This window comes from Panthera leo, chromosome D3 (assembly GCF_018350215.1).
Source record: "Panthera leo isolate Ple1 chromosome D3, P.leo_Ple1_pat1.1, whole genome shotgun sequence".
In the NCBI taxonomy this organism is placed as follows: Eukaryota; Metazoa; Chordata; class Mammalia; order Carnivora; family Felidae; genus Panthera; species Panthera leo.
Window position 1 is genome coordinate 45,380,185 of NC_056690.1, and position 72,089 is coordinate 45,452,273.

General features: G+C 38.8%; 2 pseudogenes; both read right to left on the reverse strand.

Moving 5' to 3' along the window:
• Nucleotides 1–15,738: 15,738 nt before the first annotated feature.
• Nucleotides 15,739–16,191, reverse strand: LOC122203114 (annotated as a pseudogene).
• A 25,225-nt stretch (nucleotides 16,192–41,416) lies between these two features.
• Nucleotides 41,417–41,504, reverse strand: LOC122204326 (annotated as a pseudogene).
• Between the last annotated feature and the right edge of the window lie 30,585 nt (nucleotides 41,505–72,089).

Genomic DNA, 72,089 nt, shown 5'->3' on the forward strand with positions numbered 1-72,089 from the left:
TAACTCTCCTTTAGGCACACACATTTCCACTGAACAGTAGTCATGTTTCTGATAAGCAGTATTTCCAAATTAGTCGGATTCTTTACTCAAATGTGAATCTAACAGGTTGCTAAGAAACCTACTCAAATTTCCCTGCCCAACTATGTTCTTACTCTGCCTGTCTTTTCCCACCATTCTGTGGGAGAATCCCAAATCCATTCCAGAAAAATCGAATTTTGTTGTAATGAGAAACCAGGTCAGTTAGTGTCAGTGGCAACTATTAATATCTATGAAGGCTAAAAAATAAATTCAATATTTGGTCATAGAATTGGCCACGGTTATTATTATGTAGTATGATGATGATGATGATGATGATGATGATGATGATTCGTTTCTTCTTTTTTGTGTGCTATTGTACCTGCAACTCCAGGCCGGGAGGAAATGACTTCTGGAAACTGGCAGTTCTCAAAAAAGAGGAGAGCAGGTTGACACAAGCAGTCAAAAACCATCTTCTTGATAAAATGCTGCCCTTTCCCTCTAAGTAGGAACAACTGCAAAGGCATAATTAGCTTAGTCAAATCTATTGGAAGGAAAGCATCACTTACTCTCAAAAGGCAGATTCTGAGAAGCTGCTGCCAGCCCCAAACTCAGCAGCCTGGAGGTCCCAGATCCCACGTGAGGGGCTGGACAAAGTCTTCCTCTCCTGGAAAATGAGTTTCTGTTTAGGCCCCTGGATGTGACCGGTCACTCCCTCTCTTCCTTTTCTCTTGCTCTTTGATTCTCTTTCCTGACGTGGTGAGTGGTACCCATCTCTTTTTGCTTTATGTCAGTTTTGTTCTTCTCATGGAGGAAATGAGAAGGATAGGAGGCAGGCCATGAATGATGTCCTCACTTTGTGCCTTCTCCTAGGTGACAGTTCACACGAGGCCAGGAAGTGGGCCATTCTCAGAATTGTTCCCCAAGAGCTTTGCTTTGTTCTGTTTCCCTTATAAGCCTTCCTGACTTATTTTTGCTGTTGAGAAATTTGAACTCTTCATGGAATGAATATGAGGAAAACATTTTCTGTTTGTTTTCTCTTATTTTGTTTGTTTGTTTTTATTCTGGGCCTGCTATAAAATCTCTCAGAGAATCATTATGTTTTCATAAGGAAATCTCAAGCTTTTGTCTAGTGATCCTTCTCTTTGTTTCTCTACAAGAAGGAGGGGCTGGGAAGGTTTCCTGGTACCATCAGGGGACATCACTGACCTAGCAACAGGTCACTATGGTGAGTGCATGATGACAGCAGAAAGGCTGTGAGTGAAACAGGGATGTCGAGGGTAACTATTCAGGCAAGCTCTCAAGAAAGAATTCCAATGGGACCCTTTATCTCTAAAACAGATTAAGGTGCTGATTTTGCTGACTTCAAAGCATGACGATTCTGGCCAAGCTTTTCTCAATAAAGCCATCAGAGCAGGCAGAAGGAATCCTATTCTCTTGATGCAATTGGAGACATGATTCTCAATACCATGGGGTGGGAGAATATACTTTTTCAAATTACATGTGGCCCTACCCACAGAATCACTGCCCTTGAGGAGAAAATGCTGCTCATTCATGGGGTGAGCTATATGCTTGATGGTGAGGAGGTTAAACAAAACAAAGCAAAACAAAACTGTTGGGAACCATAAGAATCTGCCGTGTGTGTGTGTGTGTGTGTGTGTGTGTGTGGTGTGTTTGGCCCATGAGAAAAAATTATTCCCAGCTCGCAGACTTTCCTGAAGTATGAACAATGTTAAGATGTCCAACTTTTGATTTGCACTTGAGATTTTAAATTTAATGTGACATATTAATGAAAGCAATGTGCGGTATTTACTCAAATCACAGTTTTCTTCAGGGTAGTGCAAGATTCAGTCATGGATAAATCAGGAGCGTACTCCAGACTCTGAAAGACAATAGACTAGAAATCAAAATGATGGGGGGGGGGAGGGGAGAACAGAAAGACACTACTCAAAAAAGAATTATTAAAGTTTGAGAGGCGAATGATACTACTTGAGGGAAGTATTAAAAGCCATGCAAAGTCATAAACTCTATGAAGGCAAACAGTTGCATACACTCTGCTCACCCTCATGGTGTGCAGTATATGTAGCAGCACTGGGGACCCTCATGGAGCTGGGGCCTGTGCTCTTCGTCACTGAGCATGCTTCTTTCCTGAATGTCAAGCCATTTGATGGCTTGACCCTGTAGACACATTTGGATGTAGCTAAGTTGTATGAGTGGTAATTAAAGTGAATTGAGAAACATACAGACTGAGCCTAACTAACATTTTAGTGAGGTTCAATAACACTGGTTTGATTTAAAATTTTTTTAATGTTTGTTTATTTTTGAGAGAGAGAGAGACAGAGAGAGAGACAGAGACAGAGACAGAGTGTGAGCAGGGGAGGGGCAGAGAGAGGAGACACAGAATGTGAAGCAGGCTCCAGGCTCTGAGCTGTCATCACAGAGACCAATCTGGGGCTCAAACTTATGAACTGCAAGATCAAGACCTGAGCCGAAGTCTAACGCTCAACTGACTGAGCCACCCAAGTGCCCCAACACTGGTTTGATTTTAGAAGGACACACATTTTTCTATTTAAAAAATTTCTCTGAGGGCTCTAAAGGGTCAAATGCATTTTTTATAAAGGTGAAAATGTATTCCTAAGCAAAATAAAAAAAGTTGGGACACAAATGTGAAATTTTCCTTGAAATCCAGGTACATGGAATTACAAAGATTCCACAGAAACTTTCTGGGAGCTACTATTTACTGAGTGCTCGCTATGTGCCAGACCAACTGAATGAATGAATAAACGAACAAATCAACAGCCCTATAGAATACTTATTAATATTTCCTTTTACCAATGAGGAAACTGAGGCTTGGAAGGCTGTAAGAAGTCACCCCATCTGTTAATATTCGAACAGAATTCAAACCCAAACTTTCTGACTTTATGAAATGTAAGAGAGATTCAAAACAGGGTGCTGGGAACAATCACATATCCTAAAAACCCCTCCAACTTAGGCTGGCTGATGAAGACAGCTTTTATTTTTCTCCTTGAAGTTCCTAACTTCCCCCAGTGAGTGCCAATGTCCTCATTCATTTTCTCACATTACTCATGTCTTTTACCCACAAAATTCTGGTTGAAATTAGTGGAATCTTCGTGCTTAAGAGCTTCTAATGACACAGAGAACTGGGAATACTAACCCAATGTTCTGATCTTTTTTAAAAGTCCAGACAGAAAAGAATATTGGCCCCAGCGGTCAAAACCCAGACAACTCCAGTTTTGATGGGACAGCTCCCAAAAAGTTCAGATGCTTCCCTGAACTTATCCAAACCTTGGGCGGTCTCCTGCTTTTCCGGAGGGAACATGCTTGGTGGATGATGCACCAAGTTTGAAACACATGGAGAATGCCCTCCATAGGGACTCTTGGGTCTTATGTGAGGTTAAATCCCAACTGCACATCAGGCTGCCATGGTATTTTTTCCCTGTAGAAATATAAGCGGCTTTGTTGTGTTGCAAATGAAATTTCAACCACACAGCAAGCACTGGAAGTTATATTAGGTGAAGTTATCAAACTTCTGTTTACGGTCTTCATTATTAGGCACCTACCACATGTCACTTTCCCAGATGCTTCACCTATGTTACTTTCTTAATCTTTTCAGCAAACCCGCAACATAGTTGTTATTTCCATTTAACAAATAAGGAAGAAAAAAATGAATAAGGAAACTGAGGTCCGGGTTGATTAAGTAACATTCCCAGAGTCATGTGACTCGTAGGTGGCCGTTGACACTGGAACCAATTCTGCCCATGCCCAAAATTTGTGCACTCAACCACTCCATGATGTCCCCTGATCCACCCAGATCACCTGATACACCCAGAAAGACATGAACGAAGATTACATTGTGGATGGATTGTATTCTAGCTTTATTTCCATTTGACTGCAGCATCGTCTGGTCCATTCCAGAAGCAGAGATGGAAACAGTGGAGCTGGATGGCACCTCTGGTTCTTATATAGCAAACATGGGTAATGTGGCCAGGTTGCTAGGCAGAGGTCACCAGCTTCAGGCTAAGTGACAGGAGTTAATGAGTTCCAAGGCAAAGCAAGCCATAAGGTTTGCAAATCTATGAGGTTCTCAGAGTCTGGAACCTCTGAGAAGCCATCAAAAAATTCTGACCAGACAGACTAAGAAATTCATGGGTTGACTTTAGAAATCAGAAATAAATCAGGAAGAAAAAAACAATCAATGTACAAGCCAATTCCATAAACACTAGAACCTCATAGAATCATTAAAAGTCCCCATAACTTAGGCCTGACTGAAACTGTGGTCCCTTCACTGTAGTAATTTAAATCAACTATTTATTTTGGCTTCTCTGCTCAATGACTTGTTCTAATCGAAATGCTTTGATGAGATGTACAAAAAGAATAAAAATATGATTGAGAAGCCAGAGAGTAATATCTTGGTTTAAAACAATTGTGAACATAAATTTTAATCTTTGGCCATATTATAGGGGCCATTTTGACTGACTAGGGCAAACACTTCTAAGGTCTTATTTAGAAAAGAATTTTGGGTTTTAGAGTGGGTGTAAATGCATTCTAACACTATCCCTACAGAACATATTTCCACCAAAAAGACCTCTTATTCTGCTTATAAATCAATGTACATTTGATATCTAAAACTATGTATTTTGGAGGCTTCTATAATAACCTATGGCTAAGAAGCTAAGGTCAACTTCATGCTGAGTTTGAGCAATATTTGTGGGACTTGGGTTCCTGCTTTTCCTACAAGAAAACCAGTATATTTCCTTCCTTCTTTACATGAAATACCTCCATTAATCTACATAAAATTCATCTCTTGGTAGTGTGCTTATCTGAATTGGATATTATCTTTCTGAGGCCAATAGCAATAATAAATGACAAGAGTTAATATTTGTTACAATATTACCATATATCAGGTATCCTCCAGCAGAACTAGGTTTGAAGCCTGGCCAAGCTATTTGACAACCTGGGGGCCATGGACAAGTTACTTATCTCTCAAATCATCAGTTTTCTTACCTACAAATTATGATAATAATACATTGGTTTGAAAAAGACAATTACCGTATGATTTCACTTACATGTGGAATCTAAAAAACAAATGAACAAACAAACAAAAAATCAAAAAGACTTTTAAATACAGAAAGCAAACTTGGTGATTGTCAAAGGGGAGGTGGGTGGGGGATGGAGAAATAGGTGAAGGGGATTAAGAGGTACAAAATTCCAGGAATAAAATAAATAAGTCAAGGAGATGAAAAGTACAGCATAGAGAATATAGTCAATAATACTGTAATAATGTTGTATGGTGGCAGATGGTGACTATGCTTACCATGGTGAGCAGTGAGTAATGTATAGAAACATCATCACCATGCTGTACACCTGAAACAAATAGAACATTGTATGTTAATTAAACTTCAATTAAAAAAAAAGAGAGGGAGATGCAAGTGGAAATTGAAAACTAAAGGAGACTTAAAAGACTAAAAACCAAAAACCCCAATGACCCAACATTTGTTTGTGCAGAAAAGTCAATGGGATAACATATGTTGTATTAATTTGCTAAGGCTGTCCTAATAAATACCACAGAGTTGGTGGTTTAAACAAAGGAAATTATTTTCTCACAATTCTGAAAGTTAGAAGTCATAGATGAAGGTATCAGCAGGGTTGATTTGTTCTGAGGCCTCTCTCCTTAGGTTATAGATGGCTGTCTTCCCTCTGAGTCTTCACATGGTTTTTTCTCTGTGTGTGTCTGTGTCCTAATCTCTTCTTTTACATAAGACCAGTCAGGTTGAACTAGACCTATCCTAATGACCTTGTTGTAACTTAATTATCTTTCTACAGACCCTGTCTCCCAATCCAGTAACATTCTGAGGTACTAGAGGTTAGGATTTCAACATATGAATTTTAGGGGGAAAACAATTAATCCTAAAACATAGGTGAAATGCCTAGAACATCGCACACTTTCAATAAATGCTGGTTCCCTTCTCTTCCCCACTTCCAAGGTGGGTGTAAAGAAGACACAGAGCATGTAACACATGCTCTTTGAGTGGATTGTTCAGATTCTTTAACAGATACTAAAATAATCCCATTTAAAATGGAATGTTCATTGCTGTTCATTGGAAGGCCTTCAGTTTAAAATCAGAGGCAAACTAGATTTCACTTTGTATCTTAAAAAGTACACATCAAGGTACAAAGACGAGTTTTTACTTCCTGAGTTCTCAGCTCCCATTGATTTAACTTCTAATCAAGGGCAAGGAAAACACTAGAATATGGTGACAACGATGATGATGTGACAGGGTGATAACAGCAACTCACATTTACTGGGGGCCATAACATATGAAGCCTTTTAAATGCATTCTCCCATTTGATCTAGTACAACTTATACAAATGATTAGCTGTGTGTGGTCTTCCAAATAAACTGACGTGTGTATGTGTGTGTGTGTGTGTGTGTGTGTGTGTGTGTGTGTGTGTTTAAGGAGAACACATTACAAATTTCTACACTAAGAAAGGGTAAAATCAATGTTGATTTCATGAGAGGACCCACCAACCTAGATGATCATTGCCACTCTAACTGTGGTTTTGCTGATATTTAAGGACACATACATTATGTCTGAATTGACTACAAAATGCTGACATCCACTTTTGGAACTGGAGCATATTCTGGAGTACAGAGATTCCTTGATAGGTGTTAACTGACCAGGAGAGCTGAAGATAACCAGCGTTCAAGTCCTTCTCTACCTAGCACACTGCTCTGCATGGTATGAAGACAAAAAAATATTTGTGGAATGAAAGACAGACCACCCCACCAGACTTCTGAGTTGCTCTCTCTTTTCAGGATCAGCATGGCTAACAGTTCTGATGGACTCACTGATCAAACAGTTGTCTGTGCCCCTCTTCACTCAAGAGACCCCCAAGAACACACTGCTGCAGAATGAGGGGGGCCAACACTTGGCTCCTTTGTAATTTACTCTCAAGTGCTTTAGGGGTTTTGAGCAAGAGTCTTAGTCATGTGAACATATCTGTAAAACTATTGTTGGGAAAACAGAAAGAACAAATGTTGAAATTCCCAAGTTTTTATTTAGTGGCACTTCTACTTCCACCTCCCAAGAGAAACAGATGTGGCAGCTGTCACTGACAGTGATGGAACCACACATTTGAAAATGTTGTAAATCACAGAAATATAAAGGCCATTGTAATGCCTATCAGATTCTACTTTGCTTCTGTTGGAAGAGGCAGGCTGCCTCTTCCTCGTTTAGAGGAACCAATGCAACTGCCCATTAAAAAGGGTCAAGTAGGCATATTTTTTCGTAACTCTTCCAGACTTGAACGAAGGCATAGAGGAGACAGATGCATGCAGGATGTATTCAGAGAGTTGCTTTCTGTCAGCTCACTCTCTGGACATGATCAGGCCTGCAGGCAGGGTTTTTGAGTTTCTGGCCTGCTGTCAACCCCATTGAGCAGCAGCCTTGGCTGGGTCATACATAACATTTTTTCTGTCTGAAGGATGACCTGGTTAGCAAAGGACAAATAGTAGGGCTCCCAAAAAATAATTAAGCCTTTGGACCCCTTTCTGCAAACACAAATCTGTGTGAGGTTTTCTGGAGAAAATGCTGTAGACTGCATTCCAAAGGCCAAAAGGCAAAACACCACGCTGGTCAGTAACCCATGTTCTCTCCATAAATAGCACCATGCCTTTCTGAAGCAATGAGACAGAATGTTAGACAGCCCTATTTGTGGTACTAGCCGAATGGAAGCTTTAACAACAGACACGAATATGACCAAGACAATGAAAGGGATGGACAGAAGACAAATTCAGCCAATGCACAGTCTGAACAAGTCACTTAACTGCTTAACTACTACTTGGGGCCTCAGTCTCCTCAGCTCTAAAGTTAGGCTAATAACTCTGCTCTATAAGGTAATCCATTTAACCAGAACACATTCCCTGAGAACCTACCACATGTGCGGTTAATGGCTGGTGGTGACGATCAAATAAAATGTGAGGACCCAGATGAGCAGCTGCTTCATAACAGGCTTTCCACAAATGTTTGTTGACTATGGAGAGGGGTTGGGAAAGGAGGAAGCTATGGACTTCCTTTGAAAATGTGGGTATTTATTCAGATTCCTGAATTATTTATTAAAAATATTAAAAATTGCTTTCTTCTATTGGAATAATGATTAAGCACTAGAAACAGACAACAAAGACCCTGGGAACAGAAAATTATGACAGGAAGAATGAGCTCTGTTCCAGCTCAGGGGGACCTTGACTGAGCTTTGACATATGTGAATAGACTCCCAGGAGACTCCATGGCTTCAGATCTAGGTCTAAGTAGGTAAAGAGTGGAGGGGAAAGGTGCTGGGGTGGGGGTGGGGGAGTGATGAAAGGGGAAAAGTAATATATTGCAACAAAAAGTATAGGATAATTCCTAGGAACAAACTAACAGACATGTTTATCCTGTCAGAAGCCTTAGTGATTTCAGTGGTTGGCTGGAGGGAGGGGAAAATTGAGCTAGTGTTAATCACGCTCCCAAGTTCAACTCTAGCTTCTAACAAAATAGGCAATAACTGGTAACACCATTCCTGATCCTCACAACACCCAGGGTCAAGGCCTGGCTGGAATTACCCAACAGGATTTCAGACTAGGCCTGGAAACATGTGCATTTAAGCTTATTCTGTAATGCACACTACATGTAGAAATGGATTTTTCTCAATCTAATTTTAAGAAAATCTGAACTTAGTAAGAGTAACTGGGTGCTTTAGGTAATCCCATATTTTTTTCGTAGGAGAAGTATTTTGTGGCAAAAGCCAGACAATGGCATTAAGCACACCTATCTCAGGCCCAAGTTTGGATAGTAGCCTTTTTTTTTTTACTTTAATAGAAAAATAGAAATCTTTTTTAACTACCATATACCCTCTAGTTGCCTTTTCCTTGTGTTTTGTGATTTCTTTTGGCATTATTGTGCTTCTCTAAGGGTTAACAGAGGTTAACAAAGATGACCTTGGGGAGCTGGAGGAGTTGGTGCTTCTAAAAATCTCCTGGGTGGGGACTACAGATGGCAGGTCAAAATTGACATCATTCTTCAGCTGCCTGGTATGCACCTTATGAAACCAGGCACACCCATGCTAAAATAACAAATTGGCCCATACTCAGGGAAAATCACAAATGTGTTTCTTCTTCCAATGATATATGTAGTAGAAGCAAAGGGTGGAGGTTGAGTATGGAGAGAGTAGAAGAGGAGGTGAAGGCAAAGCAGAGCATCCAGTGCAACCAATCTGTGATGAGACCCTCCAAATGCTGGAATGTCTTCCATGCAAAGATGCTCAGGATGAGTCCAATTTTAGCCCAGGAGAAATGAATCATCTATAGGGCAAAAGGTTTAAAGAGAAAAAAAGTATTATTCCAAGTATGCAGTGTTGTCCGCATCCAAAACTTCTAGGTCAAATACAGTGAAGAACTGATGTGGGAAAAAGAAAGCAGCCTGAGCTCTCTGTGCTCTGGGTTGGCTGGCGGCTGTCCTCGTCCTCACACCACTGATGTCCCGGCCCTGTTGGTGGGCTATGGGAGGAAAGCTCAGGCCTTGTACCTCTTGATGCTTGGGAAATGCAGGCTGGGGAGTTTCTGACTTGTATGCACTTTAATTAAAGGGAATATGACCTCTTCTACAATGGAGATGATGATAATAAAACATCCCCAAAAAGAATGGGGGCATACACAGGCTTATATATTTCCCCAAGCTTTGTGGAAGGCAAGAGGGTTAGAAACAGTAAAATCTTGTTTGCTCTTGCAGCTCTGAGTAACTTAAGGGAGAAAGAGCTCAGAAAATAATTGATTAGATGCCAATTCACATAGCTCACTTAGTCTGCTTTTTATTATCAGTATTTCTTTAAAAGTCTAATAGATCCTGTTCTTGACAAGCATGAAGCCAGAAGGTGGGCTCTTATCCAGTGTTTTCATTTTTCAGCCCTCAAGAGGCAATGATTAGATCTTACTATTGAATGCACAAACCACACTCACTGTGTGAACTCTCTGAGAGCGCTCTCCACCTAGGGATAAAAAAAGTAGAGAAGTTTTATTGGAAGGATTGTAAAAGGAAGAGGGAAGAGCATTCTGGGTCTCTTCGGGCCAAATGATTAGGGATGAGTTGACTTTCTTATGATCACTCTAAATCTACTCTCCCAGGGAGGAGGGAAACCTGAGAAGACTAGACTTCAGTGATTTAATTCCAGGTCTAAGAATAGCCAAACCTGGGTTGGACAGGAGCAAGCAAAAGTCAACCACTGAAAGAGCATTTGCGAAGTAAGCAAAGTCCTATGAATCCTAGGTAATTGCTGTCAGTAGAGTTTCTCTCTTCCACATCTCATAAATTGTAACTGAATTTAGGAGAATATGCCAATCAATGGATGCTCTCCACAGATTACATGATCTAAAACTGAGCTACGATGAGCCAAACACGATTAAAATGTGCTTCCAGTCATAACTTCATGGCAATACTTCTCAGAGGCATTGTCCAGTCCAGTAAGCCCTGGACACATTTTATTCATTACAACACAGTCAATATCAAGTTGCCACACACCGTATCTGTGTCTGTCATGTATATACCCTCAACATATACTAAAAGTGCAGTGCTCTCTCCTTCAGAATGGGGTTGATTAGTGAGTCTCTGGTATGCCCTTGGGGGTTACCTATCCACTTCAATCATAGGTCCAGTGAATGAAAAGAGAAAAGATCTTTTCTCCAAGGAGGAATACATGCCAAGGGAACGGATGGCCTAAAGCCTAACTCCTGGGGTTAGCTCCTAGATAATCCCAGTTCCTTCTGATGGCAGATTCTTCCTGTGAGGTGCTGGAAGGGTGGCTGAGCTGGAGCTCCTTTACAGTATCTGGTTGGTTCAATGAAAATACTTTTCAGTATTTACAGAATAGTATTGAGAACATAGCCTTCAGCAAAACCGATGTGTAGAAATGACAACGTAGATGAGTCCAGATATGAAAAAGGCAACACACAAATCAGTCTTATTATTTTAAGGGCACTTTCCATGTTGCCTATCAGTGCAATTGTGCACTGAGGGCGAGCCCATTTGTGTTCCCTGGAAGCCATGGGAAACAGGTGGGTAACACTCAACCCCAGGGAAGGTGACAGGTGAAGTGATAGAATGCAAACCCATCTTTTCCATTCTGTGAGGGGTAAGATGCCATGAATAGCACTTTCCCCAGAGTATGTCACAATATACTATTTTTTTAAGGGAGGTTAAATCTGTTTGAGCCTTGGAAAATTTGTTACTATAACCATAGCAAAGCTGATGTGAAACCCAAATATCATTGTACTTTATTATTCTGCTTTGTCTACTATGTTTTTCCCATGGATCTTACTACGGAAATGCTTGGCCAGGTTCTCACCCTTTGCCACTCAATGGGATGCATGTATTTGAAGGCTGATAGGCAGTTGGAAAAGGTAGCTGTCACACTTTTATGCAGAGTTTAAATAATTGACACCACCGTGTCAACTACTAACACTCTGTATTAAAAATGTTTCCAAATATTCTAATTTAAGCCCTTTTATTAGATAGGGTTTGTTCATTGCCTGGGGTCTGTTGTCTTCTCATACTCTTGGCTGACTTACCTTCACCCCCTGGGCACTTGGGAACACACTCCCAGCTGGGTGGAGAGGCCTCTAAGAGCTGCCAGATTTAGAATGAGCATGTCCTCCACAGAAAAGTAATTAAAATGTTCCAGTGTAGTTCCTCTGAGAGAGCTAGAAACTCTCAACTTCTCTCCTGCTAGTTTATCAAAAAACTCCTGGGTAGACATTGAACGCCATTAACAGTGCCAAACATAGAATGTTTTTTTTATATAGAAATAATGTATGTATTTATTCTTAAGGCCAAGTGAAAGTCCACTATTCTCTTTTTAGACATTTTTATTTGATGGGGTGTATGCATGTGTGTGCTTGTGTGTGTGTGTGTGTGTGTGTGTGTGTGTGTGTGCATGCGTGAGAGAGACAGAGACAGAGACAGAGAGCCACCCCATAGGAGAGCCAGATGGTGTCCTGGTCTAACTGAAGTCCATGTTGTATGCTATTTTTCAAAGAGGTGCAGTAAGAATCTTTGAGAATTCACCAGTCTCTTCCAATTTTTATCATTTCACAGTTACTTTCAGAAGTGGCTTACTAAGAGCATCTCATTTAAGCCCAGGAGTAAGTTAATATATCAAGAGAAACATTCAAAACCTTGATGCCTTTTGTTTGTAATTTCCTTGTGTGTTTTATGTCCCCCAGAGCAGATAAACAAGGGATGTTCACTAATTAGAGTCAGAAACCTCTCAGCCCAAAATGTCTGGAAAATCCTATGTTCTGTTAGTTCTAATATACATGCATCAGCCATAAGGGATATCTAATAGTGCAAGACAATAAAATCCCTTCATGTTTTCTGTTTTAGGGAAATCCTGCATGGTTGCATTAGGGTCATAAAAAATTACTAATGTGTTTTCTCATGGCGCTGGGCCATAACATAAGGCCCTGTGCAATGGTATTGTAAGCAGCCTGTAATCACAAACAAATGTATTCCACCAGCAGATGAGATGTTATATGAGAAAGTGTGAGAGGTTAGAGTTTGAGCCTTGGTGTCAGCTATGAAGCAGGTCCCTCCATAGTTGAAGACCCCAGAGGCCATGCAAATGAAAATGACAGTGCCTGGGAGATGGGGGTGGGAAGGGGGATGCCAAGAGAGATGAGGTCATCACAAAGAACATCCAGTTTCCCTCTGAATGGAAAATAAGAAAAGGCTTCAACTCTGGTGCTATCAGGACTGAGAAAGGAGGTGGAGTTGGTGGGCCAGGTTGAGGGAGATTTGGGAATCTCCATGAGGAGGAGACAAGTGACAGGATGGAGGATGGGTCAAACACAGAGCGAGAAGTCCCGGAGCCAGCCTTGTTTCAGCAAGTGGAATGGGTTGGCTGCTTCTGTCACCACTTATCTGACGTGTGCAATGTCAGCTTAGTGCGTGAGGAGGTAGACTGTTAACATAATGGCAAGAGTTGTCCCCACTACAGGTCTGGTTTGGAAGGACACTCAGGGCTCCTTTCATAGACCAAGCATCATTGGCATCATTCCGTCCAGATGAAAGGAAACTCTCATGAAGAAGTTGATGCATTTTATCTTAGCTTCCAAAAAAGAAGTTTTGAGCTGTGAACAGTGACATTTCTCCAGGTTAGTTTCTGTGACAAGGAGGAATGTTTTCCAGAATTCTCAGATGTGGGAGGAAAAAAGCCATAGGAGCAGTATAATCAGATTACTCAGAAACAGTGCATTTACCCAGAAACAATGGTGTGCAGTGGAAACGTACCAGTTAAAAATCCTGGCTCCACCACTCCCTGACTGATTTTGAGCAAATTATTTATGCTCTCCAAACCTTGCTTCCCTCTTCTGAAAACAGGGAGAGAAATATCTGCCTTAATGATTGTTGTAAAAATAAATCTCCCACTTTAACCACTACTTTTATGCCAGCAACTTTCAAGTCTTTTCTCTCCAGCCCAAATTTCTTTTCCAAGTTTCACGTCCATACACTCTAACCCATGTCCCACAGGCTTTTCAAAACCAAATGTTCCAGACGGAAACCATCATCTTTCCTCTCTCTAACCTCACAGATCTGTTTTCTACTCAGTTAAAGATGCCATCAGGTGTCTCCAGAAAACTTATCTCTCGAATTTCTTTCTCCTTGTCACCACTCTCCAATCAAATAAACTGCCAGGTTTCAGCTCTTGATTCCAGCTCTCTTGAAGCTTAGTAGCTATATCTCCATCTCTAGTTTGGGTGCCTAGATCATTGTAAGAGTCCTCTGTCCCTAAGGTTGGCCCATTCTCCACAATCCATCCAGAGACATCTTTGGGAAGAGCAAGTAATTTTGGTTTACTCCCCTCCTTACACAACATCTCACTGCCCTCAGGATATTTCTCACCCTGGCTGGCAAGATCTAGTCCTTTCTTACCACCCCGGCATCATGTTTGGTTTCCATAGTTCTGGCATTGTAAGTTCTCTCTATCCTGAACACTGTTGACTTTCATTCACCTCTGGCCCTTCACAGAGGTTGTTCTCTCTGCCTGGAATCTGCTTCTCTCCCCGTGTCTCCCCTCCCCCTTACCTGACTAATTGCCACTCATCCTCAGGTCAACGTAGATGTCACCTCCCATAAGAGCCTTTCCTGTGCCCTCAAGGCTGGATATGTACTCTATCATGTGCTGCCACCATACCTTATAATCTCCTTATCACAGGCACATAGACCTCACAATACTGGACTACCCTACAATTGCCAGTCTCCTCTACTAGACAGTAAGCTCTTTAAGGACCTTGTATCTTCTTTAAAGGAAGGAAGAGAGGAACGGAATAATGTGACATGTTAAGCACCTAACACAGAATCAGTCACATGAGCACCTAGCACAGGATCAGTCATATGCCAACAAATGCTAGTCTCCACTCTATATTGATAAAATACACATCTTTACTTTTCCGAACTGGGGCCCATAATTACTTTTTCACACTGAGCAAAGTGGTGAAGTCTCTTCACATCCAGGAATGCTAAATTTCTATAGTCTGCCAAGTGTGCCCCAAACTCAGCAGGCTGTATCAGTTTCAGAAGCTTCCAGATTGAAGGTTTTGTCTGACAAGGTCTTTATTCTCCTTCACTTTTTTTTTTTTTTAATTACTAGACTGTATTTTCTAGAGCATTCACTGAGTGAAAAATACAGAATCCTCATATACCTCCTTACTTCTCACCCACACACAGTTTCCCCTATTATTAACATCTTGCATTGGTGTGGTACATTTATTACTATTGATGAACCAGTGTTGATACATTTTTATTAACTAACGTCCGTAGTTTACAATAGGATTCACTCTTTGTATCGTACAAATTTGGGGGTTTTGATGAATGTATGACATGTATCCACCATTATGATATCATACAGAATAGTTTCATCCTAAAAGACTCCAGTGTTACAGTAAGACTCCTTACCCCTTCTCACATTCCCAAACCCCTGGCAACCACTGATATTTTTATTGTCTATAGTTTTGTTTTTTCCAGAATGTCCTACAATTGGAATCATACAATATGTAGGCATTTCAGATTGTCTTCTTTTACTTGATAATTAGCTTTTAAGGTTCCTTCCTGTCGTTTCATGGCTTGATAGATTATTCCTTTTTATCACTGAATAATATTCCATTCTTTGGATGTACTACAATTTGTCCATTCACCTGTTGAAGGACATGTTGGATGCTTTTAATTTGGAGCAATTATGAATAAACATTTATGTGAACATTTCTGGGTAGACATGAGTTTTCAATGTATTTGTGTAAATATCAAGGAGCACAATTGGTGGATCATATGGTAGACTATGTTTGGCTTTGTAAGAAACTGCCAAAATGTCTTCCAACGTGGCTGTGCTATTTTGCATCCCCACCAGCAGTAAGAGCTCCTGCTGCTCCACATCCTTGTCAGTATTTGGTGCTGTCAGTGTTTGGGATTTTTTCCATTTGAACAGGTGTGTAGCAGGATCTCATTGTTGTTTTCATTTGCAATTCTATAAAGATATAATATTGAGCATCTTTTCATGTGCTTATTTTCCATCTGTATATCATCTTTGGTGAGGTATTTGTTCAGGTTTTGGCCTACTTTCTGTTGTTGTTGTTGTTGTCCAAGGTTTATTGAAGATAATACAGCCCAATAGAAAGATTCAAACAGATCCACGTGGTGTTTTGAAATTGATCAAAACTGTAGACTGAGTGTCTACAATCTGTAGATTGGACAGACTGCCAAAGTCCAAGAGTTTCAGCATTTCCTTAGTGTCAGAATCTACTTCAATGATCTCCTGATCCAGGGCTGAGACCTCAGAAACATAATTCTTTTTTCTCCTCCTGCAGTGTGGTGAGATTCCTCTCACCAGGCATCTCTGAATCCGCTTCATTAGATGTGTGACATAGCTTGCAATCTTGTTGTGAGCTTCTTGCTGGGAATAATGGTGATCTCCTCACACGTGTGCTCATTGGCGTGGAAGTACTTCCAGGAGTGTGTAGTACTTCTCAGTGATGACTCGGGTGGCCTTCTTCATGGTTTTGGTGTGAATGCAGCCTGTGTTGGTGGAAAGGGTAAAAGAGCAGTTTTGGCCTACTTTTTCATTGGGCTTCATTGTTCTCTTATCATTGAGTTTTAAGAGTTCTTTGCATATTTTGGCTACAAGTCTCTTATCAAATGTGTGTTTTACAAATATATTTTTCCAGTCTGTGGCTTGTTTTTCACACACATAATCTCCTTCACTTTTTAAAAAAAGTTTATTTATTTATTTTGAGAGAGAGGGAAAGAGAGGGTGAATGGGGGAGGGACAGAGACAGAGAGGGAGAGAGAATCCCAAGCAGGCTCTGTTCTGTCAGCACAGAGTCTGACGTGGGACTCAATCTCATGAACCACGAGATCATTATCTCAGCCAATATCAAATTGGACTCTTAACTGATTGAGTCACCCAGGCACCCCATCCTTCATTTTTGAATGACAGTTTTGAGGGATATAGAACTCTGGGTTGGTCGGTTTTTTCTTTCAACATTTTAAATATTTCACTCTTCTCTCTTGTTGCTTGCATGGCTTTTGATGAGATGCCCAATGTAATTCACACCTTTCCTTCCCTATATGTAAGATGTTTTGTTTCTCTAGCTTCTTTAAGGATTTTCTCTTGGTCATTGATTCTCTGAAATTTGAGTATGATATGCCAAGGTATATACCTTTTGATATTTATCCAACCTGGTATTCTCTGAGCTTCCTGAATCTGTAGTTTGGTGTCTGTTCTTGGCCATTATAATTTCAAATATTTTCTCTACTCCATTCTCACTTTCTTCTTGTGATATCCAGCTATACATAAGTTTCATCTGTTGTAATTGTCTCACTGTTCTTGGGTGTTCTGTTTTATTTCATTTCCACTTGTTTTTCCTCTATGCATCTCAGTTTGAAAAGTTTATATTGACGTATCTGAAAGCTCACTGACTCTTTCCCCATTCATATCCAGTCTACTAATGATTCCATTGGAGATATTCTTCACTTCTGTTACAGTATTTTTTATATGTAGCCTTTCTTTTTTATTCTTTCTTAAGAGTTTCCATCTTTTTGCTTACATTAACCACTTGTTTTGCATGTTGCCTATTTTCTTCCATTAGAGCCTTTAACATATTCAACATAATGATTTTAAATTCCCTGTCTAATAATTCTAGTAACTGTGTTATATCTATGTATGGTTCTGACACTTGCTCTCTTTCTTCAGGCTGTGTTTTTTTGTTTGTTTGTTTTGCCGTGTAATTTTTTGTTGAAAGCCTCACGTGATGTATCAGGTAATAGGCCATTAGTGTGAGATTTTGTGTTAACCTGGCTAGGAGTTGGGCTGTGTTTAATGTTTGCTGGAGCTGTAGGTGCCAGAAGCTTCAAAGTTCTCTTACATCCTCGTTTTATCTCCCTTGTTAACTTTGGGCTTTCCTAAGTACTTCACCTTAGAGAAAACCTGTCTCTCAGAACTCTTTCAGCTGTAGGCCACTGTTATTATACTGAAGCCCTGTTGGTGGCAGTGGTGGGGGTATATGTGGAGGAGGGGAAGCATTCTATAATCTTATTACTAAGCTCAGTCTCTAAGTGGGCCTGTGTCCCTGGGCAATGCCCTTCACAGCTATCCTAGCTATCTTCCCTTCCTCCTTAGGCAGGCTACAGAGGAGTCTGTGAAAATTAAGTGTAGGGCAAAACTGTTTGTTTGGGGCCTTAGTGTACATCCTCTGCTCCTAGAAGCAGTATTGGGATCGTAAGTGTTGAAAAGAGTGAGAAGGACAAATCTTTCAGGAGACCTAACTCTGAAGAAAGGCTGGAGATTCTAGGATTGACTCAAATAGAATTTGGAGCAAGAGCGTGGTGGCTGGGGTGATAATGTGGTGATATTAACTGGCTGATGGTTTCTCTATGGGTTAAAGAATGAACAGGGAAGTTCTGGACTAGAAGACAAAATGCAGGTGAAATTATTAAGGAAGGTTTAGATGATTCAAGGATTGAGAGAATGAATGAGTCGACTAGACAGAAACTGCAGGTTATATAAATCATGGTCAGTGAGCTAAACTACATTAAGGTACTGTGAGTGACCATGTGCATCAACTGTAACAAAAACTGGCATGTGTCTGTGACTAGTAGAAACCAGCCCATTAGAGTGCATTAAGCATAGACATTACAGATCCACCCTGACTGTTTTGCTGACATGCAGGGTGAGAAGGATATAACTGAGAACTTTCCCCAACAATACAGCATACAGATATTTAAATGTTATTTGAAGCATATCATGATCCTAAATTAGCAGCTAATACACCCAGTTGACACATTCAATCCAGCTAGAAGCCCCATTCCATTTCTACCCTAGACTAACCAGCCCAGTTTGCTCAAGGTCAAGAGCAGGAAAAAAAAAAATTAATTCCTGGTTTTTCAAATAGTTTGTTTTTTTATAATGGAAAATCTCTGCTTCTGTCTCATTGCTTTATACTTATCTCTGACGTACAGGCCAACTCTAAGATTTATTTACATTTTAGTAAGGTAGTTTTCCTCTTTAGAAAGAACAGACTATACTATGGTGGAGAAACCACATGATGGAGGGAGAATAGAGCAGAGTAAATGGGAAGGGACAGCTGTCCTGGGATACAAGGACAGGCTGTATACATTGTCTAAGGACATGCTTATACATTATATAAGAACATGATGTATAAGGGAATCGAAACAAAATAAAGCAAAAACAATACAGCTTCTTGTTCTTTGGGGTAGTGTAAGCAGATAAGTGGTCATGGAAATCATTTCCTCAGAGCCTTGTGTTTGAGCTGTACTTGAGATTTGTTTCATCACATGGCCTTGAAGCAAGATATGACCATTCATTCAAAATACTTATTAATATTTTCTAGCCTACTATATGCCAAACATTATTCTAGGTGCTAGGCATATAGCCATGAATAAAACGCACCAAAAATTCCCTGTATACATGGAGACTACATTTTGTGGATGAGAGGGAGAACATCAGTAAATAAGTAAAATAAATAGTATATCGAATGATGATATGTGCTATGGGAAAAAATTAAACAGGAAAAGGGAAGAGAGTGCTGGGATGAGAGATATGGTTGCAATTGTAAGTTAGCTGGGGAAGCTTTCTAATAAGGTGATACTTGAGCGAAGACCTGAAGGAGGTATGGGAGTGAGCCACATGGCTCCCTGAAGGGAGAACACTGCAAACAGAGGGAATAGTTAGTATAAAATTCCCAAGTTAGGGGCATTCCTGGAACGGTGGGGAAACAGAAAGCAGGTGTGTGGCTGGAGAGGCATCATAACAGAAAGAATAGAAGATGAAATCAGAAAACTTTTAGGTGCCAGGTCATGGAAGGCCTTGTAAGTCATTGCGAGGACTGTCTTTTCCCTCAGTGAGATGGGGGCTATTGGACAATTTTGAGCAAAATATGTCATTTCAATATGACATGAAATGACATATTTTAAAGACTCACTGTGCTGTGTTATGGGTGCATTTTAGAGGTACAAGGGAAGAAGCAGGGAGAAAGCTACTTGTAGCTTCCAGTAAAGAGACATGGTGACTTGGCCAGGGAAGTAGCGGAGGTGGTGAGAGGGTTCACATTCTGGGTACATTTTAAAGACAGAACTGACAGAACTTTCTAACAGATAGGGTGTGGAGTGTGAGAGGAAAGAGGAGTCAACAATGACTCTGAGTTTTTAGCCTGAGCAACTGAAAGGAAAGAGTTGCATTTCTGAGGTCGGGAAACAGGATCACAACAGGTATGGAGGAATGGTCATGAGCTTGGTTTGGCTTCCAAATGTTAGGGTGTTGGGGAGATGAAGAAGAACCAGCAGAGGACAACAGAAAGGAACAGCCAGGGTGGTAGCAAGAAAATGCAGAGAATGTGGTGCCCCAAAAAGATCAAGTAAAGAAAGTGTTTCAAGGAGGAGGGGTTGATAAACTGTGTCAACCGTTCAGATAACGCAAGTAAGATGAGGACTGAGAACAGAACTGTGGATTTAGCCATGGATGATATGGGCAACCCTGACAATTGCAGTGCCCATACTTTAAGCAAGAAAAGAAAAATAAGCTGCATATAATTCCAGGTTGAGAAATGAGGAAATGGGGTCATTGTCAAAAGGCTGAAGTCTACTTGGCAAGTTCTCTGAACGGTAAAGGTGTGACTTTGGCCCTATCTCACCTCTATGCCCAATCATTGCTCATTAATTATGGTTCACCTTTGCTGGTGAGTTCAGGGATAGGGTCCATGCCTTCATCATGTAACCTTGAACCATGCCCAAAATTACTTAGATTTTCTCACTGTGAAAACAAATATAATGGTCACCACTAAACTAAAATATCAAAGCCTGGGAATTGCTGGCCTGAGGGAACAATGCTGGCACTGGATTTTCTGAAAAGGAAAGCCACATTCCACGACTACCTTGAAGTCTTTGGAAATGGAACAATTAAAAAATAGAGAAAAAGAAAACTGCCAATCCAAATGCAAAGGGTGAATTAGATGGCTCCTGCATAACCAGGAACTTTCTGATAAGAATGGACATTCCTCACTAGCATAATCACCTGCTGCCATTTGGAATTCAGGAAATGTTTTATAAGCGAGTGAATAAATGAAATGAATCAATGAATAGGATTCATTAGTTACAGTGCAATGGCTTTCCCTGACTCATCTAACCACATGCTAATCATTATTTCTTGTTTCTTTGGCCCTACCAAACTTGATTCTATATTTCTTGAGGACTATATCAAGACTTTTATTTCTCTCTATTCTTTACCACACTTGGTTTGGTATTAGACCTATTGCTTAATGTATTAGTCAGGATTCTCCAGAAAAACAAAACCAATAGGATATATGTTAAAAGAGGAGATTATTATAAGAACTGGTTCACATGATTATGGAGGCTAAGAAGATCCATGATATGCCCTCTACAAGCTGAAGAACCAGAATCTGGTGGTATAATTCAGACTGACTCTGAAGTCCTAAGAATCAGGAGCACCAATGTCTGAGGGAGAAGAAGATGAATGTGTCAGCTCACGCTGAGAGAATTTGCCCTTCCTCTGCCTTTTTGTTCTAGACCCCAGCTGACTGGATGATGCCCACCCTCATTGGTGAAGGCAGTCTTCTTTATGCAGATATGGATTCAAATGCAAATCTCTCTGGACACATCCTTGCAGACACATCCAGAAATAATGTTCTACCAGCTATCTGGGCTTTCTTCAGTCTGATCAAGGTGAAACATGAAATTAACCATCATAATATATTTTATTTGACAGAGGAAAAAAAATTTTTTTAAGAAATTGAACTAACTCAAATCAAGGAAATAAATTTAATTTAGAATGCTCCTGACAAAGAGACAAAAGAAATAATCCAAATAAACCTTACCAAACTCAGGCTATTATGATTTGTAAGATTTAATAAACTGGAGCCATATTTGTCAGACCTTCCTTATTTGTTTTGGTGTTAAAGGCCCTTATCAGAAGGTTTCTAGCATTAATCACCAACTATTATTTGCTGTTGCCAATCACTGGTAAAGGACTCTACATGGCTACAACTTCATACTTCCAAGACCCCTGCATAACTGGTGTGATGTTTTCTCCCAGAGAAGCTGGCTGTTTTCTTGGTTGCATATACTTTGGGGTATCCCAATGAGATGGTGTGATTTTAGCTCCCGCCACACACACACACACACACACACACACACACACACACACACAAACACATACAACATGACTCCTTATGTACCAGAGGGGATCTTAGCTAGCATTCATTCTTGTTTGTTTACCCCAAAATAGGTTTATATCACTGCTTAGGTCAGTAACAGAAAATCGACATAGGTTGACAGGTTTGATGGTGGTCAATCCTAGCCAAAGAATCCTCAGTAATAATTACTTATTCACATTCAAGATATAAGTTATTAGAACTGTGATCTTCAGTAATGGCGTTGATAATAGGAAGGTTACTTTGGAAAAACAAAATGTTAAACGCTAATCTAAGACATAATTTGTGATCTTCCTTCCTTGCTGCATTAGTAAAGCAAACATTGTGAGCGTTAAAACAATAGAGATGTGTATTCAGAAATAGAATGTTGCTCTCTGTCTTTACCTCGACTACGCTATTGGTAACATGATACTAGAGGTTGTAGCAGAGCTTCCAAAATAAACTTGATCTTTAGAGTTTTACAATGATAGGTGAACCTCACAAAGTTCAGAGATTCTGTCCAAATGGAGAGTTAATGTTCTTGTGCCAATTTTCTTTACCTCTGAGTTATTGAGCTAAAGTTTTCACAACAATGGCAATTTCTTGACTGTTTCACACTGATAGGACATTACACAAAAATAACACATTTTCTCAACAGCCATTCATCCATTCAACAACAGTTCATTGTAGTTCCCAGTGTTTTGCCTGAGCCTAAATTAAAAACACTGAAAATAAAAAATATGGTGCTCAGGTTTGGAAAGTGGGATATGAAAGCCCATTCTTTATAGATTGGTACCTAGACACACCCAGTCCTCTTTTGTTCCTCTGTCTTTGATGGAGGCCATCCTCCAGAAACACTCCTAGGTTGTCAGCTAAGCTCATCAATGACAAAGGCAGATTCTATAGCCAGGGCTTATCAAGAAATAGGGAGGGATTTCCTATTCTTACTCTTTGTTATATATATATATATATATATATATATATATATATATATATATATATATATATATATCAATACACACAAAACAAAACAGATGTCACTAAAAGATGTTTTCATAACAATGGAATCAAATCCTAAAATAAAATTCAAAAGGTCAAGCCAGTATTCTTCTAGACATGGGAATACACTATTGGGATCTCAGAGCAATGATAATAATGACTTAAATTGTAGGACAGCTAGTCCTTCCCAATACACTCACATGTTTACTGCTTTCAGAGGTGACGTCTCTGTGAGAAGGATGGAACCAGCATAAATGCCCAGCACAGAGCTCTGAGGTTGAGTCTTTACCACCACACAGACAGCAAACTGCAGAGCTAAGGCTTAAGTCGTGATTTCAAGCTTTTTTTTAAAATTTATTTAATTTATTTATTTTGAGAGAGAGAGAGAGAGAGCAGGGGAGGGGCAGAGAGAGAGGGAGAGAGAGAGAGAGAGAGAGAGAGAGAGAGAGAGAGAGAGAGAGAGAATCCCAAGCAGGCTTTGCATTATCAGCGCAGAGCCTGATGCAGGGCTCAAACTCAGAAACTGTGAGATGACGTGAGCTGAAATCAAGAGTCAGATGCTTAACTGACTGAGCCACCCAGGTGCCCCAATTTTCAGTTTCTAAATCTGTATCATTAGTCTGCTTCTGGGGAGAAATCTTGAGTTATGTCAATAGTTTCTTTTTATTTTACCAAATAGTTTGAAAACTGATTTTGAGTTATAGAGCATAATTTGTGCCTAGGTTAAATCCTGAGATTGTTGCATCAGGAGACACTAATGTAATCTCTTTAAATATTAGTCTCCACGACTATAAAAGGGGATTAATAACACAAACTTCTTAGAGTTGTAAGAATTAAATAAGACAATGAATGAAAAGTATAGAGCCTAATAAGTGCTCAATAAACTATAGCTATAGTTATTGATAATAATAAAAGAATTTGTCCATTGTAGACAATGCATCCAAGTGTAAAGCAGAAAATAACAATTATCTGTAAATTTATTATACCTATATAATCACTGAACCATTATGACATATTTTCTGCTTTGGGGGTGCTTGGGTGGCTGAGTCAGTTAAGCATCTGACTTTGGCTCAGATCACGATTTCACGGTTCATGGGTTCGAGCCCCGTGTTGGGCTCTGTGCTGATAGCTCAGAGCCTGGAGCCTGCTTCAGATTCTATGTCTCCCTCTCTCTCTGCCCCACCCTGCCTCTCTCTTCTCTTTCTCTCTCAAGAATAAACGTTAAAAAAAATCTTTTTTGTAGATAATGCCATATAATACATTTCTTTATTATGAAAATCTTCAAATATATATAAAATGTAAAAGATAAATACAATGAATACCTATATATCTTTGATTTAGAGATAATATTTATAAATACTTTGCCATATTTGCATTAACTATCTAAATATATGTATGTGTATATTTTCATATGTACATATGCATTTTTTGCAGACATGTTTGAAAGTAAATTGCATTCATCATGTCATCTCAACCCTAAATATTTCAATATGAATCTCCTATAAATAAAGACACTCTCACATGTACTCATAATACCATTATCACAATAGAATATTAATGATTATTCCCTAATGACATTTAATATCCAGTTCATAGTCACATTTTCTTAATTGTCTGCAGAATTACTTTTTCCTGTTTTCCCCCCACCCCCATCCCAAACAAACTCATGCATTGTGTTTGGCTATGTCTCTTCTTTTCTAAAACCATTTTCTCACCAATTTTAAATTACTCTAAGCATATTTTAAATTATTCTAGGCATATTTTTAATGATGTGTACCTTCTAATGTAGGCATGGCCATAGCCAATTCTTTGGCTTTAGATGTACAAGCAGTTCCCCTTTTGTTCCTATGATAAATCATGCTAACATGAACATTTGGTTCACTAACTTTTTCACCTTTTCTGATTACTTCCAAATATTTATTGTTCCTAAAACATAAAAAATATTTAAGGGTAGCCTGGGTTACTCAGCTGGTTGAGCATCCAACTCTTGATCTCGCCTTAAGTCATGATCTCACTGCTTCTGAGCTCAAGCCTCTGTGTCAGCACAGATCTTGTTTGGGATTCTCTCTCCCTCTCTCTCTACCCCTCCCCTGCCTTCTCTCTTCCTCTTTCTCAAAATAAATAAATAAACATTTAAAAAAGTATTTATGAACCTCCTTATGTATTAACAGATCACTTTCTAGGAAGTTTTATCTACTGCTGTCCCTGAAGTATTTAGTGTGGTAGAAGAGCCGGTGTTCTCAAGCTCTAGGTCCTGATCTGAATGTCGCCCCTCAAGGGGACACTTCATGGCTATATACACTGGGTGAGCTTCTCTGTCTTGTTTCCACAATGCATCCTTCCTGGGATTGCTTCATTATGTGGCTCCTCCCATACAGGAACAAGGAATCTCTACTTGAAAAGGTCATAATTTTTCTCCGAAACTGGAAGCTCAGGGAAACTGATTGATTGCTTTTTATATTGTGCTGATTTTCATGAACTTTTAACATAAAAACTTCTGGCTCTTTAATTTTTGCCAACACGATACATATTAAGATTAAATATTACCATATGTACATTAAATATTGTCAGTACTTTGAAACCAATGAAAATTTATCCATAAGGGAATCCTATAAAAATTCTTATTTAAAAAAAATAACCCAAATAACCAATATTAGGTGAGTGATTAAGTAAGTGTGGCAAATCTATATGATTGCACAGCCTGCAGACATTAAAAACAGTACTCATAAAAAGTTTATAATAACATAGGGGAAATACTTATTAAATGGTGTGGATAAAATAATTGTTAGAAATTCAGAGTAATAAATATAGGACAAAGAGACTAGTAAGATCTAGTTAATGCTGCAACTATAGTTGATCAAAATCACTTTTCTTAAGTGTTTTCTTTCATTCTATCCAAAGCAAAACAATGAAAGAAGGAACTTTGGAAAAATATTATTTAAGCATCCATGGCTCCTGTTTACCAAAGTATAAAATCAGAAAGGAGTTTTCACTCATGGTAATTTCTAAACTTTCAATCTGATTTTTATAGCATGAAATGATAATAGTTCTTCAATATATAGAGAATGTGGCAAAAATAAAACAAACAAGCAACCAATCAACCATCAAATAAATTTTTGTAATTTTCCATTTCCTTCTGAAGACTTTTTAGCCGTGTCTTATTACAATGGCATTTATAATTATTCCATTTTTTAATTTATAGGCCCCTTGACAAAACTTATTAATACCTCTGTTTAATCTGATGAAATGCACATCAGTATCCAAATAACATAACAAATGCCAGGTTATTTCACTGTTTTCATCTTGAGCAGTAATTAAAGAGCACTTACTGAGCATTACTTGAACCCAGCATTATATTTGCTGTTATATAAAGCAGCTTGCACTGTAGACTTGGCTTGAGCTCTAGAACCTTACAGCTAATGACCTGTGATCAACAGACTCATCTTTCGTCGAACCACATGACAAACCTCCTGGACCCAAAGCCAAAGGAATTTACAGCTTTCCAGGGGAACATGATATTTGCTTTGACAGTTTCACATAGCTTTATCCTGAAACCAGACAAAAAGCTAAAGTTTCATCTTCACTCGCCTTTCCTGGGATCAAGCCCTTTGATGGAAGAAGATCATTGGGAATCCATCCCTAGGCCTGGAGGTGTTAGAGGTAGAAACCAGACATACAAATCCTGCTCTCTTTGGGCCTCTGGGAAAATACCTAGCCATCACTGCCCTGATCTACCAGTCTCATGTTGTCTATTCGGCTCCAATGTTAGCACAAGTCCTGACTCCCAATACTGTGTGTGTCTGGGAGGTGAGAGAGTAGAGGGAAGGAAAGGGCAAGAGGTATGGAGAAGAGCCAGCTAGTGATGCCTGCCCAGAGCACTGGCAAACCTCATTAGGCTCTGGGGTAAGTTTGAAATACTCCACCACTGCTCCTCCTGGTGCTCGAACCCCTACCATTTTAAAGCTAACTTTTAACATTCCCATCTTCTCCCCAGTCCTGCAAGGTAGGATCTGTGCTTTTTTCACAGCTCCAACATCAACACTCTCTTTGAGCAAAACTTGCATAAGCAATAGATGTTCCTACTGCCAATGTATCTTAGCCAGTTTCTGCAACCAAAGTGAAACAAAGAAAGGAAACTTCATAAAAATCAGTTTTGTGGAATGTAACCAGACACAATAAATAACTGCCTAATAACCTAAAGGCTTAGCATCCCCAGGATTTCTTGAGGTGTCATGAAAAGATTTTTGAGAGGGAGATGGCATTTTCTAATTCGGAGCCTACAGCTGAGTTACTCTCTGAAACACACATAGTCAAATAGAGCATTCAAGTTGCCATATGGCAAAATGTTAAGAAATATCTAATGATGAACCTAAAACACCTTCTCAGAGTGGAGACGTGACTCGTAGGATATAAATGAATATGAAGCGACCAGGCATGGCCAACATGGCTGTATGTTGGAGTTCCTCCATCAGGCAACATGTAGTGTGTTAGAAGAACTGAAGGAGGTTTAGACTGGCTGGAATGTAAGTGGGGGAGATGGTGAAGGTTATTGTGAAAGACAAGAAAAAAGAGGTAAGGCAGACAAGTTCACGAAGGGCCTTACAAGTCATTTTAAAGAGTTGACAAAGTGTTTAAGCAAAGTTGTTGCATGATGAATTCAGGTTTTAGAGAAATTACTCTTGAAGCGTGGAGAATGGATTAAAGGCAGGCATAAGTAGAGGCAGGAATACCAGCTGCAATATCCAAGTGAAAAATGACAGTGGCCTAGATTGGGGTAGTGGCCATAGAGGTTGAGAGACTCTGTGGACTGGGGGGGTATTTAGGAGGTAGAAATGATAGATCTTGGTGAATAACTAATAAGTCTGGATGAAGAGAACAGTGAAGAAGAGAGAGGAGACTAGAATGACTGCCAGACAGACTGTGGCTGAGGCACCAGACATGAGCGGATGGTGGCACTGAATCAATGAGGATGCTCAGGTGAGGCACATTCAGGATGATGATAATCAACTCAGGCTTTGGTGGGTTGAGTTTAAAATATGTTTGGAAAATCTCACAGATAGATCTCAGTGAAGAGCTTTACCACGCAGTTGGAAACATAGATCTAAAGATCTGTGTTCTACTTCTTGTGTTGGGAGTCATCCACATATACATAATGATAGCCAGGCCCTGTGCTAAGACCTTCATATTGCTTTTTTGAATTTCGTGTAGTCATCACAGCAATCCTACGTAAAGTAGGTACTGTTATCTCCATTAATATATATATATATATATATATATATATATATTTTTTTTTTTTTTTTTTTTTTTTTTTTTTTTTTTTTGAGAGAGAGACAGCATGACAGGGGAGAGGCAGAGAGAGAGGGAGACACAGAATCCGAAGCAGGCTCCAGGCTCCATGACGCAGAGCCCAACGTGGGGCTCCAACTCAGGAACTGCAAGATCATGACTTGAGCTGAAGTCAGACGCTTAACCGACTGAGCCACCCAGGCGCCCCTATTATCCCCATTTTGTAATAGCAAGAGCAAAACTTGGTCACTTTAAGTAACTCTGTGACTGCTGTCTGATATGTTAGCTGCTAGCTACATTGGCTATTAAGGACTTGAAATGTGCTATGGAGGGACTTAGCTTTTAATTTTATTAATTTAAATTCAATTTTATTTAATTTTAATTCAATTTAAAAACCAATACTGGATTCAGTTATTGGAAAACGTTTAAATATGTTTGGAACAACTTGGACATCTGAACCAACTTTTCCAACTCTAAGTTTTATGAAATCCAAATACAGATCAAGTATTTCCAATGGAAAAACTAGTATCTGAATTGAGATGTGCTGTTAGTGTAAAATAAATACTGGATTTCAAAGACTTAGTGTGACTGGAAGAGTATAAAATATCTCATTAATAATTGTTTATATCGATCGTGTGTTGAAATAATATTTTGGATATATCAGGTTAAATAACATTATTAAACTTAATTTCAGTTTTGTTGTTTTACTTTTTCTTACATGGCTATTGGTAAAATCTAAATCCCCTAAGTGGCTGGCGCGGGGTTTCCCCTAAAGGCTGACAGAGGGGGCTTATGCCCGGGAAGCAAGGTCCCAACGACTTCATATTTTAGGGAGCACGCCAGCAAAAGTGCGCGTGCGCACGTGCGCGTCTGTGCTGTCCCGCCGCGGGTGGACCGAATCTCACCCGGTGCCCACGCCACGACTAGCCGGCTTTCCTGTTTGCCTTTTTGAACTCTGTTTTCTCTGAGCTTCGAAGAGCCAGGGGCTGTGATGTCACTGTATAAACAGAGGGAAGGGTGGGGGCGAGAGTTGCGCTGGAAAGGACCGGGCAGAGGAGGCCGGGTGGGAGGATGGGGGTGGGGACGGGAGGTTTTCAAAGGTGGCTTGGTCTGGAGTGCGTGGGAGCAGCGGGAGACTGCAGTGCCGATAAAGAAACATAATGGGACTGCCAGTCACTAAACTGGGGGCGGGGATGGGGACGTGGCTGCAGGAGACAGGGGGTTTGGAAAAATATGGGACGCCTAGAGCTAATTCCCCTGATTAAAAATGCATTAGTTTGGAGGTGTGAGGGACACGCAGCTGTTTTCAAGGAAAGCCTGGCTCCAAGAGGTCCTCCCTGGCCGGGCCGCCTGGCGGCTCCATCTCGGAGTGGATGTCAGCGAGCCCCCGGCCCCGCCGACGCTTGTCCTCTCCCTGACAGGGCCCTGGCCAATGTCCTGCTGCTGAGGGTCGTGGTAATTTACATCCTCTCTGTGTACATTAACTTATCTGCAGCCGCGCTGGCTGCGCTCCTTCAGTCAGCCTGTCTCCTGTGCAGCCTGGGAGACTTCCCCCACCGACGGCCGGCCGGGGGCTGCAGGGGGACTGGGCCGCCAAGTTCCTGCGCCCTGCGAATCACAACAAACGCCTCCCGAGGCGGAGCACCGCCGCCTGGTCCCGACCCGGGCCGCGGAGCGCCGCGCGGGGGCCCCCGGCGTGGGAGGCTACGTGGGGACAGCCCGGGCAGGGCAGAGGCAGGCGGCCCGTGGCTGCAAGCGAAACACTTAGTGGCTAATTCATGACTCATGACTCATGTGCAGGCTCCTCTTCAGTGACAGCCGGGACAGTTACTGGTTATTTGTAGTCCCCCGGCTTTCATTCCGCTGTAATTAAGCAGTCATTTGAGGGTCATTTCATACCAGTTATAGGTTTCCCTGTTTTAATAATGTTTTAAGTTCCAGGGGGGCAACAGGGAGTGGAAGGGGAGGTTGGGAAGGAGGCGTTCAGGGCAAGAGGGTAATCGTCTCTGAGAACGTGTGCACTTTCCATAACTCTTTCCCTGACAGGCCCCAGAGTGGAGTTTCCTCAGATGCCGACGACGACTGGCTCGAACGTTCTGTTTCACAGCGCGCAGGCCAGATCCTCTTCCATGACATGAACGGTCTGCCCCGAGAAGAGGTCTGGCCGCGTTTGAGTCAGATGTTGGATTTTCCTCTTTCCCCTCTGGCACCACACTAATCATTCTCTTTAATCACTGTAGCTTTTTAATGAGGCCAAGTAGGTATTTATGGAGCCGTCTACTCTCTAAAAGCTAATGCTTGATAAGTCATTTATAACTTATCGGTGGGCTTTGCATGGCCAAACCCAGAAGAAAGGAAGTGAGAGTAAAATAGGGTCTGGAGTTTGCTAGGAAAAATGCAGCATATCTTCAGGTCCTAGATGGTACCAAGCCCTTGTGGGAAATGTTCAATCCGTCAGGCTTAAGAGTAAGGAACAACCAGTCTGTCCCAATTTTGTGAAAATTCCAGGGCTGTCATTCTCGCTGTTTTTCATTCCCACCACTTTCTCCTTTGGCTGGTTCATGTATCTTTGGATATCACTGGAAGCTTCCACTCTAAGGCCAATTCTACAAAGTTCTGTAAAGAATGCCGGGGCTATTGCATTTGGAGGGCGCACAGACGCAAAATGAAAGAAAGGACTGGAAAGAAAGAAAGGACAGAAAACAGATTTCCTGCTGTTGCAAAAGTAGGTGCCACATGCTCCAAACTTCAAGAGATGTTAAAATGAAAGTTAAAGCTGGTGTATGTAGTAGTCCCGGGGAGGGAGTGTTGTTGCCTTCATACAAGAAGAAGAGAGAAAACCCTCCCAAGGGAGGGTAGGAGAAGGAGCGGTGAGGAAGAAAGCAAGACAGGACCCCACAGACTACAAAACAAAACAAAACAAAAGTCCATAACATATGAGTATTTAATATGTGTTAAGGAGACTTTTAAAAACATTTCAGCCATAAAAAAGCAATGAAGCGCTGATGTATGCTAGAACATGAATCTTGAAAACATTATGCGGAGTGCCATTTACAAAAGATCACATATATGATTCCACTTATATAAAATGCTCAGAATAGGAAAATCTTTAGAGAAAGGCAGTCAATTAGTGGTAGCCTTGAAAGGGGCAGGGAGTGGAGAGAGGGAGATGTAACTGCCAAAGGGTTTTGCCAACAGGTTTCTCTCTGTGGCACTGAAAATGTTCTAGAATTGATTGTGGTGGTGGCTGTACAACTCTGCATATACTAAAACCATTGAATTATACATGTTAAATGGGTGAATGCTATAGTGTGTGAAATATATCTCAATAAAGTTGTCACCAAAAGTTTTCAAAAAGTTAAAAACAGACCAAAAAAAGTGCTATTAAAAAATTATCTTGGGGCCCCTTGGGTGGCTCAGTCATTTAAGCATCTGACTTCAGCTCAGATCATGATCTTGCAGTTCGTGAGTTTGAGCCCCACATCGGGCTCCACGCTGATAGTGCAGAGCCTGCTTGGGATTCTTTCTCTCCTTCTCTCTCTGCCCCTCTCCCACTTGTGCATGTGTTTGCTGTCTCTCTCAAAATAAATAAATAAACTTAAAAAATTATCTTGCTAAGTACACTGCTTCTTTCTCCAAGACAGTGTAGGCAGCAGGTAATGTACATCAGGGCAGGGACTTTGGTTCTCTGTTTAGCCCTTAGTGCCCAAATCAATGCTGCTTACAGAATGTACTCAATAAATATCTGCTGAAACAGAATTTGCAAATAATCCAAACTAGCCTAGCTCAGATGTGTACCACACTCACCCTACCACTTCCTCTCTGCATCTTCTAGCTTTCCAATATACCTATTATTACTATCGATACAGCTAGAAACTATAACTAATTAGCAAAATTATTTTTATCTGTTTTCCAGGGACCGTACATACGTTTGTATCTTTGTAAAACCCAGCAATGTAAAACCTCTGAACTCAGGTCTGTCTGGCTTCCAAAGCTTTAGTCTACTATAAACACTGCCTCCTAAAGACGCTAACAACAAAGGCAGGAAGGAGCACTGATGAACATACAGACACCCAACCAACGTCACCTATAAAGCAAATCAAAGTACACAATTTGGTTTTCATGTTTAAACTGAAAAAAGCATGAGCACATCACTCAATGATGGATTTTTCTTATTTAAAATCATTCTAATTTTATAATAACTATGGATTAGATATCCAACAAATGCAGAGTACTTACCACGTCCATAGTCCCTAGTGCAGCACCAGGAAGAGTTACAAAAGCAGTTAACACAGGAGCTTATACTCACATATACTATAAAAGCCATTGTCCCTTTAAAAAAAAAAAAAAAGTACTATTGAGTCTATTGTTTGCCTAAATAGTACACTAAAGGTTTTAACATACATAATTGGAAAAGTCTTGGTTTCCTGAGACCTCTTCTAAAAATCGAAACATTTTTGTGGAACGTTAAGGACAAGTCCAGAGCTCTGTCAAGAGCTGCTTAAATGACTGCCCTCCACATGTGGCCGTGTTAGAATACAAGTAGGAATACATCCAGACTACATGAAAGCTACTGTGGTTTCTGCTTGGGCTTGGGTCAGCTGTCTAGGTGTCCATTAAGTGGTTAGTCAGTATTTCTCGCGTCGGTAATTCCAGATCCACATCACAACTGAGACAGTCTCACCAACTTATCTCATACATTTTAGTTGATATAGTAAGATACCACCTGGAAAGACACAAAACCTTCTAATTAAAGTTTCCACTGTCCCCTATTTTACAATAAAAAATTTGACCTAAGGTTTATAGTAAATGGCCCACATTTTACAATTGGGAAAATCAAGTAACCTTGGAAACTACTCACTGAAACTATCCCAAAGACCCATAACAGTATCCATAAAAGATCCCAAATAATTGGCAAGTTCTCCTTCCAACTGCTAATACACCTACTCATCTAAACTGATGAGAGGTATTACTTCTACTTAAAATAAAACTATATATACACTGTATACACCTTTTTATATACAATATATGTATATACTAGTATATACACATTTTCCTTAGTGAAGTACAAGAAGGAGGTACAATCCACCCATAAATGTGGGGAAAATTCATAGCTACCCCTCTTTCCTGCATATGGGAGTTTCCAGAAGTGGAAGTCCAACCACTTAGGCTGATGAGCTTCAAGAAATGACTCCAGACTTTGGAATGTGCCTAGGTACCACCGTGTCTACAGAAGGACCATCCATCCCCAAGCATATGTGGTTGTCACCCTCTAGTGGATGATCTATGATAATAATTGGCAGTCTCCTGTGGGGGACAAGAGCGAATGTCATCCAAGACTGACTTATCTCAAAGAGGTAGATGACAGATAAGCCAGCGCCAGAACTCTTAAGTCTTGGACATATATTTCCCAGGAAAATGGGTGTTTGTGGGCTGTTTATTCAGTCTGCAGTTCCCTGCTCCTTTTGAGTCTACAGTGTGTGTTTCCTATTTGTATTGTGGCATTTTCAAGAACAATACGTATTTCCTTAAGGCAGACTTCTCCTACAATTGAGATAGTTCTAGGCAATTGATTCACAGAAGTTGTGCCCCTCCAGACTGGCCTCGAAAGCTTTCTCTGTCAGCCTACTGAGTGCATCCGACTACTTAGCTGGCAATATAGAACTTGCCGACTGCACACCAGTCCTGTGTTGAAAGGTTTGATCTGCCTAGGGAAGTTGTAAATAAATAAATACTGCCTTGATATTTACTGTTGTATAAGGAGCCTAAATGTAACTCTCTAAATAATGAAGTCTGGCCTCAGATACATTCATAGCATGAGATTCAAAATATAATAATATGATTTTCCTGTTTCCATTTTATCAGGTAACCGAAGAATTGCATTTCTAAATCTGGATGGGAATTGAATTTCTACATCATAGACAGTTTCCAGGAGGGAAGGATTATGGGTACAGGAAATACTCCACATTCTCAAAAGCCTACATTGTTGGCACTTGCATTTGCTCTGTGAGAACTTACTGAAAGAAACCGTTTCTCTGGAAGACAAGTATAGTTTCCTGAAGATCTGTTTATTCATCAGCAGACATGTTGAATGTTTCAAGTCAAGGATGATCCTGGTTCTAAATCTGCAGCCAAATGGGAATCAGAGCATTGTAGAATTGAAATGCCCCTCCCCTCATCTTACCCATTTGACAGATGAAGAAACTGAGGTTTGCATAGGTTAACAGTGCTAATTACAGAGCTGGTACCCAATGAGAGTTTACTCTACAAACCTTCTTTCCCCCACATCACTGTTGTCTCCCAGGTAGAGCTTTGTTACTGATTATGACGAAATCCATTTCCTAGCTTTGTTTGTAGTATATATTCTGTTTAGTTAGAAAGGTTTTTTCCCCCATGGTGACAAAATATATGTAATATAAAATATACCATTTTAACCATTTTTAAGTGCACGATTGAGTGGCATTAAGTACATTCACGTTGTTGTGCAACTGTCACGACCATCTATCTCCAGAACTTTTTTATCTTCCAAAACACAAATTCTGCAGCCATTAAACATAAACTCCCATCCCCTCCTCCCCCAGCCCCTGGCAACCACCATTCCATTGTCTATCTCTATGGATTTGAGTAGCTCATAAAAGTGGAATCATATGGCATCTGTCCTTTTATAATTGGCTTATTTCATTTTAGCATAATGTCTTCAAGGTTCACCCATGTCGCTCATATGTCAGGATTTCCTTCTTTTTTAAGACTGAATAATATCCCATTGTAAGTATATATCACATTTTGTTTATCTGTCAACGGACATTTGTCGAAAATAGTTTTCAAGTATACAAGAAAAATAAATAAAAATCTCTTTTAGGAAGTAAAAGCGTGTATGCAAGAGACTTAAAGCTATATTTTTTAAAAGACTACTGGGGATTGGTAGAGTAAAAAAATAGCTTAATCATTTTATGGAGCTTGTTTTCAATTAAAGCTACAGAATTTGGTTTACCTAGCATTATAGTCTCTGCCGCCACCTCCCACCCCATCAGAACGTCAGCATAGGGTCACATGTGATGGGTACACAATAAATGTGTGCTCAGTTTCCAAGTCAGACACAGGGAAAATCAAATGAGGTATATATTACCATGGTTTTTCTTAAGATTTCCATTGACTATACTAAAGAAGAATGCAAAGGTTCTGGCAGAAATCTGGTAGAAAGAACATTCTCCTGGAAGAACAATGTATCTGTTGATTTCTTAATTTCTAGCAACAGAAACAAACCCTAACGGAATGAGCCACAAAGGAGTTTATTAAAAGAATATTGTGTAGCTCATGGAATCACAAGATGGATAGAGGGCCAGGCTTGAGGCTTCCAGAAACAATGCCCCCAAACCATGTCCGAAACTGGCCTGAGGAGGAAAACACCACCAAAGGTTATGCTGACCCTGACCAGGGGGTGTCCACCTTGAACTGCCACCAGGACTTCACTGCACCCAGCCACTACCACACATTGCCATTTCTGCTCTGGATACAAATCTCACACTGTCTGCAGCTTCCCAAACCTACAAACCTGGACCTCCATCTCAATAGCAAAATGGATTCCACAGAGGCCCTTGCTCAAATGGTAAGGCGTGTCTCAGGTAAGTACAATGATTGATGGGGTGCCTTTATATACACGCCTCAAAGGTGTCTGGGAAGTAAGTTTTGTTTCTTCTGAGGGAGGTGGGATGCATCAGGATGATGATTCCCCACATGTAGAAAGGGTTCAAAAGGTGTGGGCAGCCTCTACTGAAGGTATGGGGACTAAGATTATAGGGCAGAGGAACAGATAAAACCCATTCCTAATTATTAGAATCAGCAATTATTTTAAAATACCATTAACACCTGATGTGGAGAAAGCAAAATGAATTGACAAGTTTTCAGAGAGTTCATTTCAGCTCCCACTGCCATTATAAACTTATAAAGCATCACTGAGAACTTCTCTCTCTAGAAAGAGTTTTGTCCTTAGGGCGCCTGGGTGGCTCCATCAGTTAAGCATCTCCAACTTTGCTCAGGTCTTGATCTCGCAGTTCATAGGTTCAAGCCCCACATCGGGCTCTGCACTGACAGTGTGGAGCCTGCTGCTTGGGATTCTCTCTCTCCCTCTCTCTCAGCCCCTCTCCTGCTCTTGTGTGCACTCTCTCTCAAAATAAATAAATAAACTTTAAAAAAAAAAATAAAGAAAGAAAGAGCTTCAGCCTTGGTAAGGGAAACCAGAGCTCAAGCGAGCAATAATTCATAGCAGCTATAATGTTTAAGGAAGGAGCCGTACCGTGTACTTAGACATTTGAGTTATTGTTCTTCCATTAATCCCTGTACATTTTCTTCTATATTTTGATTGTGAAAGATAATCTACATTATTATCTTAAATTTACATTCAGGTTGGAAAAGTAGAAAATATTAAATCATATCTTAAAACTTCTATTTGTATTATCCACATTTTTTTCATTGACCCTTACACCCTCAACCAAATGTCACCAGGCAAAACAGACACGTGCTTGAAAAAAAACTACTGCCAAAGGGCTGGCGTTGGTGGCTCTGACTTATTGGAAATGGCAAACTTGCAAGTGGTCACGTGCATCAGCTTGGAGTCAGATGTCAGAGAAAGAACATCATTTCATCTGACAATGGCTTTCTCCCTAAATTACCCCAAATGGGCCAATCCCTAAGCACCACAGTTGTCATGATTTTTTAAAAAAGAAAAGAAAAATAGCTTCCATGAAAACCTATACTTGTAAGTAACTCCATTTCTAATAGTTACAGTCACGCACATCAAGGAAATCTACCTACTGGGAGATATGTTTGTTTACTGGCATTTTCCCAAAAGTATTAGTCCTTGGACTCTTCAACTACATGTAGTCTACGTCCATGAAAAAGGATTCATTAAATATATTCAAGTTGACTGAGAAAAAAATTTTAATCTACAGTTGAAACTTCCAAGTATCATGGTGAACTGATTTGGTTCATAAAAATGCTTTTTAGCAGAATTTTTCTTACTTTAAGTTGCTAAAGATACTATAAAAATTGTACCTTCAGGAAGATCTGTGGCAATCTAATGAATGTACTATTAAGAAAGAAAGAAAGAAAGAAAGAAAGAAAGAAAGAAAGAAAGAAAGAAAAGCATGGAATCCAAAGTAGAAAATGAAAATCATAGGCTAGAAGAATAATTTTTAGCCTGAAAGAAAGAGTTCAGATCATCTAATCTAGGGTTCACAAATACATGGGGGTAAGGAGAGTTATTTTCTTAGTTTCTGTCCAAGGAAGACACAAGGCAGCAGTTTCCAGCTGAGTCCACACATACATAGTCTCATAATCCTTCTTACAGACCTCTGGTAGCCTCTATCATACACATATGTAAAGAAACTATTTGCAATCCCTGGTATTCTGAGCTCCTCAATTGACATACATGTGAAAGCTGAATAGCGGGTGGTGACTAAAGTCTTGGCCAATGTCATGCACCTAGGAAAGACTCAGCATTATAACCCTGATCATCCGTGCATGACTTAGATTGAATACATAGAGCCATAGAATACACCGCACTCAGCTGATTGCAATCAAGGCTCTGAATTCCCAAGTTTAGTAATCGTAATGCTCCTAAAAGGGCTTATATTATCAATTTTATTATTTCCATTATAAGAGAAGTACAACAGGAAAAAATAACATGGCTTGTGATTGAGTGTATATGAATTCTTTTATTGTTCATAAAAAGGGAATTTTATTCTTTTTACCATGATTCAAAGGAAAATATTAAAGCTTTCCCCGTACATGAAATTATGATTAGATTATGGGTGTGATTTAAATGTAATACCCTTAAAAACAGGGGTGGGATGTACAGAATTGGGACAGAAGAGCACTTTGGCATGAAATTTTCTTTGTTACAACAATGAAAAATTCAGAATATACCATTAGCACATGCAGTTTGAACAACTATTTACCTCCATATAAAAACAATGATGATCATAAATATCTTTTGGATTTAAGAATGCCTTGCTCCATCCACTAACACAGCCTCGTTATCTTGTTTAAGTTTGATGTATGGTATCCATCACTCCATTCAACTCACAAGTGAAAATAAAACCTAGAAATTAGATGCCTAGCAGTAAAAGTGCCCAGAAAGAAGACAAACAAAAGAATCACTCTTGGTTGTAATAATTCACCTAAGATCAGAGAAGTCTTATATAGTGACACATGCTGTTTCTAGACTTTTTTTCTCAAGTGTAATTTTGTTGATTTTCTTTTAAAAAGTTTTTATCAATATAACACACACACACATACACACACATACGCACGCACACACACGTTACACCCTAAAACCAACTACTTTTCAACTTTTTAAGCTGTTGATTCTAGTATTTATTCCTGTATTTCTAAATAATATGTCTTGATTTATCCATTTAGGGTTTATCCTTTATGGTAGACAAAAATTTTAGCTCCCCTATATATCTTTTTTCTTTCCCTTTGCACTCTCTCATTTTTTTTGTTAGATCTATAATCATTATTATAACTATGGAAATATTGTTACTATATTGCTGGATCATCTAGGAAAGCAGTGTTCTATGATTTCTTGCTTGTAAAACTTTGTATTTTTCTTAAAGTTAATAGTTGCCTCATATACTCATATATTTAGTTTTCTTTGATGGTATGGCCAAATCTTCCAACATTTCTCTACAGCTTTGTAAAATGCCTCTCAATACAATTTTCCACAAAGTCAAACCTAAAAGTTTCTCTGTCAGCTGCATTTTGCTTTTTGTGGAGACATTTTTCCTCCACCTGCTCCAGTTTTCCTGGCTGTTCCCTCGGTCTCTTGCACAATTATTGCACTAGTGCTTTCCTTGGCACATCTGCAACACTGGATACCCCTCTTTCCCAGATTCCATGTCCTCCTCCTTCTTGGAATACAGTAGCCTTCCCTTGTCCATGACTTTGCTTTCCACTTTCAGTTACTTGCAGTCAACTGTGGTCCAGAAGTAGATGATCCTCCTCCTTCTGATGTATTGTTAGAAGGTCAATACTAGCACGACACTAAGTCACAATGCCTATTCATTCATCTCACTCATCTCATATAGGCATTTTATCATCTCACATCCTCACAAGAAGAAGGACGAGTACATATATATATATATATATATATATATATATATATATAACACTTAAGATTCCATCAAAAAACTGCTAGAATTGGTAAATGAATTCAGGAAAGTCGCAGGATACAAATCAATATACACAAATCCATTGCATGTCCATACTCTAATAATAAAGTAGCAGAAAGAGAAATTAAGAAAACAAAAATAATAAAGTACCCTACATATGCTCCTTTCCAATTGCATGAATGTATCAAAATAAAGGATTTTACTGTCACTTCCAGTTGATTCTGGAAACAAATCTAGAATTAGTATTTTCACGTTTTCCTAATTTTATTTTATAGAAAAAATATATGTATATAGATGTACATGTATGATTTTTATAAAATCTTATATAAAAATATAAAATTACATATATATAAATATATCTATAACCAACATATATATGGATTTAAAACACACTAAAAGTTTATTATAATAGAGTAGCATGGTGTACAAGCAGAATTTAATCTTTTTTAAAAATAAACATTTCTTTAAAAAAAGAAAAAGAAAACAGAGTTTTATGTTGCTAACAATAAACAAACAAACTTCCAGCAGCTCAAGAAAATTGGAAACTCAGAACTCCCAGGGTTCACAGAGGCTCTGAACTTGGCCAAATCAACTGCTTCAAACCCATTTTTTTTTATGGGATTGGGGACAGCTCAGTTCTTTCCATGGCAACCGACTGTGCTGTCATAAACACTACAGGATGGTCTCTAAATGATCCAGCAGTTGCTGGACTACGAGGGAGATAAGATCTCATTAAAAATACAAAAATTGGAGCTAACATACCAGAATATGGAGATATATTGACAAGGGGATCTACATTATATATACACAGTCCTTTCTCATTTGGCCTCAAGGAAAAAGGCCTTGTTTGGTGAAAACCAATATGGATTAATTTTGGTCTTCCTTAAATAGTTCTTACACAAATTACCTACAAACAGAAAAGGTGGTAAAGAGAGGGAAAAGCCAATACAGACAGTCCCTTTTGAAGTGTGATTTTGCCTTTGTCCAAAAACATCACCCCAAACTTAGGGTAATTTTTTGGTTAAGAGCTATTTTTCCTCTTAAAAGGGGCTCCTGGGTGGCTCAGTCGGTTAAGCGTCGGACTTCAGCTCAGGTCATGATCTCACAGCTTGTGAGTTCGAGCCCCACCACGGGCTCTGTGCTGACAGCTCGGAGCCTGGAGTCTGCTTCAGATTCTGTGTCTCCCTGTCTCTCTGCCCCTAACCCACTCTCATTCTGTCTCTGTCTCTTTCAAAAATAAACATTTTTTAAAAAAGGATAAAACTTGCTATATTCTTTCCTAATTAGAAAAAACAGTCTTATCCATAAAATTTAGAAACACATAAAACATAGAAAATAAAAATCACCTATCATTTCACCACCCTGAAAAAAAATTTTTAAGCAACTAGAATCATGCTGAATGTAGAGTTTTTTAAATAATTTTTTAATGTTTATTTATTCTTGAGAGAAAGAGAGAGAGAGAAACAGAATATGAGTGGGGGAGGGGAAGAGAGCAAGGGAGACACCGAATTTGAAGCAAGCTCCAGGCAATGAGCTGTCAGCACAGACCCAACGCGGGGCTCGAACTCACAAAGATCATGACCTGAGTCGAAATTGGACGTTTAACCAACCGAGCCACCCAGGTGCCCATGAATGTGGAGTTATATCTTGCTATTCTTCATATAGCATATCATGAGCTTTATTGTATGTCATGAAAAATGCTTCACAAACATGTCATTTAGCTAATGTCTAGTATATGAATACACCATAGTTTGTATAACATTTTCCTGTTTTAGGGAGATGTTTTAATGAACCAAATTTTTCAGTCTCACAAATAATGTAATGGTGAACATCACATAAATAAATCTTTACTCACATTTTCTATTATTTTATTGAAATCTATTATTAAATATGAAATTATTAGGAAAAGGGTTATGAACATCTTTAAGGTCTTTTCACTAAGAACCCTTTTCAGAAGTTTTCTCTATTCTTGTTTATATTCCCAGATGCACTTTGTTTAAAATTTTCACATTATAGAAAAAGTTATAGGGATAGCATCAAAACTATAAATTCAAATGGGAAGAACTGACATTTTTACAATTTTCAGAAACTTGTTATGTGTATCCATTTATTGAAATATTTTATATCTCAATAAACTTTTGAAGCTTTTTTCATATTGTTCCCACACATTCTTGTATTTAAATTTTTTTGTTGCTATTATAAATACAATATTCTTGTCATTGTATTGTTTACTACACTTGATCTTAGCCAAAAGGCCGAGAAGCGATTGTCATTGTATTGTTTAATCAGAGATTGGTGGGATAGAAAAAATAGTTACTAATTTTAGAAATATTTATCTTCTAACCAATTTATTTAACTATCTTGTTATTTATAACAAGCTTATAGTTGGTGCATTTGTGTGTGTGTGTGTGTGTGTGTGTGTGTGAGAGAGAGAGAGAGAGAGAGAGAGAGAGAGAGAGAGAGAGAGACAGAGAGACAGAGAGAGAGAGAGAGAGAGAGAGATGTGGCATATAATCATTCTAGCTGAAATCATTACATTTTGGCTTTTTCTTTCCAGTAGCAATGCTCCTTTGTTTTGAGTTCTTGTCTCTTCCATTGGGCACAGCTTTCAGAAAAGTTAATTAGTAAAGGTAATAGATGGCATATTTGATGACAATAACCTTGTACATGTTCCACCGCTAAATATGTTGGTTGTTAAAGTTAATACTGGAGGAGGACACATGTATATCTCTAAAGGAGTTACACAGGTAGCAGGAATACTGGAGCAGACCAGGTGAAAGATTATAGAGCTTGATGGAAACTGTGACAAACCAGAGGGTATTCCTTCCAAAGGGAGCACACAGCAGGTGCCCAGCTGAAACCTATTATATGCTATGAAAATGTGGACTTACTGTTAACAGATCTTTCATTTTTTTCATGTCAGAAAAGTTACCATTAACGTAGTCCTATACAACAGGCTTTTAAAAAATGTTTGCTGAAGTGAAACAATTCAGTATATTTAAGAGAAAAAGGCACTGAAAATTAAGGACTTCTATTTCTTACTTAGAGTAGTTTTTTTTTAAGTTTTGTCATAATTCACCATCCTAAAAGACTCAATATAGGAAATTTTGGAAATGCATAAGATAACGACATTTTTAAAGTTAAATATAGCATCACCACCCAGTCAATGGCTAACATTTTGGCATATTTTTATTCTAAACTATTATTGAATACATAACATATAAATATATGTACACATATATTTTGTTGTATTTTTTAGTCTCTCATGTGTACAATGTATAAAGTAAATAAGTAGAAGTACATTTAAGTGTTTATAAATAATATTACTATAAAATAAAGGTTATATTTTATGTAATGTTTCATAATATACTTTTTCCAGGTCACATTATATATTATATGTGAACATTTTCTCATGCCACTAAATGATTTTTAAAATACATTTGGAAAAAATAATTCTGTATAGTATTCTATCATAGTAATGTATCATAAATTATTTAACTAATGTTCTTTTTGGGTTATATAGGTTTATCCAATTTTTTAATGTTATAAATATTGCAACAATAAAAAGTCATGTACATAAATCTTTGTACACGTCTCTGATTAGTTCTTCTAGATAAATTCCTAGACGTGAAATGACGAGACCCAAGGGTAGGAATTTTTCAAATTTGGATATACATTGCCAAGTTGCCCTTCAGATGTGGTTGGGTATGTTCCCACCAGCAAACTACAAGATTGTTCATTCTCACCTCCCCAATATTGAGTATTAAATTTTGTCAATTTGGTGGGGGAAATGTTTTAATTTATATTTCTTTGATTACAAGTAAAATTTAAATATGTATTTTAATATATTTATTGGGGTTTTTATATTTCTTCTTTTGTTAATTATTTGTCTATATCCTTTGCCAACTTTTCTATTTGGATGTACATCTTTTTTGAAAATATTTTTCACTTTATATGTCTTAAGGATATAATATGTTAGTCACATATATTTCAAATATTATTTTCAGTTTATTTGTTTTTGTCAGTGTTGATTTATTTAACATAGAAATTACAACTCATGAAATATTTCATTGTTTCAATTTTCATTGTTTGGTTCTTTTTCATTCATGTTTAGGAAAACCTTTTCAACTGTAATATCAAATAAGAAAATCACTAATACATTTTATACTTCTTTCAAGATTTCTTTTTTTTTAAATTTAACATTATAATTTAGATGAATATGTGTGATGGGGTGAAAATAGGGATATATTCTTGTTTTTGTTTTGTTTTTCCCCGACATTTAGTCAGTTGTTGCAGATTGATTTTCACATACTAATGTCACCCTTTGCATGAATTTGGGAAATTTTGTTATTTTTTAAGCAAGTTCTAAGATTTATAAATACTAGGATCTATTTCAGAACTTTCAAGGCTCACCAGTTTTGTCCAGTGTGACACTCTTCAAATTATTATATCTATATAATGGAGTTTATTATGTGGGAGTGTAAATCCTTCCTATTTATTTTTGACAATTTCCTGACCTATCAATAATTTGATAAAGGTATAAATCAACTTGGTTCTCAATGTCTTGTTTTACTCTATTTATAAAATAGTGAGTAAGTGATACAGAGTTTCCTCAAAAAGTTAAAAGTAGAACTACCCTACAACCCAGCAATTGCACTACTAGGTATTTATCCAAAGATACAAAAATACTATTCAAAGGGGCACAGGCACCCCAATGTTCCTAGCAGTGCTATCAATAATGGCCAAATTACAGGAAGAGCCCGTATGTCCATCGACAGATGAATGGATAAAGAAGATGTGATATATATACAATGGAATATTACTCAGCCATCAAAAAGAATAAAATCTTGCCATTTGCAACAACATGGATGGAACTACAGTGTATTATGCTAAGCGAAGTAAGCCAGAGAAAGAAAAATACCATATGATTTCATTCACATGTGGAATTTAAGAAACAAAACAGATGAACATAGAGGAAGGGAAGGAAAAATAAAATAAGATAAAAACAGAGGGAGGCAAACCATAAGAGACTCTGAACTATAGAGAACAAGCTGAGGGTTGCTGGAGGGGAGGTGGGTTGGGGAATGGGCTAAATGGGTGATGGACATTAAGGAGGACACTTGTGATGAGCACTGGGTCTTATACGTAAGTGATGAATTACTAAATTCTATTCTTGAAATAAATACTGCACTATGTGTTAACTAACTTGAATTTAAATAAAAACTTGGGAAGAAAACAAAAATTAAATTAATTTAAAAAATTAAGAACACTTGAGGCTATCAGAAATATTTTAACATTGACTGTATATTTGGTCATATTATGCAATTTTTCTTATTTTGTTCTAGTGGTGGTACTGTGGTTATGTTTTTAAAAATACAGTGCTTGCTTTTTAACAATATATATCAAATAATGAAAAAAACAATGTGTACGTGATAAATACTTTATTTGGCAACAATATTAATGTCGATTCTTTTGTACCATGAATTTCTTCTTCCTAGACCTAATTAACCATTAGAAAAATTAACCAACTTTGAGTACAGTATTTAACTTCTCGTAGCCTCAATATCTTCATCAGGAAGAAAGGAAAGAGAAGAAAGAAAGAAAGAAAGAAAGAAAGAAAGAAAGAAAGAAAGAAAGAGGAGGGCACCTGTTGGGATGAGCACTGGGTGTTGTATGGAAACCAATTTAACAATAAATTTCATAATAAAAAAAACTAAAAATTAAAAAAATATGAAAGAAAGAAAGAAAGAAAGAAAGAAAGAAAGAAAGAAAGAAAGGTGGGGAGGGAGGGAGGAAGGAAGGTAGAAAAAAGAAAGGAAGAAAGGAATCTCTTCTGATATCCAGTTTTAAAATACCTGAGTAATGGCTCTTCTCACAAATTATTCAAAACCATCAAAGAATAAAAAACAACTTTAAATTGGATCTCTAACAAAACCAAGAAACATCTGAAATCTGAAATCTGAAACCACAGAACGGAAGGAGGATAATACAAAAGAACGAGTATCCAACAGGAATGTGGGAGAATGGAGATAGGATAGAAGTAGCTAAATTTCTTATTTTAAAAAGTTAGCAACCCCTTTTCAAGATAAGAAGTGCACCCTGAGGTGTAAATCACAACATTTTTCCCCATCAATGGGTGTGGTGTGTGCCAACCGGTGAAAGGCCCTTTCCTGGGCCTGGCTTGGATCCCACAAGAAGCAGAAGCAGAGAAGGCAAGATTGAACAAGGAATCACACTGACAAACCATGTTTGCAGGAAGTAGTCTGTCAAAACAGGTAGAAGGAAAGGAACTACCTTTTGAGCTGCTTTGCAATGCCAATTCTGGTTGGTTTGCAAGAAATAAAGGCTGAAAGAACTCTTGAGACACTCTCAGCTATGTGTCATAATAACTGCTGATCTGGAACATGGACCTCTACCTAACCTGTGTGAAGGTCCTACAAATAGTTGGTCTGTGTTCATTATCACATGAGCAACAATCACAACGAAAAGGATAAGATTTCATTATTTAAAAACAGGAAAAAAATGATGAGTTGAAGAAATTCACCAGAACACTGAAAAAAGTAGATGAAAATTTTGTGCAAACATTTCATTATGAATTTAAAAAACTTGGTGAGAAGAAAAATGTAAAGCTCTAGCAAACAATATAAGCCCCAAATAAATGAAGGTACACATCATATTCACAAGTGATATAACACAGTAAGATGTCAATAATCTACTAATTGAATACAAACTAAACTTCCACTTGGATATTTTTCAGAACTCAATGGACTTATTCTCAAATGTATGTAGAAGGATAATGTATGTCCAAAAACCCAAATAGCTAAGTAAAATGTGGTAAAGAAGAGCAGAGAGTGTAGACTCCTTACCATTTATCAAGATATACTGCAAAGCTTTAGTAAAAAATCCAGTAAGGTTTTGATGCACAGATACATAAATCAATGGAACAAATAAAGAGACACAGAGCTCAAGAATGGATCTATATGTATGTGACAAATTTTAATACTATAAAAAATGAAAGAAATAATGACATTGGAAAAGCTGGATTTTTTTATGGAAAAAAAGAAAGTTGGATCACTACCTGACACCATAAACTGGGGTGGACTTTAGATGACTCAAGACCCACTTGTAAAAAAGAAAGCACTATACGTCAGTAGAAAAAAAGACAAGAGACTGTTTCGGTTAAATAGGAATGAGTAAAATCTTCCTAGACAAGATCTTCCAAAAATAAAAAACCACTTACAATATCAAAATTAAATGTTTTTGTTTAATGCAAGACACCATAAACAAAGAAAAAAGACAGATGACTAACAAGTTCAGACTCGTTAGTAATCAGAGGAAAACAAATGAAAACAACAAAGAGATATCTCTTGACACTTATAAGAATGGGAAAAAGTTGAAAAAGTGGATAATATCAAGAATTGACTAGGACATGGAAAGAATGAAACTTACATTTACTGTTAGTGAATGGGTAAACTGGCATAGACATTCTGAAGTGCAGTCTGGCAGTATTTAGAGAAACAGAGCATGTGTCTATTTTATGACTCAAAAATTCCATATCTGAGGTTACATCCCAAAGAATTCTCAAACTAGTTGGGACTTGAGCAAAAATATAAATTGTGGGGGCGCCTGGGTGGCGCAGTCGGTTGAGCGTCCGACTTCAGCCAGGTCACGATCTCGCGGTCCGTGAGTTCGAGTCCCGCGTCAGGCTCTGGGCTGATGGCTCGGAGCCTGGAGCCTGTTTCCAATTCTGTGTCTCCCTCTCTCTCTGCCCCTCCCCCGTTCATGCTCTGTCTCTCTCTGTCCCAAAAATAAATAAAAAACGTTGAAAAAAAAATTTAAAAAAATAAAAAATATATATAAATTGTGACAGTCTGGGTGGCAAATATGGGAAATTAAAGGCAACCTTAAATGTCATCACATAGAAAAATATATAGGTAAAGTGAGCTGCCAAACGATGGAATAGTACACTGCAGTTAGAATAAATGGATTAGATATCCAGACAGTACAATGAATAGTTATTAGAAGTACAAGATTGAGTAAGTAAATAAAAGGAACAATCCTTATCTTCTCATTTCCTTCATCTTTCTATTTCCTTTCTTACCCGACTTAAATTCTGTGTTCCGTAATTATAACCACTCTTTTACATATGTCTAGACTTTCTTGTCCTTCTTCACTTTGTGGTATTAATCTCACTATTGGAGTCAGAATTTTTAGAAAGGAAGAAAGGAGATAAAGATTTAATATCAACAATAAAATAGAAACCTTGTTGTCCTTACTTTGAACTGGAAGTAGTATAAACTCATGGCAGAAGTAATCTTTGAAACATAGGCATGCACACATTTCCCAGCTCCATCCAGTTAAAAGGCCTAACTACGATAGCCAACACAATAGCAATAAGCACCCCTAATGTCCAAACTTAGTTTCTAAAAATAATTTCCCTCTAAAAGTAACTAAGGCTTCTGGGGAAAATGTCCACTTCCAGATCTGGGACAGGAAATGTGCAAAATAAGCCTGGAATATATTTTTAAACAAGTAGGTAAAGAACTATCAATGACTTTATTTGTGTCTAAAGACCTCAGGAGCCAATTTCGATAGGTTCCCACTGGCCAAAGACAGAACAATTTGAATATCGATGAGTATAATAACTTCAATGGACTAAAACATATTTTTAAACAAATATGTTTAAAATCCATGCATTCATAATAATACAAAACAAAACAACTGGTCACCTTTGACAGATATTAAGAATCAACTCTTTATTTTGAAAACTAATAAACAAAGGGAAAGAATCAAGTATTTTTCCTCTCTTTCTTATATGAATGCATCTCCAGTGATTACACTTCAGTGTACTTTGCATACATACAAATAGTTAATGAGGAAAGCATCTCTGTTTAGAAATAGCCCATCTAATAAATGAAGTAAAATGATACAATTAGAATATCACCATTTCCCAAGCTCTAATAAATCAACAGACCCAGGAAATAATTATCAATGACTTCTAATGCCACAAAAAGAAAAACAACCAGATGTTATTTAGTCTTCCCCTCAAAAAAAATCAAATCTGAATTTGATCACATCTCTAGATCTAATTAAATTTATAGGAAATACAGAGGAATAAAGGAATATGATAACCCCATGGGGAGCCAATCAGCAAAATCCAAAATATAAGAACCTCTAAAGGATAAACGATCCAATTTCTTCAACAAAAATGTGCAAGGTAAAAAAAAAAAGCTAGAGGGTGAACCTATAGATTAAAAAGAGACTTAAGAGATATAAATAATTGTGATATATGGATTTTATTTAGATCCCAATTTGAACAAGTGAACTACAAGAAAAAAACAATTAAGGGAATATGTTCATTGACTAGATATTTAAGGATATTATGAAACTATTATGAAATATTTTAACATACAAAAAGTTGTGCTTTTTTCAAATTACTATCTTTTAGAGATCTACACTTAAATATTTACAGAGGAAATTATACAAAATCTTGGATTTGCTTTACAACAATCTGAGTGGCGGAGGGAAGAAAGCTGGAGGAAATGAAACTGGCTGTGAGTTGAAAACTGTTGAAGCTGGATGATGAGTATGAGGAGTTTCATCACCCCATTCTTTCTCCTTTTGATGTGTTTGAAATTTTCTATAATAAAATTTCTTAATTAGTTATAATGGGATAAAAAAATCCTCTTTACCATGGGAACAAAAATGTAAAACACCTAGGAAAATGGGTAATAGGTATAAGAAGATAAAACTTTAGAACATTATTAAAAGGCACAATAGAAGACTTTAACAAATAAAAGTGCACCATTGGGTGGTAAACCCCATCATACAGAGACGATTTTCCTAACCCTAACTCTTCTCCATAATGTAGTCTAAGAATAAAATGCAATCCCAATAAAAATACAAAAGTGTTCTTATATGCCAGTAAGCTGATTCAAATAAAAAAAAAAAAAGTAAGTACATATGATAATCCAGAAAATCAGGGATGAGGGATAAGGGGGAAGGGACAAACCCTAATATACATTAAAGTCTTATGAGACTAGTGCAAAGAAAAGATCAGTGGAAGGGAAAACAAAATTCAGAAATAAATCTAAAAATACAAAGTAACGTAGCACAGAATATAGGTGGCATTTTAAATATGTGAAAAAAGATGTATTATTTAATAATGTCATTGAATTAGTGATTAATCATCCAAAAAAAATTAAACTTGGACCTATACTACTAGAAATCGACATGTGATATAAAACACAAAAGCCATTAAAAAATATTTGTAAATCAGCTTATATAAATAGCAAATACTAAGCAAAGCAAAAGCAAAATCTTAAAAAAAAAATCCAAAGTCAAAAGACAAATCAGGGGAAAATATTATACCATACATCACAATTTCCGTAATATATAAAGAACTCTTACAATTAAAAAAAAAAAAAAGACTAACAATCCAGAAGGGAATCAGAGTATAGGATACAGATACAAATGGTCAGTCTGCCAAAAAGTAAATGCACATGACACTTAAACATGTGAAAAGATGCTTCAACTCACCAGTGCAAGTTCACAGCACACAGCACACTGGGTTTCCACCAGGGTGAGGAAACACTCATACTTTCTTAGTGTAAGTCAGAATCATTTAAGTTGTTTAAAGGGAAATTTGACAATATTTCCAAATTTTTTTTTTTTATTTTTTTTTTTCAACGTTTTTTATTTATTTTTGGGACAGAGAGAGACAGAGCATGAACGGGGGAGGGGCAGAGAGAGAGGGAGACACAGAATCGGAAACAGGCTCCAGGCTCCGAGCCATCAGCCCAGAGCCTGACGCGGGGCTCGAACTCACGGGCCGCGAGATCGTGACCTGGCTGAAGTCGGACGCTTAACCGACTGCGCCACCCAGGCGCCCCAATATTTCCAAATTTTAAAAGCACATACACTTTGACCCAGAAGTGTTGGTATAGAATTTATACTGTGGCTATACTCAAAATGTTGAAATGAAGTATGCACAAATTTACTTACTGCAATATTATTTGTCACAGCAAAAGACTGAAGCATCATAAATGTCCATCAGCAGGGACTGCTTAATAAAATATAGTATACCCAGACAATGGGATACTATACCCCAGTTAAAAAGAATGAGGCAGGCCTTAACATACAACTTGCAAGGATCTTCTAACATATTTAATATACCAAAAATACTATTATATGAAAAAAGTCAAAGTGCAGAATAGTATACATACTATGCAGCCATTTAGTAAAAAGGAGAGTAAAAGAATAAAAGAAACTGGTAGGTGTGGTTGTTTTTTTCAATTTTGTAGCCTGAGTATGTGTTAACTCTTCAAAAATAACTTCCGATGGTTTTATGAAGATTAATTTTGTAAGATAATTTATGTGAAAGTCTTTGTAAACTTTGAAGTTCTGTGCAAATACAACTTAAATAAACAGCTGTTTACTGGGATTAGATCCTCACTTCCTGGGTTCAAGAAATGATTCACTTTCTGTATAGTTACTCAATATCTTGGAGTCTTGATAACTGAGTCTCAATTTCTTTCTCTCTGAACAATAATCCTTCCATCTTCATAGGAATTGCTATGAGGACCACTGAAGACAATTTACCTGAAAGTGCTTTGTAAACGACAAAGTTTTCAAAACTGTAAGTTGTCATATTTATAAAGTTAAAAGTTAAAATGTATGGTGTAAACTCTGAGTGACACAGGATTACAAAGATGGACAAGATCAGATAAATTAGCCCTGTACCATCGAATATGGTGGCCATTCCAATGTTGCTACTAGCACTTGAAATATGGCAAGTTCAAACTGAAATATGCTGTAAGTGTAAAACAGACATCAGATTTTGAAGACCTAGTAAACAAGAATGTACAATCTCATTGATGTAAGTTTATATAATATTTTCGAGATACTGAATTAAATTAAAACATCGTTGAAATTAATAATTAATTGCACCTGATTTTTTATTTTTATTTTTTTAATTTTTTTTAACGTTTATTTATTTTTGAGACAGAGAGAGACAGAGCATGAACGGGGGAGAGTAAGAGAGAGAGGGAGACACAGAATCTGAAACAGGCTCCAGGCTCTGAGCAGTCAGCACAGAGCCCGACGCAGGGCTCGAACTCACTGACCGCGAGATCATGACCTGAGCCGAAGTCGGAGGCTTAACCGACTGAGCCACCCAGGCACCCCGACACCTGATTTTTTAAATATGCCTACTAGAACACTTCAAGTTACATATGCAGCTTACCTTACATTTTGCTGGACAGTCCTGGACAAGACAGTTTAGAAGTGACTTGTTCAAGGCAAGATTTGGATTTGACCTGAAAGGAGGAATAAGGACTTGAAGAAACAGAGAAGTGAAGAATTTCGGGCATTACTGGCAACATATGCCAACATACAGGACAGTCCTGTGCAGGGCTCAAATTCAAGCCTCAGTGAAGATGCTGCCTGAATGGTTGGAAGAAATCCAAATGAGACGAGGCAGAGTTGGATAAGCAGTTTGAGTCTAGATAATGACAGAGTTGGAGGATCAATCTGAAGTTTGCATCTCACTGGGAGTGTTTGTAAAGCAGGCTCGGTAAAGCAAGTTGAGGCAGGGAATAATGCCTGCCAAGCAAGGTTTTACCTACAGTCCACTTGTTATTATCCCGTTGCAGTATATATGTTCACTGTGTTTGCTCTATACCAAGACTATCCGGATTTGGGATGGTTCACTATTAATGGAGAAGAAGGAAATGAGGAAGAGAAAGAGCTAAAAAGGGAGTCCCTATTTTTTGGAACTTAGAGCACTGTGCTAGGCATAGGCATAGTATGTACGTATGCTACCCCACTTGTTCTCGTACAATCCTATGGGAATCTGAGCATTGTCTCCATTTTACATAAGGCAAGATCATTCAGATATAAGTTGTCAGAGGTCATTCCAGTTATTCCATACAGGACTAGCACTGAAGGCCAGTTCTGACTGACCAATTCTCATTATACAATGCTGCCTATTAGAAAGAAAAAATAAAAGGTGAACGACAAACCATGCTATTGAACATATTTCTTCACTTCCAAGCCTACATAGTAAAAGTGTGAAAGGAGGAAGGGATGCAGATTTTCAATGAAATCCTGGTGGCTTTGAATAATGAACATTCTACTCCTAGCTCCATGACTATAAATAAATAAGACTTAAATGAATTCATGCATTAATATATCTGGGGTGAAATGGCAAATTTCAAATGACGCTTTTAAGCAGATTGAGGATTTGTTGTTTTTTAAACTGACCACACATTTACTGAGAAATTTAGAGTAGGGTGATATCACTGTGGTTCAGATTTTGAATCTCTGTGGGGGGAAATGGGGGAGGGGGATGGAAGAACCAGAAAACATGCCATCAAGTGACTGTGGGAGGGGAAGAAGTTGTTTCTCTCATATTCTTCCTAAAGAGGTTACAAGGAAGTGAGCAGTTTAATATCCAAGGAAGAAATAAGGTATAGATGAAAGTTAGAGTCTAAGATAGTAGGGGTGCCATGGGGAGTTATATCTACCTGGTATCTCCTTCCCCTTGGGGGAAGGGTCATGACTTCCATGTTCATGAACTTCTAATCTAGAAGATATCCATGCAAAACAAAGACAATACGCTTATGGATCAACATAGTCTCTGCAAGGAAGGGACATGTCTGATCAAGCTGTCAGAAACCACCCAAAGTCTCTCAGCATGTGCCCCTTTGCTGTTCTAGAAGCTGTGTCAGTTCTTTGAACAAACTTTATTTTTTCAGGCAACTCACCAAATGGTGATGTAAACCTTGAAGGCTGACAAGTTGGATCCCAGTTCTAGCTTTTTCTCAGAAAACTTTGCTTTGTCGGTTAGAACAACTTTTAGAGGATGCAGACAAGACTTTTATTAACTGGGATAATAATTGGCAGCACCGGAAAGTTAGAGCAAACCCAAGTTCTGGAGAGTTAACTAGATGTCAGAAACAAGTCTCTGCTCACAAAGGACATAGAATTTAATAAAATATATACAATCAAATACTACTACAAGATAGTATAAAATAAAAGCACATGAATAGTATAAACAGAAGCAGATCACCACAGTATTGGAACAAGGAGAATAGAGATAAGAGCCATTATCTGATTCCATGTAAAATTCCATCTTGAACCACTAGAAGCTAAGAAGGGAGCGTTAGTTCTTGCTGCTTCTTCTGATGCCTTTGATGTTGGAATCAAGATAAATTATAGAAAAGAGATTTTTATAGCTCTTCCAGAAAAATTCTCTTAATTTTATGTATTAGATGTGTCCGCATACTATAAACTCAGAGGATAGACTCCTAATTGTGAAAAACAATATTAAAACTAATGTATGAATTAATAGTTGTTTCTTTTTATTGTATTAAATTTGCAAGGAAACAAAAATAAATGAAACAAACAAAAACTCTGAGGATTAAAAACAGAATGACAGCTTGGTTCGCATATCTTATTTCTCTATTCCACATGTATAATAATTCAGATCACAATAAGAATCTTCACTTTGTAGGCTATATAGAATGCAAAGAATACATTCCTGAGTGGTGCAAATGAAGAGGTGGGCAACTAAGTGAAATCTTGTTTGCATTGTCTTGCAAATTTGGCATTCAATTTTCCAACAGGGAAAAAATGTAATTTCAATTCCTTAATGCTGTGAATAAAGTTTGACAGCTGTGAAACTGACTTATATACTGATTTTGCTTACACAGTCACATAATCTATCCCTTATGCTAGGAAATCTAGGTGGTAGAAATGATCAGTATTTCAGATACAATTCAAGAGGAGTGTGTGGTAAGGTAAATGGACAATATAACAAGTTGTTTCCTACAAAGATATTCTGAAGCATTCTTTGAGATAGTACCAGAGGAAAATGTTTTACTTTTTATTTTAAAAAAAAATTTTTAATGTTTTATTTGTTGAGAGAGAGAGAGAGAGAGAGAGAGAGAGAGAGAGTATGAGCAGGAGGGGGGCAGAGAGAGAGGGAGACACAGAATCTGAAGGGAGGGGGCTAGAACTCATGAGCTGCGAGATTATGACCTGAGCCGGAGTTGGATGCTTAACTGACTGAGCCACACAGGCACCCCAAAAAAATGTTTTAAATTTTGGAGTTAATGCTCTTTTGGCTAGCCATTTTAAAAACAATCTGATGGGAAAATGTTCAATCATATTATTAATAAAATCAGGGCAATTATAAACAAAATATATTTGTTGCCAAACAAATTAGCTAAGATTGTTTTTAATGAGGATACCAATGCTGTGAAAGTATAACGTAGTGGGCATTTTCATACATTGCTGATGTAAGCATTCATTGGAACACTTGTTTTCCAAAGCAATTTAATAACACATATCAAAAGTCTTTAAAGCATTCAAGCCCTTTGATTCACTATTCCTACTTCTGGGAATCCTCTTATAAAAAAAAAAATAGAAATGTTGTAGAAATTTTAGGAACAAAAATCTCACTAATGGAATAAAAGTCCTTCCCTTCAGTCTGACTGAAACAATTTAGGTCATGTACTCACCACTGGACCACGCACAATGCCCAGAGCATATTCAGACAAGCTAAGACTGAGTTTCTGAGCCAGCCATCAGAAGGAAAAATGGGAAAATCAAGACTGGCCTAGACTAATCACTAATGACCCCCAGAGCTGGAGTCAGTTCCTGGAACTATGTTCCTGTTACACAATGGGAGAGGAGTTGAATGCATGATAGGAGCTGACCTCCTTGGCCACCACATCTGGTCCTCCAATTTTCCCCACTTCAGTGGCCCCTGGATCTGCCAGCTTACTTAAGCTGATAAAATGGAATCATCCCTCATAGTCCCCTTTTCCTTGTCCCCCACATCCAGTGCAACACTAAATCCTATTATTAGGCAGAACTGTGTGAAATTCCCAGTACGTGATATCTTCGACTTACAAAGTTCTACCTGCAAAATATTTCTCAAATCCACTCATTTTTTTCTTCTCCACTGTACCACGCTACTTGAAGCCACCCCATTCTTCACAAAGACAACTGCTATGCCAACCTAACCAATCTTATTTCCGCTCATCTGCATTCCTCCTTTTAAAGCTCATCAATGGGTCCCTATGGCTCATAGAAAACACCGCAAACTTCTTAGCCAGGCTGTGGAAGCCCTGCATCTTCACACTCTTGCCTATAAATCTGGTCTCCTTTGAGGTCACTCTCCCCATCACACTCTGTGCTCCAGATTCACTGATCCCATCTTCCTCTCTCATATCCCTCCTGCCATGCCCTCTGCCTGGAGTGCTTCCCCCTCACTCATCAACTTGCCAGTTCTACACATCCTTCCTATTTCCACCTCAATTTACCCTCTCAAACCAGCCTTTCCTGATTTCCCAACCTAGTTTGTTACCCGCCCCAGCCCCCAGTTATTCTCTCATAATAACCTACTTGTTTCCTTTCTGGAAACAATTTTTAGTTGCCCATTTATTTTGTTGTTGTTATTGTGTACTTGTTTAATACTCTCTTTCTACTACACTGGAAAGTTTTTTGTTTGTTTTTGTCTTTTTTGTTTGTTTTTCATTATTACTGGGGACACAACAAACTTTTTTTTTAAATTAAATTTATTTATTTATTTTTGGGAGAAAGAGTGAGAGAGAGTGCAAGCAGGGGAGGGGCAGAGGGAGAAGGAGAGGGAGAGAGAGAATCTCAAGCAGGCTCCATGCCCAGCACAGAGCCTGACGTGGGGCTCAACCTCACAACTATGAGATTATGACCTGAGCCAAAATCAAAAGTCAGACGCTTAACTAACTGAGCCACTCAAGCACCCCCATAGTAAACTTTCAATAAATATTTGTTGAATGAATAATTGTATGATAAACAAATAAATCAATAGGCTAGATTAAAATGTTGATAGGAAAAAATAGGCTATAAAATTGTGTGGACACTATTATTACAACTATTTTGTTGGACCAAGTATTAAAAAAAGAAAGGCTCAGAAAGAAATAAAACAAAATGATAATAGAAGTTGTTTGGATGATGGGATTATGAGTAATTTGAATTCTTATCTCTTTGCTTTTCTGTACTTTCAAATTTTCCTTAAGGAGTATCTAAAACTTGAAAATTACGTATTTTACAACTTTGAGAGCAATCTTTACTTCCTCTATAATTCTCCTTACAAACATGAATTTTTGATCTCTCAATATTTATTATAAGTTGTTTCTATACAAATTTTTCCAGCATATATAACCAGTTTGCCTCATTATGGCATATAGAATTGGAAGAATATACAGAGAGATTCTAAATGGAATCCTTGCTCTCTATGGATACATGAGAAGAGAGTCATTAATTCCTTGTTCCATAGTGTAAAGAAAAGTAATTTGATTACATAAAAATCTACATGGCATTGTCTATTATAATAAATAATAGATAAATATGTGTATATGTCATATATGAATAATATAGAATTACCCATTTTCCATATATGTTGGTGTACTCGACATTTCCTAGCAGTTTCATGCACATAGGTCTCTGAAACTCTATCATTGGGACTTTCAGAAATCAGTGTAATCATCAGTAAAGATCACTGTCTATTTCTTGAATAAATTCTCTGTTCATCCCCACCAAATATTCCAGAAACCTTCCCTTCACTCTGATGTCTCCATTTTTAAAATATCAGATGTGTTCATATAATAAAAGGGGAGTGAAAAATTCTTTCACTTTCCAACATCTTTCAAATCCATACACTTCTTGTCTCATATCTCCATCCCACCTTCACCCCTCTAATCCAGGCCACTGTCATCTCCAACCTGGACACAGCTACAATCCCCTAACTGGCTCCTTCCATCCATTTAAAAACAAACCACCACCACCAACAACAGCAACAACAAACACCTTTATTAGGATACAGTTTATAGAAAATACAGCACACCTATTTGGTCATACATTTCAATGAGTTTTGACAAATCTATACCTCCGTGGACTCACCACCACCACTATAAAGATGTAAAACATTTCCATCACCCCAAATTTTCCCTTATGCCCCATCCTAATAAGTCCATTGTATGGAAATGCCACATTGTTTATTCATTCTTTCTTTATGGACACAAAAGTCATTTCCAGTTTTTTGGCTATTGTGAATACATTTGCTACCAACATTCATGTATTAGTCTTTGTGTAGACATGTTTTAATTTCCAATGGGTAAATACATAGAACTGCTGAATCATATGCTACATATATTTTTAACTTCATAAGAAACTGCCAACTGTTTTCAAAAGTGGATGTAACATGTTGCATTTGACCAGCAATGTATAAAAATTCCAGTTACCGAGGTGCCTGGGTGGCTCAGTCAGTTAAGCACCTGACTCTTGATTTTGGCTCAGATCATGATCTCACATTTGTGAGATCAAGCCCCAAGTCGGACTCCATGCTGGTCATGGAGGCTGCTTAAGATTCTCTCTCTTCCTGTCCCTCTGCCCCTCCCCTGCTTGCTTGTGCTCTCTCTCTCTCTCAAAAAAAAAAAAAAAAAATCCAGTTGCCAACATCCTTACCAACATTTGGCATTGTCAATCTTTCCAATTTTAGCTATTCTGAAATGTGTATATTGATACCTTATTGTGGTTTAAATTTACAATTCCCTAATGGCTAAAGATGTTGAGCACCTTTTTATGTGGCTATTAGCTATTTATATATCTTTCTTTGTTAAGTGTTTTCAAACATATTGCCCATTTTAAAAACTGGGTTATGTGTCTACTTATAATTGAGTTATAAGGTTTTTGTTTGTTTATTTGAGTTATAAGTTTTTAATGTGGTTTAGGTACAATTACTTTGGCAGTTATATGTATTGTAAATATGTTCTCCCAGTCTTTGGTATGAACATTTATATTCATGAGAATATTTTTCAAAAAGCAGAAGATTTTAGTTTTGATGGAAGTCAGTTTATCAAAATTTTCTTTTATAGTTCATGCTTTTTGTGTCCTAAGAAATCTTTGCCTACCTCAAAGATGTAAAGATTTTCATCTACATTTTTCCCAGGAATTTTATAGGTTTTGCATTCCCATAAAAATTTTAGAATCTGGGGGCACCTGGGTGGCTCAGTCAGTTAAGCATCCAACTCGATTTCTGCCCAGGTCATGATCTCAACAATTTGTAAGTTTGAGCCCTGCATTGGCCTCTGTGCTGACAGTGTGGAGCCTGCTTGGGATTCTCTCTCTCCTTATCTCTCTGCACCTCCCCTGCTTGTGCTGTCTCTGTCTCTCTCTCAAAATAAATAAAAAAATTTAAAAACATTTTAGAATCTGGTTGGAAACTTTTACCAAAAAAAAAAAAATGCTGCTAAAATTTAATTGGCATTGTGTTGAATAGATCACTTTGCAGAGAACAGCTATCTTACAAATATTGAATCTTCCCACCCATGAATCTGGTATCTCTTTTCACTATTAAATCTTTTTTTAATTTCTCTGAGTGATGTTTGACAGTTTTTATTGTAAAGATGCTGTACTTATTTTGTTAAACTTATCCCTATGTATTTCATACTCTTTGACCCCTTGTATTTGGTATTTTTTAATTTCAACTTACAACTGTCCATTGCTAGTATATAAAAGTACAATTGATTTTTTAGACTGGTTTTGTATTCTGCATCCTTGCTAAACTTATTAGTTCTGGTAGCTTTTTGTAGATTTCTTCAGATTTTCTTTGAACATGGGGGCACCTGGGTGGCTCAGTCCGTTAAGTATCTGACTTTTGGTTTTGGCTCAGGTCATGATCTCATGGTTCATGAGTTCGAGCCCTGTGCTGACAGCACGGAGCCTGGTTGGGATTCTCTCTCTCCCCCCTCTGGGCCCCTCCCTGATTGCTCTCTCTCTCACACACACACACACACAAAATAAATAAACTTAAAATTTTTTTTTCTTTGAATACAATCACATTGTTAGCAGATAGAGAATTCTTTCTTCTTTTACAACGTATGTGTCGTTTATTTGTTTTTCTTGCCTTTTTGCAGTGACTAGAACCTCTAATATTGAACGTAAATGGTGAGAGTGGGCATCCTTGCCAAAATTTAGTAAGAAATCATTCAGTTTTCAGAAATAATCATGTTAACTGTTAGGTTTTCAAGAATACTCTATCAGGTTGAAGAAGTTCCCTTCTACTGCTAGTTTGCTGCGAGTTTTTATCCCAAATGGGCATAACATCATTTTGTACATTATTGAATTCTACTTGCTAATATATTGTAAGGGTTTTTGCAGTCATGTCTGTGTGGTATACTGGTGTTTAGTTTCTCTTTTTTTTGTCATTCCTTTATTTAGTTTTGGTAGAGAAGCAAACCTGGTCTCAAAAATTATTTGTAAAGTGGCCCCCTCTTCTCTCTTTCCTGAATGATTTTGTATAGAAATGGTGTTTCTTTCTTAAATCTGAATAGAATACACCATTATAATTATCTGAGTCCAGTGTGTGTGTGTTTGTTTTTGTGTGTTTGAAAGTTTTTAATTACTAACTCAGTTTTAATTACTAACTCAGTTTCCTTAATGCAGATAGGACTCCTCAGATTTTCTGTTTCTTGAGTAAGTTTTAGTAAACTTTCAAAGAATTTTCCCTTTTCACCTAAGTTTTCTAATTTATTGATATGATTTTCAAAAAAATTCTGTATTCTTTTAATGTCAATAAGATCTGTGGTAATGCCACTTTTTGCCCATCAGTCTACCTCCCATTTTAACAGTTTTATTGATTTTTCAAAATACCGACTTTTGGTTTCATTTTGTTTTCTCTATTTTTTTTTTCAATTTTATGGGCTTTCTCTTTCCTTTCTTCTACTTATTTCAGGCTTAATTTGCTTTTTGTCTTTCTAGCTTCTTAAGATAGAAGCACATGATTTGCAATGCTTTTCTTTTTTCCTTATAATTTCTATTTCCTCATTACATCTTATGTTTTCCTTTATACTCTGGGTCATATTTATAATAATTTACTGTTCTTGTCTGCTAATTCCATTATCTCTCTTATTGCTATGTGTGTTTCTATTTATTTTTCTTGGTTTATGGGTTACAGTTTCCACTTCCTTTGTATGTCTAGTAATAGTTTAATGATTGCTGGACACTTTGAATTGAATGCTGTCCAATGCTAGATTTTGTATTGTGTTTAGGACTGTTGGGCTTTGTTGGTAGACAGTGAAGTTATTTGTAAATTGGCTTAATCTTTTGAGGCTTATTATCATGTTCTTTTAGGGTGGGTATAACGTAGCTTTTACTCTGGAGCTGAGTTTATGCTATTTCTAAGGCATCGTTCTTTTGGGGTCCCTGTTAAATACCACAACTATTTAATAAAATCTCTCCTCTTTGGCTGAAGGGAATTAGGACAATTTGCAGCTCTGTTTGAGCTATGGAAATTACTTGTATTACTTGTATTGACAGTGTTTTCTTTGAGATTTATTCTTCCTTGGCTTTACAGGTTTCACCCTATGCATGTGTGTATTGATACTGATACTCAGCCAAAGACTCAAGGGAACTTTTATGCAGATTGCTTCCTGAAACTTTGATCTCTTTCTCAACTCCGAAAAATTGCTGACCTATATTTGAGCTCCTGCTTCCTGCACCTAAGACTGGAAATTACCTCCATGTAGAAAGCTTTAACGATGGTAGGGCTTACATCATTTGTTTCCCTTCTCTCAGGGATTACAATCCTGTGCTGCCTGTTGGATAATATCTGAAAATAGTTGTCTCTTATATTTTGTCCAGTTTTGTCATTGTTTATAGGGGAAGCATAATTTCAGATCCTATTTAATCCTCATGGCTGGAAACATAAATTTCTTCTCTCCACTTCTGACATCTGCCATTCATTCTCCATATTGTAGCCAGAGTGATTCTCTCAACACAAATCTGATCATATCAACCCCAAGCTGCAATGAAGAAGGCCGTACATGGTCTCATCCCTACCTACCCTGTAGCATAATTTGTCTCCATTCCACAATTTCTACTTTATGGTCTAGCATTACTAAATTACTTCCAGTGATATGCTATGCTCTCTCTCACATCCAGACCATTGCAAATATTCTTCTCTTGGTTTAAAATACATACATATCCTGTACCTCACATATACATTATCCCTAATATCTACTTGTCCTTCATAATTAATTTCTGTTTCTTTTTCAGAGAGGTCTCCTACAAAACTTAGAGTTGGTTTTACACCTGCCTAACACTGTAAGAATATCCTGTATTTGCCTTACAATAACCCTCATCATTTCATTATAATTACTTATTTAATATATCTTCTTCATTACACTGTTAAAGCCAAGTGAAAGTTCAACATCTCTTTCACTAAATCTGTTAAATCTCCAGTGTCTAGTATAGCAGCTGGCAGAGTAGATATCAACAAATATTTGATGAATAAATTAACGAAAACATAAGGTAATTAGCCAAAGAACTGATGGGGGGGGGGTGGGATGATGGAGAGATAGAGGAAGGAAACAAACAACAAAATGAATGTTCAAAAAACAGAAGGATCTTAAGGTCAACACTTCCATTTTGTTGATGCCGTGGGTCAAATTTTTCAGATGTCATTTAATTCCTCACTTTGTTTTGCCTGTGTCAACAGAGACACTAAGATGAGAATGGTTCTCTCCCAGAACCAAGAAGACTCAGGGTAAATGTTTTTCCATAATGGAGTTATCAGAAACAATCATGATGAACAAGTTTCACAATAATTGAGGGTAATACCTGATGATTCTATTGCTCTGTCTTGGGTAATTCCATAGAAGAGGGAGATCCATTATTCCTTAACCTGTTTTTTTTGTCACCACTGTTGTTTTAGTGTCAAGGTAAAAGAATGTTCACAGACCTGATATGATATTCATCATCCTAATGAAGTCATGTGAACAAACAAAATTAGGTTGTGGCAATCAAAGATCCAGGAAAGAATGTTTAGAAGAATTGAGAGATTCCATGTTTCATAGAGAAAAACTATGCAGAGGTTGTAACATTTTAATTCCAAAGTTGTGATCCATTGCCTGAAACGTAGAAGTGACCTGCTCATTTGTCATCATTCAGTCTTTATCATTTATCACTTTACCAAAAAATAAAATTTACTCCCATCTGTAGCCTGGATTCCCACAGCATGCATTTCAGCACACTAGGGCTCCTTATGCTCCTTGACCTACCCTATTTACCACTCCAATGTCCAGCTCTGGGCCAGCCTTGTGTCCTCAAAGTCATATTGGACATTTCTCTGGTAATCATCTCCTCTCCAGCTAACATCTTTAACGCTTTCACTGATTAACAGGAGCAAGTCACCCAACTCTGGGGACTCAGTGCACTCCAGAGCCATCTTATTGACCTCAAAGGGCTTCCCCAGTGCTGCTCAGCGGTTCTTAATTCATTTTGTAATGCTCTGTTGCATTCCACACTCGCAGAATCTTCAAACCATGGGATTTTGTAAATACCTAGAACCTAGAGTCCAGCAAATCCAAATTCTTTATTTTATAAATAAAAAATAGAAGAAAAGCCAAGATAGAAAATCACATAATTAATGATAAAGGTCTGACTATAATCCTGAAAAGGTAAACTCTAACTCCTTATCCCACTCAGTTCACCTGTGCCCTGACGCTTCAAAGCCTGGGCTTTCATTTCAATGCCCATTCCACCGACAAAAATAGGTCACATAGCAAAAACTCCCTCAATTTTCCCAATCTCTTCCTACCCCAACATGGCAGGGTGAAGAGAATATTGCCAGAAAGACCAAGATCCAAATCTCAGGTCTGTCATTTACTACCCACGTGATCTCAAGGAAGTTACTAAAAGCCATTTTGGCATAAATTTCTTTACTTGTTAAGCAGCAAAAATAGACTGGCAATCTACCCTGTAGGGTTTTTGTGAAGGTCTGAGTGAATGAGTGTAAAACAAATAAATGGCTGACAGATAGATGGTCAACGATGGCAACTATTTTTATTTTAGCTCTTTTAGCATACTTTTCTCTCCACCTGCAAACTTGTCCTTATCTACACCCACACCTTCCTCCTTCCAAACTCCTTCCCTCACAAGTGTGGTTTTCATCTTCCTCCTCTGAGAACCCCTTTCCATCTGGTTTCTCACCTGCTCAGAACTCCCTTGACCTTGACAACACTCTTAGGAGAGAGGTTGCTACAGAGTGGTTCCAACTGGGGAGCAGGGAAAAAGCAAGTGACAGGTCCTGGACACGGTGGATATTTGACAACACTAAGGGAATTTTGATATGCCTTCTTCCAACCACTTTGGAGAAATTTTGTCTTATTGAATAACAAGTGTCTAGCTCTTTTATTCCATTTACCACCAATTTCTGGGGGGGGGGGAGGGCAAGGGGTGTAAGTAATAAACCTATATATGCCATTTTATCATTGCTCATTTACTATAATGCCTGGATGACTTGTTAAAACATGGATTTCTAGATCTCAACCCTAAAGTTTTCATTGAGTCTGGATTTGGGCTGAGAATTTTATTTCTAACAAGTTCTCAGGTGCTACTGGAGTCCTTATTCAGGGACACCATAAGAACCACTGCTCCACAGCCTTGTTACTTTAAGTGTGGTCTGTGAACCAGCTCCACTGTCCTCACCTGGGAGTTGTCTCAAATGCAGAATGCAGGACCCGCCCCACTGACCCAGAATCTGCATTTTAGTAAGATGGATGTGATTCATATACACACTAAAGTCTGAGAACACTGCTCTGGACCAATGGTTCTCAATCCTCAATAAATGTTAAAATCACAGGGAAGGTGTTGTTTGTTTGTTTGTTTGTTTTAAATACTGATTCCTGGACCCCAACCCTGAGATTCTGATTTAGTTAGACTGGAATGGGGCCCCAAGCATTAGTATTTGTTAAATTCCTGGGAATTTTGTTAAAGTGCAGATTTGGACTGAGGGGGGCTAAGGTGGGGCTGGGTTCTACATTTCTAAAAAGCTCCCAGATGATGCCACATTTGTGGGCTACATTACACTTTAAGTAGCAATCCATTCTGGAAAGGGCCATCAGCTCTCTCCTACTTCCCAGAGTCAACCACCTTTTTTCAACTCTCATTCATCTTCAGCTCTCTGCAGCTGTTATCCATTCTTCCTGCCTTAAAACACTGTTTCTCACCTTTGACTGCAAATTGCCATCACCTAAAAAGCATTAACAACTACTGATTCCTGGGTTCCACCCCGAGATTCTGATGTAACTGGCATGGGAGGCAACCTGGGAACTGAAATGTCTACTTTCCCCTGATATTCCTGATGGGAGCAGAGTTGAAGAAGCACTGGTTTAAAACCATTGCTTGCCATATTCCTGAGATATAGCACTATTCTATATTTTCTCCTACCTCTTGATAACTTCTTAGTATCTGTCATTTTGCTACTTGCTTTTTTTTAGTTAAAATGTTTTTTTAAATGTTTTCTTTTTGAGAGAGAGAGCACAAGCAGGGGAAGAGCAGAGATGGGGGGTGGGCAGAGGATCTGAAGCAGGCTGGGTGCTGATAGCAGAGTAGCCCAATGCAGGGCTTGAACTCATGAATCGTGAGATTATGACCTGAGCCAAAGTCAGACACTTAACCAACTGAGCCACCCAGGAACCGCTGTCACTTGCTACTTTTTTTATTATTCTGATGGCTTTCATCCATCACTACTCTAGTAACATTATTCTTATATGTTTATGAAAACGTGACTTCTACCAAAGCTCCCCAATTCTGCCTCTCTTGATGTCTACATTTGATTTACAAGTCTATTCGTTCTCATAGTCACCCAGACTCAAAACTAGACAGGTGGAAACATCCAGACAGTTAGAGCTTGATTCCTCTTTCTGATGCTTCTGCCCTGCTCAGCTAGGGGCAAGCTGTTTCCTCTCCTCTCCTTGGATGTCTCTCCTGCATGGCTTTTCACTTCCATTTCCACTCATGGCTGCTTCCGGCCTTCATGGTCTTTTGTGGCTACTACCATAGTCTCCAAAATATCTCTCCTTCTCACTTCTCCCCCCTGACTCAGTTTACACATCTTGACCATGGAGCCAATTTGTTATCCCAACTCTGTGGCATCTATGAACATCCCACTGAAGTAGCATTCTCAGGGGATCTCATCATGGGAATGCTACAATTAATTATTTTACAAAATAATGTCTCCCCCCTGACACACATGCCCAGCCTGCCTTATCTGGTGCCTTTCTTTTCTTCATGGCACTTGTCACCTTCTAACTTTATATTATTTGTTTGCTCTGTTTATTATTAAGTATCTGTCTCCTACCATTAGAGTATAAGCTACATAAGGGCAGACAATATTGTCTCTTTTGTTCTTTGACTTGTCTCAAGAACCTAGAAGACCTCTGGCACTCCATTGTTATTTGCTGAATAAATTAATAGGTTTCAACGATAGTCAGCAATGTAGATATCAGTTAAATATTCATAAAATAGCTAAGTCCTGCTACCAGAGTTAGGAGCTCCCTGGCACGACCCCCTAAAGCCCTTGTCCTCCCTGCAGACAACTCTGGGCTTCAGGGGGTGGGAGGGTGAAGAAAGGGTGGGAAGTAGAGGTCAATGGGGAGGGACAGAGGAGAGTGGGGGGAACAGTTCTCAGACAAGCCGGTCAGAAAACTGATTTTTGCAGGCCTTTGTTTGGTTGTTCCCTATCCCAGTCCATCTATAAGATGTGGCAGTCCCTTGCCTGGTCACTATTCAGCCCTGATGCAAACTGCAGAAGGTTGCAAGTACTGGACAAGGGCTAACCTACCAGCTGAGAATCGCTCTACAGGCAAAAGTGACTTCTTCAGGGCCTCCCTGCATCAAGGACGCGGCAAGCAATCTTTCTTCTCCGAGATTAACCTGGCCTAGAGCCACAGTAAACACCCAATCTCCCTTACAGGGAGGAAAGATTAAATATCTGATTAAAATTTTTGGCTGCTAATTTATTGAACTTGGATAGATGGACCGTTTGGAAGTCATGTGACTTTCCCTGTGTGTCTGCCTCTGTTGTTCCATGGAGCGGGGTCATGGGCTCCGTGTGGGCGGGTGGGGACTGGTAGGCCAAGGGCGCTTTCTCGGGCCACCTCTGGACACTCAGGGGCCAGCTCTTTTGGGCCAGTTAGTTCAGGAATGTCCTCATCGACCATGGCAGTGAGAGGTCTCAACCTCTCACTCTGTTCTTGTCGCTTTGTAGATTGGCTCATTTCAGTCCTCCCCCGCCTATTGTTCTGAGCCGCCCAGCAAAATGATGTCATGGGCAGCTTAAAAGTATACAGGAAGTCTTCAAAGCTGAATGACTTCAATATACTTTATTCTGTGGACTCCTGCTGCTGGGTGTCTATAGAAACCCTGACCCCACAGGCCTCAAGGAGGCAGCTGTCCATTGAGAGACCCTCTCCCCCTGCTACAACATTTTCTCCCCCACCTTAGGGCCTCTGTGCCCACTCCTCACCTGCATCCCAGAGCCCTGGACATAGGCCAGCACCAGAAGGAAGAAGGGAGGCTAGGAGGAGAGCCAGAGGGGTAAGGAGGTCAAAGGGAGATTTCTCAAAAAAACAGAGGCCCAGGACTCCTAGGAGAACCAAAGGTCACCTTTACTGGCCTTTGGATAATAGTCAGTCTGGCAGAGTTGCCAGTCATGGCAATGTCCTCACAGAGGGCAAAGTGACAGCAAGCACAAGGGACTTGCCTCTACTTGCGAACAGCAGCAAGGCTGCCTTGAGACTGCTGCCCAGTGATTTTGAGTAAAGTTAAACAGATGGCAGTTTGTAACAGGGTAATAATAACAAATATATGTGCAGGGCTTTAAAGTTTACACAGCAGGCTTTTATGTATCTATTATTGTAAGCGGCCATCACAAAATCCTCATGAGGTATTAGCTCCCTTTTAACAACGGAGATCAAACACATAAAGCAGAGGGGCACCTGGGTGGCTCAGTCTGTTGTGTGTCCAACTCTTGATTCCAGCTCAGGTCCTGATCCCAGGGTTGTGCGATCGAACCTGTGTCCTGCTGAACATGGAGCGTGCTCTCCCTCTGTCCCTCTCCCCCACTCTGTCTCTCTCCCACACAAATAAAAATAATAATTTTAAAAAAACATAAAGCAGAGTCTTTTTGTTGTTTTTGTTCTTTCTACTTACACAAGGTCACCCAGATGTCAAAGGTGGAACTGGGACTCAAGTCCAAATCTGACCTACTTCACAGTCCTCCACTTTGTGCTGGAATTGGGGTCCTAGCTTCCTTTCCTTATTCCTACTCTTTATAGAAATTGCCCTAAGGGCTCCTGGGTGGCTCAGTCAGTTGGGCGTCCGACTTCGACTCAGGTCGTGATCTCATAGTTCGTGGGTTCGAGCCCCGCATCAGGCTCTGTGCTGGCAGCTCGGAGCCTAGAGTCTGCTTCAGATTCCTTGTCTCCCTCTCTTTCTGCCCCTCCCCTGCTTGCACTCTGTCTCTCTTTCTCTCTCTCAGAAACAAATAAACATTAACTCTTAAAACAAACTGCCCTCAACGAGACTTGGAGCGGCTAGCTAGTTGGTAGTGTTGTTCCATCTTATGGAACTACCAGAACTTTCCTTTGCCAGCCCATAAATGACAGTTTGTGCTGGCCCTGGTGCATTTGCCTGTCTCTGCCTGCTCAACCTTCCAAGGCTTTGGAGAGAACTGATTTCACATGTCCATAGACTGGCCCTTGGGGTGAGGCTGGGAATTGTCTTCTCGTTATTACAGACACTGGAGACACTGCAGTTCAGTGATGCTGGCGGTGAGGTAAGTAAATGTACCCAGAACAAGGTGCGTGACTTTCCAAAGGCATTTTCCACTAACTCATAAGGCAGAGGTCTTAATCTGAGGTCTATAGACAGAATTTCAGGGGTCTGTTGAAAAATATGGAAGAAAGTTACATCTTTCTTTTCATTAGCCTTAATTAAAATTTAATTTCTCCAATTATGAATACACACTACATTAGTATTACAGCAGTCCATTTTGAAACCACAAGTTTTCAAATCACATTTCAGTTGTAGTAGATATCTCCAAATATCATTTATGCTCATCACTACTTGGAATTATGGCAATAGGCCTGCTGTTAAGTCTTGTTATTTATTACATTATTAAAGGGAAGCATATATTTTATTATCACAAATTTATTGTTTAGACATTTTGATCATGCAGGCTCTTACCTGCATAGAAGGAACCTGACCCGCTTTCAACATCCTTATCTTCACCTGGCCCTAATTATTTCTTGAAGTCCCTATAGATATTTCAGACTATATTTCCACATAATTGGCTTCCTTTGTAATGCTAATGTATTTTATGCATTTAAGAACATTATTCTCTGGGGCACCTGGGTGGCTCAGTGGGTTAAGCCTCTGACTTTGGCTCAGGTAAAGAGCTCAGGTGGTGATCTTACAGTTTGTGAGTTCGAGCCTCACCACGGGCTCTGTGCTGACAGCTTGGAGCCTGGAGCCTACTTCAGATTCTCTCTCTCTCTCTCTCTCTCTCTCTGCCCCTCTCCTGCTTGCACTCTGTCTCTCTCTCTCAAAGATATCTCAACATTTTTTAAAAAATTAAAAAATAAAAGCTTAAAAAAAAAAAGAACATTATTCTGATAAAGAGTCCATAGGCTTCCCCAGACTGCCAAAGGAGCCCATGTCCCAATACAAGGTAAAGAGCCCCAGATGTCATTTTGCTGGAGTTGGAAGGTTTAAGGAGTATAAGAGGCTTGGTAACTTGACCTTCCCACCATCTGCTGGGACTTCACTCTGGGAAGATGGAACATGATGGCCAACAAGTCAGGGCCATGTCCAGTGAGGAACTGAGGCCTTGTGGGAGGCTGTGCTCACTGGATATCTTGCCGGGCTGCTGTCCAGGCTGCTTCACACCTTCACATGTACCTCAGGAACTGTAACTTCCATCTGTACCACCACTAGTGCTCCTTCTCATGAAGTCTCACATTAGCACTCTGAAAGTTTCGTTTTGTGTTTTGTGGCTACACAGTCACACTAGTCACCTCCACGTCTTTGCCTCTGGCTATCTCGCTAACTTTAGAGGAAGTAGGGTCAGGATGAGCTGTTCTATGTATAGTTATCAAGCCTGATTTCATAGAACATTTAAGTGGCAACTGTGCACCAGACATTATACAACATGGCAGCCAACTTGAAACCTCTCCGTGGCCCTCAATGTGGAGAGTAGTCAAGCCAGGGGTCAGGAGGGAACTGCACTGTTGGAACTAGAGGGTATGCACAGTCATGAGTGATTTTACCCAACCTATCTGGCCTAGGTGGTGTGATCCCACAAGACACTAATACTTACTCACTGTACACCAGCCATGTTATTCTGGATTCTCAATGCTCATGTAACTAGAGCAACTCCAGCCCTTCCCTGTCTATGAAGACATGGCTAACTCTCAAGGGCTTGTGGCCTCAATCAACCTGCATGGAAGGAATCCAACCCCTTTTCAAGATCCTTTTCTCTATCCAGCCCTAATTATTTCCTGAAGTCTCTGGGATGTTTCAAACATTCTTGTGAATCAGTCTAGATTGAATCTTGATTACCACCCCTGTAGCCTGACACAGGAATCCAGGCCTCTCTTTACTGCTGACCTTGCTGCCCCATGCCACTAGGCTATGGCCACCCCATACTCCTGCTGATCTCTGCTTCCCCTGATTGAGGATCAGTTCTTGGCTACCAGTCTCAATCCTCCAGGCATTTGGCTACCAGCAGCTGGCTGCAAAAGGTGAAGAGCTCCCACTGCTGGAGGGTGCTACGGCAGGGCAGCCTGGGCTCAGAGAGCAACACCTTCTCTTACACAGATAGCCCTTCCCACCTCAGGGTGCACAGAGCTCTCCAGAGTAGCAGGGTAGGTACAGGTTCAAGAAAAACCAAGCTGGGCATACTTAGAACTGTACTTTCTCTTTAGTGAGTCAGATTCACCATACTTGACACGCCTTTCCTTAGGCTGAATCCTCTCTTAGATTCGAAAGATTCTTTCCTGCAATCTGACCTCTGATGCTTTGCTCTGCCCTCCAGACAAACCTGAATATATCAGGATCACGTTCAAGGACCTGATTTAACTTCTATTATTGCAAGCCTCCCCAGCCCCGAAAAAAATCCAAAACACAATTGTCAGGAGGGTGAAGAGGAAAGGATTATTCTAACACCACACCCCAAACCTGTCTATACTTGGTAGAACTAGTCTCCTTCAGATGCTCTTGAGGAAACCAGGAGTGAGTAAGGCAGTGAGAAGACTCCTGCACTGACTTTCTGGACTTCCGATACAATCTTGGCATTTGGTGAGGTGGAAAGAACTTGGACTTTAGGGTTAGAGTAAGCTCTGCTCCAGTAGCAGCTTTGACACTTAACTGTGAAACTTGAGTAAGATCTCTCTGAGCCTACTTTCTTATATAGAAATGGGAAACAGTCATACTTGCATTTAGGGTTACTTGGAGGATTCATTGGAATACCTAATATACAGTACCTAAGACAATGCATTGCCCATAGTTGGCAATTGATACATCTTAATTCTTATTTTGAATATTACTTTTTTTTTTCTACACTTTGGTGTACCAATTGGATGTAAGAAGCATTGATGGGAGGTTTCTGGAATTGCATTAGCAAGCTTATTAGATAAATATTTCTTTGCTATTCACTAAGTCCTGAAAAGAGAAACATAAAAAATATGAAACTGTTTATGTTATGAAATAATAGCATATATTTCTGACTAATCTGCAGAGTCAAATAAAAGTTATACTATTTGATATCAATATATAGTAAAAAGAACAAAGAAGCAGAGGAGAGAAGTTATACTATTTATGTACCTATACATGCCAAAAATATGCCAATATTCTTGCTGTATTCTCTAAAGGTCACATTACAATGAGGATACTGAGATACTCCAGATTCGATCTCCAGAAAATAATGCCATTTTTTTCTTCTTCTCTCACTTTCCTGTGTGTGTCTAAGACTTAGGCTTAATTGTCCACTTCCTACATAAATCCAACTCCAGTTCCAAGACTCATTGGCTTTATTCCAGACATTAAGTACCCTGGCTTAGTTGGAGAGACGTATGTAGCCTGTTCTTCTTTGGGTTCACACCTGAGACCAACAACATTCCCAAGCCTGTGCACTAAGAGAGAAGCAGCACTGCTAACACACTGAAAGTATCCAGAGACTTGCTTCATTTGTCACTGATGCTTCCCTCCCAGTAATTTCCAAGGCAGCTTTCACTGTGATATGCTTCACGTGGAAATTCTGAGCAATGCTCTATTTAAATTCAGCAAAAGCCCACTTGTAACAGAACTGGGGAGAAAGGGTGGGCAGCAGGATGACGGAAAGGGGGAATCTCCCTTTTTGGCTCCACACGATTTGATTCTGTGACCTTCAAAGTCTGAAAAGGAAAATTGAGTTGATTCATAAACAACCAGGGACCAAAATACTTCTGGTTTCCTTTTATTGTACTTCTGGGAACCAGCTGATTATGTTCAAAACTCTGGGTGTTTAAAGCTGATTCAGGAACCATAGTGAGTTTTCTAGGCTGTTTATTTTGACATTTTTGTCTCATTTTTGTCACTCAATCATAAAGGAACAGAAAATGTTCATCTTGAAAGAAGGAAGCTGATCAGTGATCAAGACTGCCAGGTTAAACACCAGAAACAAACACGAAGGGCTGAGTTCCCACAGATCCCCACCGGGCCCATTTCCAGAACACAGTCTGAAAGACAGAAGGGAGACTGCTCTGCCTCTGGACTTAGTATTTAATCTCAGGTGGCTGACACATGCCTCGTGCTTCAACTGTAAGGATGGTGATACTGAGACACTAAACAAAACCTGGGTCACCCTTAAATAAATAAAGAAGGGAACCAAGAATTGGTGTGGCCATAATGCCTTGCACTTCTACAGCGTTCACAGAGTTCGAAGCTGTAAGCATCTTATAAGCACGTTTTGTTTGATTCCT